The sequence below is a fragment of the Neocloeon triangulifer genome, unplaced genomic scaffold, assembly GCF_031216515.1.
Source record: "Neocloeon triangulifer isolate White Clay Creek 2 clone unplaced genomic scaffold, ASM3121651v1 ptg000014l, whole genome shotgun sequence".
NCBI lineage: Eukaryota > Metazoa > Arthropoda > Insecta > Ephemeroptera > Baetidae > Neocloeon > Neocloeon triangulifer.
In genome coordinates this window covers 9,738,022-9,810,110 of record NW_026775556.1, presented here as the reverse complement: position 1 = coordinate 9,810,110, position 72,089 = coordinate 9,738,022, and the positions used below count along the sequence as shown (strand labels likewise).

At 36.0% G+C, this 72,089-nt stretch overlaps 1 protein-coding gene and 1 long non-coding RNA gene across 2 annotated transcripts; both read right to left on the bottom strand.

Annotated features, from left to right (window-relative positions):
* Window positions 1–22,316: 22,316 nt before the first annotated feature.
* LOC132200326 (carbonic anhydrase-related protein 10) lies at window positions 22,317–52,356 on the bottom strand. Its single transcript, XM_059625716.1, has 9 exons — window positions 52,219–52,356; window positions 42,627–42,674; window positions 29,299–29,435; window positions 28,919–29,110; window positions 25,760–25,855; window positions 25,332–25,553; window positions 24,690–24,821; window positions 23,044–23,086; window positions 22,317–22,977 (listed from the first exon to the last, which is right to left on the bottom strand). Exons 1-9 carry the CDS (start codon window positions 52,268–52,270, stop codon window positions 22,931–22,933), a joined length of 969 nt encoding a protein of 322 aa, XP_059481699.1. The 5' UTR covers window positions 52,271–52,356; the 3' UTR covers window positions 22,317–22,930.
* Window positions 52,357–53,671: 1,315 nt separating this feature from the next.
* LOC132201475 (uncharacterized) lies at window positions 53,672–54,156 on the bottom strand. Its single transcript, XR_009442284.1, has 3 exons — window positions 54,044–54,156; window positions 53,809–53,991; window positions 53,672–53,758 (listed from the first exon to the last, which is right to left on the bottom strand). It is a non-coding gene; the product is annotated as an uncharacterized LOC132201475 (long non-coding RNA).
* Window positions 54,157–72,089: the final 17,933 nt, after the last annotated feature.

Sequence of the window (72,089 nt, the reverse complement as noted above, 5' to 3'; positions counted from 1 at the left end):
GTGAAATAGGGTCGCAGACCGTGACGGAATCTGGTAGAGCCATTTGTTATTAAATAAAAAAATAATTTCTGTCACGAGGAAAAAGCCCAATCTCTTCATTTTGCTGATTTGTGGTTATTCATTTTAAAGGAATTCCAGCCCTTTCATTGCACAACTGTGGTTGTTGGTTAGCCCCAAATATTTCGCCCAATATCGATTGCCACCGCTATATTGTGTACGGGAATTAGCCTGCGGCTCCTTTGGCCAGTCATTTCAGACGATCAAACGGATTAAAATGATCTGGTGAGGGCCGCGAATTGAATTTTTACTCGTGTCTCTGAACGTAAAAAATAATGAAACCACTTAGTTCGCAGCGCCTCTCTCAGGGCGTATGAATTTAATTATACAATTCCGACGCTTTTCCCGCTCATTAGTGATAATTAAACGAAAGAGGAATGACGAATGAACGTTGTGCTCACTTCGGCACGGCTCCGCACTCTCATTTCGCACAACAGTCTGATGCGGCAAACTTTGATCATTAACGAAGTGGGCGAAATTGCAGCAAAAAATTGGCGAACCGTAATTGTGCACGCAAGTGTGTTTGTATTTGTTCGCATAAGTATAAATGGCGTAATTGCTTCGTGGCGGCGCATGAAAAAGTGCAGGCGTAGCTTTTGTCTGGCGTCTGCTCTGCAAGTCGAAAAGCGGGCGAAACATGTGTTGCTGACGCTCCGTTTGTTTGTTTCGCACCAGGCATCTTGATTAAGTAATCCCCGCGTCATTCCAGGACGCCCCACCAACGCCAGCTTTCTCCTTATAATTGCTACATTAATTTAGGTATGGCGTTTTTGATGAATTCAAGGTTGCTGTGTGAATAAATTATTAATTAACGCAGGCGCAGAATTTAATTAATTCGCGATTTTAAAGACATCAATGTCAGTGACTGACGAGTCATATCAGGAATCAATTAGTTGACGGATTGTTAGCTATAGAAATGAGCATAAATTGATAAATTAGGAATTTTAAAATAAGTTAAAAAATTTTCAGAAAATTGAATCAACTTATAAACTTGAAAGCTTAAATTTTAAAATAGATAAATGTTGTACTAATTATATTTATTTAAATGTTGATTATTGATCACAATATACAATTTCAATTTAGAAATTATATATAAGTAAACAAAACGCCAGCTAAACTTTACTTACTTGGAAACAGCTAAAACTAACAAAAATTTAATTTTTAAATTTGATTGAAATGGTTTTAAATTGAACATTTTTAAATACTTATGGAGCAATTTAAAAAAAAAAAATCTAAAAATGTAACTATTGATTTAAATGTCTTGCATATTTTTGGTAAAAATTATTCACAGCTCATGCTCATAAATAGCAACTGCAGCCCGCAGACAAATCATGTGGAGCTGGACATTGAGTTTTTCCTATGAAACAATGACTCAATTGACCCATCGAGGAGAGCCAAATTTGAATTTAATCACATGGTATTTTAGAAATTGATTTTGTATGTCATTCTTTAAACACGCAAGTTTTCGCTGCATAATTTTTTGCGCATTTTCTTTTCCAGTAAAAAACTTTTAATTCAAATTTTATGTTTAAATTAATATAAAAATTTTACATACATTATGTATATCATCATTTCTGATGATCTGCTTCAAAAATTCAAGAAATAGGAACATACAGAACTTAAGTTGAACACCTAATGATCCTTACGCACAGGTTGCAACCCTCAATTTGCACGCCACACCGTAATTTCCGTTTCAAATCACGCCCTTCACAAACTTTCCTCCACCCGTTTCGATGACGACGACCAAACAGACTCAGCAGCTCTTCTTCTCATTCTCTCTTGAATCGTTAACGCACGTTGTGGAGAACAAGTGAATTAAAATTCCCGGTCGCGGTAGTCGGCACTTTTGATTGCCGCGCGCAGCCAGAAGTGTGTTTAATGAGGTCTGTGTGTCGGGGGGTGACGGCGGGCGGCTGCCTGCAATTATCGAGTCAAGAGCATCCCTCCGGCAACTTTCAAGTGGTGCAGCGCAAACTGCGAAGCCGAGCCGCCGCCGCCGCTTAATCACGAGTTTCGCAGCCAGAGTGTCTTCATTCGTTAATTGCCTCGGTTTATTATTAATTATCGATCCCGCACACCTCGAAAATTGTTGCCGGGTGCCGGAGGAGATTCGCAACTGCAGCAGGTGCCGTTAATGAGAAAAGCATTGCCGAAGTTGCCTCCGAATTTCATCCAGTTCAGCCAGACTCAATTACTTTGGTTTCTCTCTCAATTTCAGTGGAAACAAAAACCAATCTTGCGATGCTCAAAATCAGTTGTTAGTAAATTTATGAATTCCCACATGATTATAAACTACGACTCCAATCTGGTTCGAATTTCAATTATTGGAAAGTTCTGTAGAATTGCTTGAAGTGCGGATTTTTGTAAAACTTTTACATTTAAATTTTTTTGCCTTTCTTCAGTTTTCTGGGGAGAAATTAGGACAAATAAGATAATTCTAAATGAAACCATTTTATTGAAAAATAAATAAATAATTTTTAAAATAAACGCACTGAAAATCTGAAGGGCTGGTGGTAAAATCGACGAAATCGTGCTTAATGAGTTGGATTCAGACAATCGCAGCTTCAAAGAGAAGACGCTGTCTAAAAGGCTTTCAAGGTGGCGTGCGAGAGGCGAGTCGGTGAAATGAAAAGCAGCTCAGCAGCAAGACGAGTCGGCAGTTGGGAAATTATCATTTGTCCTCTCTTAAAAAAACACCCCTTCAAAGGAGTAAAACTTTTCTCTATCTGTCCCTCCTCATGCATCTCAAAACATTTTCTCTCATTATAGTTTAAACAGGTGTACAAATGACTCAGTGCTTTGTGCAAAAAGGCAGCAGCGACCCGCAAGAACTCGTCGTCGCCGCCTCCGCCTGCTGCTTTTGTTCAGTTTTCCCGGCTCCAATTAAAGAGGCGCAATGTGCGCTCTGCCTTTGAAGTCGTCTGCAAATCGTTTCCAATTTGTGGCAGTCAATTTGACTCGATTGATATGTGTGTGTATAATGAGCAACAGAGACTAAATTGAGGGCATTCTGTAGCATTGGTATCAAAAGAGGTAGAGGATGCAAAAGAAAAGTTAATACCATGCAAATATAATTATAAAAATTTATAAAACAAAATTTATAAATAATTTTTGTATTTTAATTAAAAAAATTTATTTGCCATATAAAATTTTACCAATAAAAAAACAATAAGTTTATATTTTATTTACTTGAACTGAAGTTGTGAATTTTTAAGTTTTAATGTATTCTGATTATTGTTTAAAAAATGAAATAATTTAATTATTACTGCAAGTTCCCAATAAAAGTACATCATAATTTATGTTGAAATAAGTTTGTTGCATATTTAAGAAAAAGCGCTAAAATAAGTTAAGCCAATAAAATTAAAAAAGAAGGACAAATATCAATTGTATAAAAAGAAATTTGAAATATGACGAGTTAAACTTGTATGCTTGCTATAATTATTTGTCAACTAAAAAAATAATTCCAAGAAATTGCTTACACTTATTTTTTACTTTTTCTTTTAACAGTGGCAAAGGGTCCGAATTGGTTGTGAATTCAAGTAAATTTCCTCTGAAGGTTTTTATTTTTGTTCAATCAACTAATGCCCCTCAAGGCCACTTTAAAACTTGTCTAAAAGTGAAAACGCGGCTGAGACGAGCGAGGGAACGCGGCGGCGACGGTGGTGCTGCGGCGGCGGCAGCGAGGCTCCATTTACAATTTAATTAAACGCTTTCGCCCGGCCCGACTGCACGTTAACGAGCAAACTTGGATTGCGTGCCAGACGGTAATTGGTGGGCACCATCCGACTATTATGATGTTTAACCGATGGTGTCGACCGGGAGAGAAGAAACGGACGGGCAGACTTAATAATAATGATCGCACTCGCCCACCTCTATTTATAAACAAGCGTTTTGAACGTACGTAGGAATAATTGAAATCTTGATATCGCCAGCCGTGCTGAGTGAGCAGAGTGTGTCTGTGTGTGCCTCTGCTCGCTCGCATGACCTCTTCATTTCGTATGCGCCACGAATTAAATTTAATTGCAGTGCGCCCGGGATGAGATTCGCACTCCGGCGGCACCCTCGGGGACGCCCTTTACGCCGCTGTTAAACTACAATTTGGCTTGCTGAGTGAGTGAGTGGGAGAGGGGTTGATTCTCGGCAGATGTTAAATATTATTTCTCGGCTGTCGAGATGGCTCTTCCAACTTTCCGCAGCCAAATTGAGTTCGGAGAAACGGAGGACGGCGATGACAAAAGGAAAATTATCTCAATTAGTGCTAGTGGCGCAGCTCGTTTTGTTCAGTGTGCTAACGTGAATTTTGTTTGCCTCCTATTAATATTTAATTTGATAAACAAAAATCGCAAGAAAAATCTCTCTTTCAAGTTGCAAATATAATTTATGTTCCATCAAATTTAAAAAAAAGCCCAACATTTCCTTAAACCCTCATTTATAATTAATTGGTTCTACAATATTTTGAGCCTCTCCGTCTCTTTTTAGTTAATTAATAAATGGAACCCCTTCTCCTTTTTTAATTGTAATTTCAAACCCACTCAGAGCAAATTGGTTTTGTTAGAAAAAAATCACTTTCAATTGATCAATCACTTGAATTAACTTTCCATTCTCTCCGAAATCGAACGTCATTTGCTTACAATGGCCTCTACTTTCACGATAATTGACTTTTCTAATTAAACTGCCGCTCTCAAGAGATCTCTGTTTGTGAGCTGACAAAAAGCACACGCAAGAAAGAGTTCTGGTGAAATATATATATATCGGGAAAAGGTCTGCATGTTCCTTTCTATTGAAAACCCATGCGATTTGTCTCACAAATCGGACAATAGGTATCCAATTTGCGTGCACAGCGATGCCGAGAGCTAAAGCAGGCTTTTTGTCGAGCACATTTGCCTCACCGGTTGCATACGTCTCCTTGCCGCAGGGGCTCTCTGAAAAGCGGGCGAGCACAGCGAGCTTACGAGCGAACGAGTAATTGGCAAGTTTGCGGAAATATAATAACCGCGGGGTTTCTTTTATCCGACGACGGAGAGTTGCAATTCGACGTTATTGATTATGGGCCGCTGCTCTCGCTCGCTCTCTTTTAAATATCGAGAGAAGAGGAAAATCCAGTCGTGACAGGCCCAGTGATTTTCAGCCCGTCGGGGACGAGACAGTCTGAAAAAGTTATTCGCACGGGGAGACTTGCATTTATTGGCCGGTCTGCTGCCGAAATAAAGATTTTATCGACACTTGGACAAAGGACGAGCAGTCTGATGGATCGTGCCCCCTTTACCCCCTCAAGCTCGTACGTTTTATTGGGAACACGCGGATTATTACTAAGCCTTTCTTTTTATGCACGTGCCCCAGATCATTTTCCTGGCGGTTGATCTCCAGGCAGCTCAATTGCGATTTGAGATCCTGCGCTTCAGTTCTTTGATTTACAAAAAACTTTATCGAGATAAGGGTGTGCACATCAATCACTTATTTGTTTCTCAAAATACATTTTGCAACTATACAATAAATATAAAAATTCCGGTATTTACCACGTCTAACATAATAACATGTAAAAAAAAATATCAAATGATTTATTACAGGGAATAGATTATCTATAAATTCATTAATTTCTTCATAAATGAGATAAAAAATGAAAAATTTATTAATTATGATGTGATTAACTAAAAACCACTATTTAAATTGTTATTACCAATTTATTATTAAACATTTTCTTTTACTCACATTTTTTACACAGCTTAGTAATTGAAATAAAAAAATTCATGAAAATGCAGAAATTAATTCAGTACGTCTTCATTGGATAAATGAAAATACAAGTAGAAAATTATTTTCTTTGTTTGTAAATAGGTTTTCTGCACACAAAATATTTTAAAAAATATTGAAATCGCATCTTTGATGGTCGTATGCTTCGACACGGAATAAGTGGGAAAGCGTATTTGATGTGCAAGCGGCGCAGTTTGGAGAGAGTGACCTAGACGAAAGGGCGGTTTTGGGTTGGGCGGAGGCGGGGGCGGTCGAGATCCGCATAAACCATTAACTGAGTAAACAGACGGAAGCGGAGACAAAAGGAAAGTGCGCTCGCCCTGCCGCCGCCATCAATCACAACACATTTAAACGAGCCACTTTGGGTCTCGTCCCGAAATAACGGCGCGCACGTACAAAAATGTGCTGACTAGTCAGAGAGCCATTTATTAAAAATGCAGCCACTTGACCTTTTATGGAACATTTAGCTGCAAACGGTGCCGCGCGACTGACTTGCTGCTCGAGTTTCGTTTTGTTGTTTGCTCTCCTCAAATTTCATCATTTGCAGAAATTCGTCTGGATCGACGCTATTTCAGTTTCTCATGATTTTGAATTCCAATTCACTGATTGCAAAAAAGTAGCACACAAGGAAAGAGATTACAATTTTTTTTTAATAACACACCAACGTACATATTGAGCGTACAAAGTCGGACGAAGCTCCTTTCAACTCCGAGATTGGGCTGCCGGGGTGTTATTTTTTGTCTGTTGCTTCAGAGCTGCGCTTTTTGCCCGAAGCGGCAGACAGACTGATACGCGGCCTCGAGAAATGCAAAACAGAGTATTTTTAATGGAGAACAGACGGACATGTAGTTTAATGCCGGCGAGGCAGCTGCTGCTTTTTACTGTTTTTAAATGCTGCTGCACGATATTATTTCGTGTGTCGCTTGCTGGCTGCCAGTAACATGAAAGAGAACGAAACATGTCAAGCCAAGAGGAGCTGCTGCTTTATATTAAAGCGAAATGTGCATCGCAATTGCCGTCTTACTTTTACAGCCCAGCCTGGAATTCGTCCCAGTGCATCGAGTGGCTGTCGGCTAAGGACAAATTCTTTGTTTTATTTATACACGTTTTCAGACAAACCACTCCCATTAAAACTTTTAATTACAAAACTGTGCAAAAACCACGCCGACATTCTAAATCTCTTGCAGCTAAATGTTAAAATTCGCTCGTTCGACGTGAAAACATTGTTTAAATTAATTTTGCCGAAAGCGACACGGTCCAGCTTACAACTTTTCGGCTGCTTTTTGTAAAGAAAAGTCACTCGTGCCGTCCTCGGTCTTTTTTCTTTCTCTCTCGTTCCCTTTTTGCGCAACTCGCGTGTGCTTAGTCGGCTCTTTTTGTTATTATTTGAGAATAATATTACATTTGCGCCGGTTCCACACTGCTTGATTAGATTTCCGAGTGCGCGTCCCTAGAGTTGGTCCTGCCCTCGGGGCGGCCGGCGACGACTACACGCAACTGTACTCATCTCTCCACTTCTCCAAAATCGTCATCCCTCACTGACACCCGCACACTCTCCAAACGGGACAAGCTGAGAAAATAATTTACAACATATCCCGTTCTGCATTTTTAAAACACCATTTTAGATCTTTTTAATTATTTCATTGTCCAATCAAATTTCTGATCGCACTGTTTTGTTTTATTTATTACTTAAATATGAAAGTATTATACAAAATTTTTGTAGTAAATAGAGTAATTATCAATTAATAATTTCACCTTTAATGAAAAACACAGGTTACAGGTTAATCAGTCTAAAACAAAATGAAACTACACATTTTATTATTTTATTCTTAATTAAGCTATCAAATGTCATTTCCTGCATATTATGGAGATAACAAAGGCAGTGATAGCAGATTCACATTTTCTACGTGTATTGTTTTGTTAGGTGTAACTAGAAACACTTATTAATTGTCAGGCTCCAGATGATAGAGGGCATAGTATTTTATTTTCTTATTTTTAGTATCTAAAAAAACATCAAATAACAAAAAATAAAAAATATAATATATGTTTATTTTAAATTGTTAATTTTATTGGTTTAAAACACTTTTAAAATTAAAGTAAATTTTTTTTAAGCACTCATTTCTTTATTAATCTTATAGTTTTTTCTCCCATCTATTTTGTTTTTAATATTTTAATTCGATAAAAATCTATTAAAAAATTTTAAGGTGATGGATAAGTGTAGCACAATGACGCACTCGCGCTACCCATTTTCAAAAGTACTATACCGTGGGAATTTTGAAATAATTTAGACATATCTGAAATCTGCATAAAAAGATTAAATTAGCGCAGTTTGATTCGTAATCCTACGACAACTACAAGTGAAAGTAGTTCTAGTACAAATAATTTTTATTTGAAATATATATGTCATTTTGCTCTGTTCTAGTCAAGATTATGAATTTGTATTTATTTTTTTTTTAAATTTGTATCATAATATATTATAATTGATTATTTTATATTGATAAAATTTTAATTTTCTCATACATAAATCCTAATAAGGACTTAGGAGCGGAAAAATTAATGTGTCCGTGAGAAATTTTTTACGGTAATTAAAAAAATAGAAGTAGCTTAATTTATTTTGCATAATATTTTTCTTTCATTAATCCCTTTAAAAAAAATGGAAATTATTCTTAAGAAAAGCGAAGTGGCGTGGATTTTATTTTCACCAAAGGAAGACGCTGTGAATTTTGACATGTGCACGGCGGCGGCGGTGCACGTACACAAAATGTCTCGTGATACGCACAGAGATAAAATTAAATTAGCTCTTGCGCCACGCGCTTTTGGCGTACAATAATGCAGCGGAGATATTGCCGCGTTGAGAGAGCAGCGAGCAATTTTATACACGCCTCGTGCTCGGGGCTAAACGTTTGCTCACCCAATCTGCAGCCGGCTGGGGAATCGCATTTCCTGTATTATAGACAGCCGCGAGCGGCGCCGTTGACTGTGGCGCCGCAATCTTACGCACGCGTTGTTCTTCTTTTGTGGCCGCGATTCCAAAACCATTTTCGTCGGCGCCTAATGTGCACCATTTTTGCCGCCGAGGCAGGCGTTAATTACATTTTAATGTTGTGCCCTGGATGGGCGAGAGCGATAAATCTGCAGCCGCTTTTTCTGCTCTTCTTGCCCTCTTGCCACTGATTAGCGTTGTGAATTATCGTTGGCTGGCCTTTCAGCCTAATTGTAAGTAAAAAGTAATCTATGTTATAAATAGCTTATTTGATTTGGAACTTCGCTTTAATAAATTCACAAAAATAGTATTTTTGTTTAACAGTTTTTCAATACAATTATAAAATTGAGGTAGACAAATTTTAAAGTAAATATTTGATTCTCATGTAACAGTTCATGTATAGCTCAGAGTTTTTTTGGTTACTTAACCTTAATTCGTGTATGTCCAACATTTGATAAGTTTGTATCGTCTTCTTATTCTACCAAAGGTCAACGTTCATTGAGCCCTATATTGTATTAATTGGTAAAGGGAAACGTTAATTGCAGGTCTATATGTATAACGAAGCACTTTGAAAATTTATTCTATTGTTTTTTGTTTAATCACTCAATTTTACTGAGCTCATGGGTGATTTTTCAAAATATTGAACTGAAAATAATGATCAATTATGACGTATGTTTGAAAATTATTTGAAATAATAAGAAAATTTTTTATGAATTGCAAATTGCAATAAAAATGGTATCTTAAAGCTGAAATTTTACACTGTTAAATGGATTGATTAACGAATTTCTGAGAAAGTTAAACTCACAGCATTAATGCATAATTATGCTTTGCGCTAATTGACAGTGGGGCACCAGGGAAACAGCGAGAGTGATTTCTGCACGATTCCACCGCTCGTGTGTCAATCCCCAAGAGCCATCCATACGGCACTCGCTCGCTGTGCGAATTTATATGAACAGCTCGTTGGCATTGACGAGACCCTTATAATATGCGAGAGTGACTCGCCCGCCGTATGCTAATTAACAATGAATATTCAGAGGCGCTGATACGTTGCCTTTTGAGACGCCCTTGCTGGATGTGTCACTCTTCTGCCCTCTCACACATACTCTCATCCGAGGACGGGCCGCTGGCGGGCGCGTCGAGAGGTGCTGACAATTATTTGGTACCACCACTTCGCCTCTTCATTTTCAGCAATGTGTGGTGTGACTGATGTGAGAGTTAAACCTAAACCGGCATTGTTGTGAAAGGTTTGTAATCAAAACGCTCTATTTGATTATGTTGATTCGTGGCCTCACTTTATAAAATAATGCGTATTGAAATTTTTATTGTGCGCCTAATTTAATTTGTATTTGTATTTTTTATTATAAAAAATCGAGGATTTAACAAAAGTTTTTATTTCTAAAGTTATATAGGATAATCAAAGAATTTTATCTCTAGTGAATAAAAATAGCATTCATATCAATCTTTAATTATGGTTTTAAATTTACATAATTAATAATTAACTTGACAAAAAAAAAACCCAAACGATGTTTTCAGCTGATAATTTTACCGATTTATTTTATTTGAAAATATTATTTCTCCAAAATTTTAGTTAATAAATCTAAATTTGTCTATTTTCCTATACAAATTTCTCAACCTAAATGGTTGTACTGCTTAATAATTCCTAATAATAATGTTTGATTTTAGCATTCTGAATACGCAGAATATTATTGTAATTAATTTATTGAATTGCGGCTCAACCAATTTAAAACAAGCAAATAAAACAGCCTTTTGAGCAAACACAAAGCACTAGGCATATTTTGCGGCCAGCAAATTTTAGCAGTTTCGACCATCAATTAATTACCGCAAGGCAAACACCGCGTGCGCACATATCGTTCAGCTAATTACTTTGCTCGATTAGTCAAATTGGCGTCAAACCATTTTCAAAAATGTTCAAATAAGCCACTCGAAAGGCCGTTAAAACCACCGGCGGGAATAAAATTGCTTTGATAATTATTATTTGCGCAGGCACCTAATTAAATTGATATTGGAGGCGGCGCTGGTTATTAAGTGGGTGGGCGAAAAACAGCAGCCCCAAGCAGGCCAGGGGTTGTTTGCGCGATAAATATACCCTTTCTCGCCCTCTGTGATAGCAGACCCATTAACAACTGGTTCTTGCTTTCACACACAAAACACATGCATGGAAATGAGAACACGAGACGTTGCTGCCGCTGCCGGTTCCTGTGTGCATTCACAACTAGATACGATGGTATAGATTACGTTGCGAAGGGACAGCCCAGTCTTATTCGCACACGAGCTGGCAAGGCAAAAAGTGCTAATGAATCCAGTGCAGCAGCAAAAACGAATTACCCTAAGATTTTTCATTGTATTTGAGGAGCATATAATATCAGGAGTACCATCTGAAAGTTTTAATTTTGTTATTATATTTTGTTCTAATGTCGTCAGAATTGTAAATTTTGCATAGTTAGATTATGCTTTTTTTTTTCCAAAAAAATGGTTTCAAGAATCAAATTTAAAAAGAAGAGCTATAAAATTAAAATGTTTAAAAAATAATTTTGTTAAATGAACTTTTATTTTAATTTACTAAGAATTTGCGTCTTGTAAATGTACCAAGGTGGGCAACAATGAAATTAAGTTGAAAATCGAAAATGAAATTAAAAAATGCAAACAAAGTTTATTTTTGCATGGAGCCCCCTGATGAATATTTCACAATTCTTATTGTTAAAAAAGATTTAAAATTTTAAAATTAACATTCTGTTTAAAAAAAAACTATTTTTATTTTGAAGAAAAGAAAAAACCATGAGCTTTTGGCTTCTGATAATGTAGCGTTTAATTTATTAAAGGAATATGATGTGCCTTTTCTTTATTCAATTATTTTTCTACTATTTTGTTGTTGAAAATAGTGTGTCATTTAATAAATGGCTGCTGTAGGCAGTAGCCAAAAATAGCCAAGCATGTGTTTTTATTACTCATTATTATTAATATTTTTTTTTAATAAGAAAAAAAACATTTTTTAAGTATAGACAAGGACGGCTTTTCTTCTTAAACTAATGAGCACCTGGAGCGGGTATTTTTTTTTTTTTTTTTTTTTTTAATGAAGAAAATGAAAAATTAATCTTTTATTCTTTAATGGTAAGCCCAATTTTCAGAATTAGCAAAAAAATCTTATTTTCTGATGAATTTATCAAATGTCTTTTTATGTTCTATATCTCTACCAATTAAATTTTTCAAAAATATTTGAAAACATTGAAATATAAAAATAATTTACCCTTATCCTAGTTATCATAATTAGGTAAATATGGTAAAATGTATTAATAAAAAAAAATGCGTTTGATGCATTGTTTTTATAAAATGAAGCATTTTTCCATGCAGCTGCTCCTCTTTAATTCAATAAACTGCTTGAAAAAGGACAAAATGTACTAAACTTGTGTGTGGGGGCTATGTGTGGTTATTTTTATTGTGGCCACGACTCCCGTGGGATGCACTAGCTTGCACAATGTATACGGAGAAAAAAAGGGCGAGCAACAGCCAACAACCGAGAGTTAATGTACAACAACCGCTGCTGCTTTAGTGAAAAAGAACGATTTCGCAAATTCGGTTAAAATGAAGTTCATTTTAATTTATACTACACTGGTAAAAATTAGCAAAAAAATTTACTAACGCTGGAACTTTATATTGAATTTAATCAAGATAATTGCTTTTTCACGAGGAGTTGGAATAAAAAAGTAATTTCCTCTATGTAATATTTTGAGTGCTTTAAAATTTTTTGAAACAAACAAACAGTTTCCAGCTCAGTCTGAAAAGATGTAAATTATACTTGAGCAAAAATGAAAGCTTATTTTGAGTCGTTCTAAATTATATTTCTTGGGAGGTCTTACACCTGGGTGGGCATTTTTTGTTACCTCTCATCCGGCAGAAAGAAAAGATTTGAGCCAAATCCATTCAATTTATAGCAAGAGTTGGAGAAAAGAAATTTTCCAGCGCATCAGGTCTAATGCGATTGCCCGGCGGGAATCGTCGTTGTTCGCAAACTTGATATGAGCCGTGCGTTGATGCGATTGCCGGGAGCGCGTGAGTGTGTGAGCGAGCGAGCGAGCGCGAATCAATTTCTGATTCGGCCGATCCATCAGTCAGCGGCAGCGCCGAAATAGAAAAAGGAGAGTTTGGCGAAAAAGAGAAGAAGTAAGAAAGTGAAGTTGGAAAGTTAATTCCATCTCAGCTGGAGTTGCGATTGAATAAAAAGCGGGACCTCTGGAGGCAGCAAATCCTTTCTAGGCTGACAAAAGGGCCGCGCGCGCCGCCTAAGTGAGTGATGGCATTATGACTGGTGCATCATTCCCCATAGAGTGATTACGCCGCGCTGTGTTGGAAGAACACAATATACAAGAAATATCCTCTCGCGGTGGCTTCTCGCCATTATTATATCTTTCTTTGGTGCAGCGCCAGTCATTTTCCGGCTCATTTTTATATATCCTCCTCTAGCCCGCAGCCAGCAACAAAAAGCAACCGACTCATCCGAAACCGGCACCCTGCTACACTTCGCCCCTTTTCCCTTTTACAGAACATCATGTGCGTCTCGATTATACTTTTTATATACCAAGTCGGGGACGACGACAGTCGCGTGCTCTTTATTTGTGCCCTTTTGCTACTCAAAGAGGATTGTCGGATGGATATGGCGAAACGCGCTGGCATATTGAAATGTGGATTTTCCGCCTGCCATGCGTTGTTTTGTGTTTGACGATAAACTTATCTATACTGGCAAAAAACGCGTGCTTATCACAGGAATTTATTATGGCTAAAACAAAGTCTATCTCAATAAAGAATAAATATTTAACATGAAAAGCGCACGTCCTGAAGAATTTTAATTACCTAACAATTTCCCAAGCAGGTCAATACAAAGATTTAACAAATTGAGGTGGATATTAGAAAAAAAAGTACATGAAAAAAAATCTTTTATTTTTTTCGTCATCAAAAAGTTAGAAATTAAAAAAAAAGATGAATTAACAAAGAAACCTCTCTCCAATATTTTGTCTTTTGTAAGCTAGATTATATCAATATCTAAAATGTACTATTTGAGATATTTATTTATACTATAAATCTTTCTTCAATAAGAAAAAATCTAAAATTAAGGCTCCCATTAATTTGCCCCCAGAGTAGCAAATGAAGTGAAGAAAGCAGAAGCAGAGGGCGGAAAGGTCTCTCTTTCCTTTGGCCCCTTTTCCCAGGCGGTTGGTTCCTCTACGGGTTTTTTCCTGGCGCTTTTTCCTTTGCTATCTACTCGGCTGGTCATCGCAGGCGAGGCAAAGAAGGTAAGAAAGCGGGTCGTCGGTTCACTGTGTGTGTGTGTTGCAGCTAATGATCTTGTACGGTGTATCTTTTGCGACAGAAAACAGACAATCTAATGAAGCCATTACACAAAGCCCCGTGGCCCTGCAGTCGCCCGAATACATTTCGAGAGAGAGGGCTGTGTGCAAAAAAGGCAGTGCCAAGGAAAGAGGCCTCTTTTGATTCTTGACGCCGGCAGCGAGAGAGATGCGCGACGGCGACGACGAGAGCACGAACGGCAACGAGTGCGTGGATGCGCGTGCAGGGTACATGTTTATTTTTTGCGGCCCTTTGAGCGCCGCCCGGGACATGTTTCACTTAATTAGGCGACGGAAATTGCCAACATATGAAACATGCAGGCAGCAGAAAAATCTTTACAACTAAAATCTGTATTTCTTGTTAATAGTTCTCACAATTACCATCTTTATTTATAGTGACAAAAATTTTTTGTTTTAAAATAAATTATTATTAGTAGCAGCATGTTATAAAAATTAATGTTAAATTGAAACTATATTATTATTACACTTTTTTTACATTTCAGCTATTTATTAATGCCAATGATTATAATTTGAAGGAAGTGATGCAGTAATATTAAACGGAGTGTAAGGTTGAAAGTATTTTTGTGTGCTGTTTGAAAAAATAACGAAATAACTGTTTTTCTCTGATTTTCTATCAAAAAAGCCTGCAGGCAGTTGTGGCGTTCAAACAAATCCAATTAGTGCCGAAGGTGCTCGCGGACAAGCATAAACATGCAAATTCGATTTTTTTTTCTTTTTCTGTTCCGGAAAAACACATCCGCTGCGTGTGACACTCGTTTGTGTGTTTGCGAGTGTGGGCGATATTTTCGTTTGATGGAGCAAAAATGCGCGCCAGCAGCAGCAGCAACACACGCGGCCCAACTTTATTTGTGCGCGTGTTTGCAATGACAAAAACGCCGGTGGCTCTCGATTTTAATCACTGCTGCGGCGAGCGCACAATCGATGCTCGCGGCTCCGCGCTATCTCGCGTTGCAAATAACACACCCTGACAAGATTTTGGCCATGCTTTTGTGCTTTGCGGCGCCGGCACAGGTGGATGCAGAGGTAAAAATATATTTTTTTTTGTAATAATTTTTTAGTTGAATTAATCAATTTTATGTATATAAAAATTTTCTTGAGTATTTGAGAAACCTTATTATAAAATGTCTGTAATTTATTTGCTAAAAATGCCATTATTTTCTCAAAAGTTTGCAGTTTTATTATGTGCAAAAATACAAAAATTTATACCCAAATCCAACACTATTATTTTTTATATTTTTTTTAATAACATTTCAAGTGCCTCATTGAAATAAGCTTCAATAAAATGGCAGTGACTCTTGATGGTGTAAATAAAATTAATTATCCTCGACTTCGATAAATTAACTCCAGAGTTAAATGGGCTATTTAAATCAATGTTTTTCTTGCAAATCCACTCACCTATTGGCAAAATTGCGTATGATTGTAAAAAGATACAACTTTCTAACATTAATTTTAATAAAAATGAACCTAAACAGTATGAAATTATAATGTTTAAAAAAAGAGCTCACAACCAACCTCAAATCTGCAATTGTGTTTTATCCGCACACCTAGCAAGAATTACATGATGCAGGAAATTTAAAAATATTTTTGTTATTGGGATTAGGAAAGATAAATATGTTTTTCTAATATATAGTTCTTTCTTATCAAACCAACCATGATAAAGCTGATCAAATTTGTCAGTGAGACAATAGAGTTTCGCAGTCCTCCACACTTCTTATTATCCGTCCGAGCAACGTTGACGCGATAATAAGAGACCCGTAGCGTTCGCGGTGGCTGCCGGTGTGTTCGCTTCGAGCTATCAATTAGAAAGTTTGGCTCGGCACCGACAACTTTGCTCTCTTTTGTTTGCAGCTCGGCAAATTGTTTTGCAACGAACGGCCTGATGGCAGCAGAGTGTGCGCCCAACTGCACTCCAATTTCCTTCTCATCGCGTGCGGTGTTTGATTACACAGAGATGCTCTCGCTTATGTAAGGGTGACACTTTCGCCTCCGAAACGCGATCCTCGCCTGAAAGGCAGCAGGCTGCTTTTTCAAACAAGGAGCACCTATCAGGCCCGTTTTCCCCAAGCAAAAAATAATAATAATAATAATAAGTTCTTCATAGAAAAGGGTCAATCATAGAACGTAAAAACTAAAAAATTTCCAGTGATAATAAACAATCAGTCATCGGACGTACATAATACGTCAGGGTTGTAATGAGGCGTAATCAATTAATAGCAGGGTCAACACACACGTACAATGACTAGGCGGTATTGCAGACACGTGCATAGGCGCCGGTGGCAGAGAAATTGATTGATGTCTTTCGGTTTGCGTGAGAGCCAAATCATGTCCCACTCGAGCCGAGCACCATTCATCCGCCGCCCAACCCGTCGCTTGTCGTTTCTTATCAATGAATTTATGACGATGTTTTGCCACCCCCGCCGACACAACCGACCCTTGCGTTTTGACGGCGCGCTGAAACATTCCGGCCCTGTAATTAACGGAGACGAGCACGCATATTTGCAAAGACGGTTTGATTAATCCCTAGATTGATATCGCTGATGCGACAAATTGGCTTTTCTCCCCAGCTCTGATTGCAATTCCGGCTTAAGCTGCGGTGAAATTATTCTGCATGAAATGTCTGTGAGTAATTCAGGGTGAAGATGTTATGAGATTAATGATGAAAACTATATCGCAGCATTATTAAAAATTATGAATATTAAAATAAAATATTAAATATATTGGGTGAGAATCAATAGACTTATTGTTAGCTCTTCCGGGTTAAAAGATATTCCGGGATAAATCCAAAGGGATAAAATTTAAACCACTCTCCCGGGTTAAGTATTTTTTTTATCCCGCCTTCAATTTTTTGTCCCCAAGTCAATGGGGATAACTTTTCTTAGCCCCCTCAGCGGGACAAACATTTGACCCGCGCTAAAATCAAATCAGCTGGTTATTAAAAGATCCTCAACATGCTCGCGAACTTTTTAAATTTTGGCCAATTGAAACGAAAAAAATAAACTTTTTCAAATCAGAATTTTGTGAGGATCATGGAAGTGAGGGCAAAATTGAAATCCAAAGCTAACACAAAAATCTGTATCCAACATAATTTGAAATTGCATATTTATTTTTTGCTCAGAAACATTGAAAGATCTCTTCATCAAGGAGAAAATATGCAAGAATTTTTTTTTTTAATTATGCATGTAAAATGACATTTCGCAACTCCAAAAAATTAAAATTGTCAAATTTATTTTCTCATTTGTAGAGAAATTATATTCGCTAAATCTTTTAGTTACACCAGTTACACTTTACAAATAAAAACGGAAAAAAGTTAGTGAACATGAAAAAGCAAAAAAATTTATGATTTTCTTTCATCTGAAGTGTTGCCCAAATATTTAGAGACCTTTTCATAAAAGTGATTTTGGTCAAATAAATCTTTTTCTTATGGCTATCAAATCAAGTATTCAACAGATCCAACAGTTTTGCACCGACGAAAGAGTTGGATCCAACAGTTTTGCACCGACGAAAGAGTTGGATCCAATTGGATCCAACAGTTTTGCACCGACGAAAGAGTTGGATCCAATTGGATCCAACAGTTTTGCACCAACGAAACAGTTGGATCCAACAGTTGCATTGAAGAGATGCATTCCGTCAACCGGCCATCAACTATTTCAACTGAACTTTCTGTCAATTTTAAACAAAAAGGTCAGCCAATGGTAAAAAAAAAAAAAAAATAAAATGGAGTCAAAAATTTTCTTGACATAGGCCTAGTGTCATTGCATTTTTGACAGCCGGCAGCCGGCAGCCAGCCACTGGTTCAATAATTGATTTGATAGCCATAAGAAAAAGATTTATTTGACCAATAAATGAAAAGGTCTTTTAGCAACACTTCAGATGAAAGAAAAGCATAAACTTTTTTTACTTTTTCATGTTCACTAATTGCCGGCACAGCTGGTAGTGCTTGCACTGCTGGTATTGCCGGCATGTTGAGCAGAGAATAAAATTAAAAATGAATTTTTGCCAGCAAAGGATTATAAAATATTCTAAAGTATAATTTATTTTTTTTAGATGTTCTGTGCGATTCAATGTTAAATTTTTATTTTATATTTAAGCATGCTAAACTGCTACCCATGACTGAAATGCAATACATATACGTAATTAGAATTATTATAATAATACTTACAATAAGACACAACCATCGCATTTTTGTACGAGATTTTATTGATTGTGTTAAAAAAAAAATGCAAATCATGTTTGCTAGAAATTTCCAAAGCAAAGCTTTCAGGCTGTGAAATGAATGGAACACAATGACATCACGGATTGCGAATTGTTCTCTTCAAAACAATGCAGGGAAGAACGGTGGGTGTCAAATTTGAAAAGGGATTACGCCATCAAATCGGGCCTCTGCGCTCGTCTGCGCGCGGTTAATTTGCACACAGAAGCAGCGCAGCTCCAAATCAACCACATGCACACATTCCGGATTACGGCGTTCCGTAAATTATTTGGCATATTTAATTAATTGGGCCTAATGCTACCTCGAGGGTGACAAGAAAATCTAGCCCATAACATAAATAACTTGGCTAAATGACTGTCTGTTTTATTTCAAAGGCGGCGCCGTGCAGCTGCCGCACCCGACGGGATTAAATTCAATTTTCTTCCCGACGAGCGAACCAGCTCTATGAAATCCTTGCCAAATATCGCAAATGGGCTCGCCGGCGTCGCGTCTGCTTCCATTTTTGCACCAAATTTCGCAGTGGAAATGCTCTCGGTGATTTGGCGAGTGCGACGCCGGCAGTAGTTGTTATTTTTCAAGGTTGCCGCAGTCTCATAAAAGAATTGCCTGTAAATCTGGGTAAGTCTTTTGCTGGTTCTTGTTGTTGTGTACGTTAAAATATAAACCAAAATTTTAATCCCACAGATAAAAATATTATTAACAATATTATTTTATTCTTTTTTTAATTTATTCTAGAAAAAATGATTTTATTTTTTCCAATATAAAAAGGAAAATATTCAAAATTTAAATCATAAAATACTTTTAAAGCAGTTGTAAAGCTGGAATGAAAATTAATTTTTAATTAGCTTTAAATTGCATTTATATGAATATAACCTTTTTGAAGGATTTTACTAATGCCCAAATTTAATCAAGCATAAGTATAAATGCATATTTGCACTGAATATTATTCGACATTCGTAAACCTAGATTTTAAAGAATTATGTGAAAGCACTGTTTGCCAAATAAATCAAGCGTTGGAAATACTTAAGAACGCTCAGGCGCTTTTATTCGTTTTAATTGCGGCCATAAAGGCTGCACCCAAGTGCTCAGTATACAGCCACCATAAAAGTCACATTTACCGTGAGAACCGGGTGGCGTGCGATGTTATTTTATTCTCGCCTTCAACATCATAGGCCGAGTGGAGAGATTTATTTTACTGCGGGATTGTCGCCGGGATGCCGCCGAAAACGGACCCTAATTTGCTCTGAGCGTCCACTGTTGATTCTCTCTGCCAGACCGCTGAATCATTCATCACGGGAGAGCGGCGGATAATCGATTTCGAGTGCACCTGTGATAATTATCAAACTTCAAACTGACTGATTTATGCACGAAACGTATTGTGTTGGTGCGTCAAACACAGCGGGCTCATAAGTACCAGTTGTAAAAATTAAAAACAAAACATATTTTTTTCTTATAACGAAGCTAAAATTAGGGGTAAAATGCAACCTGTTCTTCTGACAACCTCTGCGGGTTGCATAAGAAAATATTTATTTTATTTTTATATAATAAAATTTAATTTGCTCATTATTGACCTGAAGTGAATGGGAAGCATGTACGCGGAACGATCTAAAGAAGTTCCGCCAAGATCATTTGCCATAGTGATGCTGATCACATAACCAACGAGTTTCTTCTTTTCTTTTCCTCATCCTCCCTTTCCTTCTTTCTTTCTTCCTTCGGCCAACAGAGCCCGATTGACCTCTCATTGGGGACCTCATCAATTACTGACTGCCCTAAAGGATTTCTTTTACTGTCACAATGACGCGCGGTCATCCTTTATTTACACAGTTATAAAAAGCTGGTGGTCGGTCCACTCGAGCTCCGGCCGGAGTCGCTTCTTTTCGTCAGGTGAGCGTTAAAAATTCAGCGTTCGGCTAATGCGAAAGTGCCGAGTGCACGCCGACCGTTTTTCTCTTTGCTGCTCTCCATTTGACGACCACACCCAGACCGCCAATCTATCAGACACATCTCTCAGCGATTGTCAAACTCACCGACAACGCCCATCACACTCGCTCGCGGCTCAATTTCCGATTATTATTTTAATTGCTGCTCACGGCAGCTGCACGCAAAAATAAACGGATTTCCTTCTCTTTTAACATTTAATTTGCAACATTTTTTTCCAGATTTGGTAGTCTCTGTCAAAAGTAGGACATCATTAACCAGTTTTAGCTTTCAACTGGTCATTTTATGTTTTGATGAAATTCATCCTAACGCGTGCAGTTTATTGCGCGGGATTGCAACTCGCGTTAATCGTCCTCTCTATGTCATTAAAATAATGCGGCCATCAGCGTTTGGTCAAACAGAAGCGAAATGTTTGCCAAGTGGTTTTCACGCGGCGGTGTAAATGAACGTCAGAGCCGTGAGTCTGTTTGAACTTGTATTTATCTCTCCGGTGGTGAAGAGACGTGCTTTTGAAGACGGACGCGCGGTTGTACCGATTCGCCGCTTTGCTAATGATCCCGGACCGAAGTTGAGAGTTGTGGGATGCGCAGAGCAGCTGTTGGAAACGTTTCCTTCTGTCCTTGTGTGTGCACGGTGAGACAAACCGCTTGAGCTCCCTTGTCATCAAATTGACCCTCCCTATGAGTGTCTTGTTCCGCTTTTGACACATTCAACAGTTGTTTAATTTCTTAATCTCAAAGAATGCAGCATTGTATTTAATTTGAAATTTTCGCATAATTTTTAAACACAAATTAAAGACATTTTTTAATTAAAACTATACGTCTTGTCTTGAAAGACAGACATGGAAAATTTAATTTTAAATAGAAATTCATTCAATCGATGCTGTCCTGTAGAATTTTATAAATTTTGAGGTCAAAATAAAATAATTCTATGTAAATATAAAATGCTAAAATTTTTAATTACATAAAAAAAATCAAGTAATACCATAAAAACAATAATAAAAAATTAAATAATTTAAAAGATTTTTTAACTTATTTAATTTAAATTATTATATTTTAAATAAAATCTGCTTGCTACTTATAGCTAGTAAAAATTAAAATTATTTACATAAAAACTTAAAATGATTCAAGATTTTTTTGCAAATTTTGAAGTAAACAGCCCGTTTTCATATTTTCAGTACCTGCTTTGAGTAAATATTCTGTGGAAAAGACCTTCAAAATTAATGAAACCTAATTTTGCGCAGCTCAACTTTGATAAATACGCCAAAAGAAGGAAGGGCAAAGGCACATTATTATTTTTAACCCCACGGCAGTGCAAGCAGCCTAATATGGCTTCGGTCGAGCTCTTTCGAGGAAGGCGCGGCTTCAATCAGTGTAAAGAGCATCGCGCACAGAAAAAGCTCCACTACTTCCTCAGTTGGCGAGTCCGGCTGAATGGAAGCGCTGATCCGTCCTCGGCGTAATCCCCGCCAACTAAAATGCCGGCGACATGCACAAAAGACGGGCTGAAAATTACTTTTTCATGCCTTTCAGCGCTCGCCTAATTTTTACCTTCAGAGAGAGCGAAAAAGGCCCAGATTAGCTGCGAAAAGGTGGATCGTGCGTGTGTGTTTCAAAAAGGATCAGAGAACTCTTGAGAGAACCTCTCTCCACCACGTATACACGTGGCTATATATACATATATGCATTTTCAAATTAATTACACCTCGCTCGCAACCGCACACAAAGGGCCGGTGGATTATCAGCGCACCAAACATGGCGCCCTGATTAATAAAAAATCATCGCTTTTATTAGCGCGCCGCTATTAATCATGTGAATAGCAAAAGTGACGCGCGTGGAGAGGCCCAACAATTGACTCTTGAAAGTTGATAGCACCTTCTGTGTAAAACATGCAAGTTAAGTGTTTGCGGCGACAATTGAAACTCTTTCTCATGGAAATGACCGTGGTTGTGACGTGACTGGGAAAAATTAAAACCAGACAGGAGGTGATGTAGAAGAGAAATGGGAACCTATTTTATTTTCCAAAACAGTCCTAAAGTTTTGAAATGACACTCATATTTTTTCCAACATTCAAAACTACACAGCTACTCTACCAAAATTTCCAAGTTCCCAAAGCTCATCTATTTTGAGCAGATTGATTACATCGTAGCCTTCATAGTATGTTAACAGTTTTTATCGTTTCAACCGTAAACATCAAAAAGGAACAATTTATTATTTAAAGTTTAACATGAAATTGAATGATTTGATTATCAGGTGAATAATGTTGGTGTCGTTTTATTATTCGGGAAATAAAAATAGAATTAAAAATAAATTTTGCGATATTACTGTTGTTACATGTGTTATTATTATTCATTTTAAACAAACATTCGTCCTCTCTTCTATAACACGAATATTTTCATTTCTCTTGCAGGCTATGTTTCGAATAACACGAATATATACGATTTATTATACACAGCAGTTTTTCACCAACTATATTTATATAGAGCCATTAATTTCTGTATATTTCCATATTTATTTGTATTCATTGTAATAATTGATTGGATTCAATCAAAATTTGAGATTTATGTCCTTTTTGCAACAGTCTTGAACCTTGTGACATAATCACGTTCGCACTCTAGGAAGGATAGAAGGTGTCTTGTTCACTGACCTGCCACGCGTTAGCTTCAAAGAGATGAAAAATTATATTGAAGAAAAAAATTTTACATCAAAATAATTAAAATCACTCACCTTTGTAATGCATGTCGCGGTACATACTGGGGCAGTTTTTACCCTAAAATCAAGCAAAGAGACCATGAAATATCAAATTTAAAAAAACCTTTGGGAGATAATATTTTATAACAAAAATCAAGCTTAAAGGAATTTCTCCTTTTTCACAGCTTTTGGCACCATATTCGGAAGTTCAGAGAGGCATTTCGAAACGAGAGCGTTTCCCCGAAGGTAAGTGCGTGAAATTTTAATCAGCTTTCAGGACTGACGGAATGGCAAATGCCCGTCCAGAGAGGCATTAATGATAAATAGCCATGAGTGAGATAAGAGCCCTTGGCAGTTATTGAGAGAGGAGTCGAGAGGTGAGAGTTTTGTTTGCTCGCCGCTAATGGATCCCTAATATCCTGCCGCTTCGCAAACTATTTCTATTGATACACCCCCGAACCGACCGACTCGCCCGCAATGCACGGCGAACCGCCTTTGTGCTGATTAAATATTATCAGAACAACACCCAACCCTCGATTGCCTTCCACTGACCAAAGGGAAGTGAGATTGCTGAGAGACCTGTCGAGCAGATTTTGTAGAAGGAAGTTCGCCAGTGGACCATGACCATTGCATTAATTTGAGCATTGTAGAATTGTTTAGGGGTGATAATTTATTTATGCGAATAAATTTCACTTGGTTTTCTGAACAGTCCCCTTATGCATAACTTTAAAATCGATATAACTTACAATAAATTAATTACGTGATAAATTAAATGATGCATCATTAAAACTGTTCATGCTATGCAAGCTGCTTATTTCATTAGAATAAATTGGTTTAATTAAGTCTGTATTTATATAAATATATTTTAACATTTTATTTTTATTAAGTATATAAAAATTTCTTTTCTGAATAATCTACAATAAAGCTACATGCATATAAAATTATAAAAAAAATATTTAATCTTAATGAAATAAAATTTTAATTTATAGTTTAAAAATACTTGCAAATTATATTTTTTTGGAAACAAACAATAATAAAAACTAAAAACAGTATGTTTAATCTACATTAAAACATGTATGTGCTCTCTTTAAAACTAAATTATTAAAAAATAGGCTGTCGCGCAAAACAACGTTTACTATACTTAATTTAAAAATAAATGCAAACTTGACTCCACTATTAATTCGAACAATAATGAAAGTGGTAAATAACCATTTTATTGTCTAGTCCTCATAAATTATGCAGTTATTTGTTGTGAATATTATGGATTTGAAAATACTTTTCAAATGAGAGATAAATAATAAATCATAATTCTTTTTCAATGCTCAAATAATCATGCTTTTATGATTAAAATTGTTTTAATGCAAACAAAATAATCACTAAGCTGATAAGAAGTTTTAAGCTTACATCGAGCAATACTTTCTACCGTCCCTAAGTTCTTTAAACAACTTTGCAAAAGTTCGACTCTCTAACCGCAATCATCGTTTGCGTTCCACGAGACATGCGAGTACTTATTTGAAATTCCTCCCACTTTTGAGTGCGTCGCTTGAGTAAACGTGGCGACGCTAAATTTACATCTATTTCCAAAGTTTGCACGTTCACTCTTAGGTGGTGGGCTATTTACCCAGCTAATTACGCTCCTAAACACCCCTCAAGACGAGTCTATTAGTGCGTGTTTGTCCTACCTGTTTATTAGTGAAGTCAATGTTGGTTCGCACAGTGCGATGGTACAGCGGCTGCAGGGGGCGCACATTGTTGCCAAGGGGTGCTTTGGGGCTCTCCTCGGGGCCCTGCATCAACTTGCGCAACGCATACAACTGGAAAAAAAACATCACGAATTTCAAATTGAAACTTCGAATTCAGTGCTTATGATTAGTCTGAAAATTTACAAGACTTGAAAAACAATTATCTTGAAATTTTTAAATTATGTAGAAAATAAGTATTATAGACTTTTTATAATAAACGTGAATAAACTGTTGTTTTTGTTTTAACTTTGTGAAGAAAACTTGTTTTTGTTTTTAATTTTACTTCTTATTGCATAAAATTGGTAACTAAATATTTAAAAATTTAATTACTGCAAATTACATTAATTATTGCAATTTTAAATTTTTGTCTTGTCTGGCACATTTTTAGGCTCATCAATGAGAATGTTTCCCTAAATTAGCAATTCAAACTCCCTAAAAGGTAATGGGCAAGACCTCGCAGATGTGTGCAATGTAAGCACAATCACAGTGACCGCGGGCAAATCGCTCCATGGACCGACAAATGATTATTCTGTGTGAAATCAATCTGCGCGATTAAAGCAAGCGTGCAACGGGCAGACTCGCCTCTTGTTTGGTGATGTAGATGGGTTTGTTTAGGATGACCCAGACGGCCGTTTCCCAGCAGCCAGGGTGCGTGGTCGAGCCCTCGTAGGTCATGTAGTGGTCCGTGTCTGGCAAAAGGCTACGCAGCTGCAGGTGCTTGATAGGCGTGTGTGAGCCCCTGTAGGTCAGCTTGCTGAACGAACTCGTGATCACTCGCAGCTCAGGATTGGGCGTGTCGCCGATCTGACAATTTTGAAAGGGGCATCATCAGATTTAATTTAATTTTAAAGACAAAACAAATTATATATATTTTTTTTTTAGTACAAAAGTTTAAACTTCAATTCAAAGAAAAAAAACCAAAACATTTGGGTAAATTGTGGTAGTCAAAAAGTGTAAATAGGAAGAAAATGAAATAAAAAAAATAAGAAGCATCATTCTAATTCTTTTACCTGCACCATGATAGACACTCCAACAACCCCTTGTGCTCTGTGCTGTGCTTCAGTCATATTGCGATACAACTCAGAATTGTAGCCATAGAGCTGCAACTGTAACAATCATAATTAAAATAAATTAAAAAAATTGCATAATTCTTGACATTTTGAACAAATTATTAAAATTTAAAAGAGTTTTGTGAATCATTTAAAAAATGAATAGAGCTCCACACATTAACAATTTGATATGGTCAAGCTAGTTTGTAATTGCATGATAAAAAAAACTGAACGATGAAATGGGTTAAAAAATGTTTAATTTTCATACAAAGGCCATATGAATAAGTCTAGTTTATCGCAAAAAAGAGCTCGGTGGTGTAGGTTTAATCGCATCCAATCAAATGCACGGTGCAAATCTCCATATTCCGCAGCAGGCCGCGTTTCCGTGTCACTTGCATTTGCGAGCGACTCGTGTGCACATTCGCACGGTTTTATCTGGCCGACGAGTGAGTTGCATTAAACTTAATAATGCAATAATTAACAATGCCGCCAGACTCGACACCTGCACATTTCGCAGGGCGTTGGTCGTGCGAATAAAGGCCTCGCCTGTACTGCAGAGAGCGCAAGCGAATAATGCTGATAATCATTGCAGCGTGCAGCATTAACTCGATCAGTCGGGGTGCAGGCAACAATGGACCGGGTAATTAAATAAATACGGCGTATCAATCAAACTACTCGCTGTAAGTTGGCTAATTGTGCACTGCACTGTCTGCCAACCAGAGAGTAATTTTAATCAAAGCAGATAATTTTTTGTTAATTTTTTTCCAAAATATTGTTTAAATTTTTTGAACTAAAAAATTATAATATGTTATAATTATTTTATTATTTATCATTAAATTTATGCAATTTCAGATAAAATTATGGCATTATGCAAACCTAAAATTAGATTTAGGTAAAATCACAATTTCAGATTGTAGTTGTATGTTTGCAAAATCATCTATCTATTAAATATATGTGTATGTATAGCATGAACAATAAATTTAAAAGTTGGCAACAGGCTGCTAACTTTAAAATAAATAAGGTTTCGTATATTTCTACTGATTTCTACTAAAAATTCTATTCAGAACTTGCTATAAACCCATCTAAACAATATCAACATGAACAAATTAATTAGTTGCAAATAAAACTACTTTGATGATTGGAATTGGAATGGAAATCTTGCTGAACATGACTTCAATATAAAACTGAATTTACGCTTTAGGCATTGGCAAATTCCGCACCGATCAATAGGTATTTCCAATTTTGAGAGGAGGCACACAGCTACGCATACACATACACACGCCACCGACTAACAAGGGTGGATTTCGGTCAAAATTCTGCCGTCCGCCTCGCCGTCATTATCCTTTGTCCACCACGCACACCAGATACATATGCAGTCACCTGCTGATGAGGGGCTAATTATTCTAGTTTGTTTGCACAGCCATTGCGGCCGGGCGAGGTCCATTGTTGCCTCGACGTTTGGTCTCCGCACGACATCCATTATTGGCCGCCTATTAGGAGGCCGATCGTAAATTGTCCGTCGTCCGAACGAACGGAACGGAACGGGAAGTTGCATGAAAATTTAATTACATTTGCATAAAACGCGCGTTACGCGATGCACGCTGTTAATTATGGTTTGCAGAGCAAGTGCCGGAAATATGTCCTGGTGGATTCTTGCGAATTGCATTGGATTTGTTGTTGAATTGTATTTAGGTTTTAGTAATCATGTTAAGTATTATCATCATCATCACACAGCAACCTGTTCAAAACTCCAACTAAATGAAAATTTAATTGAAATTAACAGCGATAATTGCATGGATGCTAATAGTGCTTGCATGATAGGGTCAGATATGATATGGAATTCCAATTATTTTATATATTTACATGAAGCCATGAACTCAACAGACCAAATTGTTTAATTAATATTAAATTTGAGTGTTGTAATTGAGATTATTAAAATAAAAATTTAGATAAATTAAAAAAAATTGAGTTGCTGTTTACTCATAAATAAAGTTATATCAATTTTTTTTTATCCAGAAAAACTTGTTAATGTTTTATACGAGCGGGTAATATTTCTCAAGTAGTAAATCAGAACAATTATTATTATTTAAGTGACTTTCTTAATTAAATTATTTACATTTTAATATACACATATAACGGGAAAAAATTTAAAAATTAAAAAAAATTACAGTAACTGCTATAAGATTTTTGTATTAACTCTCGCATTTGAAAAATTTAGGTCTTGCAAATAGTTTTAGAGTTGGAAAAAAAATTATTATGAAAATAAAAACTAAATTATCACTCTTCATTCCTTCAATTATTCAGTGGTAGACGGACTCAATCAGTGGCACTCTGGTCGATTTGGCACAATGAATTTTCTCTTTCCCACCGCAATCCGGCGTGTCCACCCGCAATGTGCTAATTCAGCGGCGGGAATCATTCGGCTCAACAGGCCCGGCCAGCCTTAAGTAGGCTTTTTAGGATGCCGGGTCACGCATTCGGCGCGCCATCGCATTTTATTTGTCGCGCCGTCCGCGTAATAACATGCATAACGCACGCACGCTGGCACTTCGTAACTTTTTATGACTTATGAATATGAAAATCGCGTCGCTTTTATTAGTCTCCGCACTCACTGTCTCAGCCCCGCCAAATATATATGGTGTATTTTATTTATCTTCCCTAATAATGCGCGCACTCGGCGAGATGCATTACGTTTCCGCTGTTATGTGACACGCAAATGGACTCAAAACTCGAGGCAAATGGCAAAGTTCTGTCTCATTTTTCACTTGCAGCTGCTGCCTAACTTGAGTAACGAAAGCTATACAGACGAAAATAAAAACGGAAAATTCTGTTTGCCACTTTGCCCTGGGATAAATCTTACACAAAGCGAAGTTGAGACGGAAATTCGAAATTGTAAGAACAAAAAAAAAAGAAGAGTAAAGATTTAGATGAAATTAAAAATATTTTTAAATAACACAACTATAAACTAAAAAAGCAAGAACTCTCTGCTATTTAATTTATTCATCGTTCATTTTAAGATGTATATCAGCCAAATAGAGATTTTTTTGTTTCATACCAAATTTTGAATGGCTTTTTCCAAATATCTTTTAAACAGCTGTAAATAGCATTGATTTAACTTACCTCAGCAGGAAACGCGTATCCGTGAACCCTGTGCTCAGAGCCTTGGTGGTTTTCTGTTCCATAATGAATGTAGATTTCCTCGAATTGGTATCGATACGCTAGTGGACCACCTGTGATATTGATGTGATGCTTCGTGTCCTTGTCAACCCGCATCACTAGCGACTGGCCAGTGTTCCATAAGATGCCACTTATCTAAATTAACAATAAATATAAACACAATTTGAGGATATTTTCAATAATTGAAAATTTTATGACTAAAATCAACAATATTGTGAAGAAAATAAACCTCCAAAATAGAGTGATTCAGCAGGGGTTAAATAATTGATGAATTGTATGGCTTGGTTGACAAATGCCTTAATCCACTTAAATCAATCAATTACCTTGTGTTTATCAATATGGAGCGACCTTAAGTGAGGGTCGTAGAGTAACGACGTGGGCTCCACGTTGACAGGTGATTGCCTTCGGCCTTTATTGCACAAGTTCCATTGAGGATTAATGAGGCCCCAAAACGCCGGGCCTGCGAACAGAAACGGAAAAAGCTTTACAACCTGTGTTTATTTGCCGTGTTCTGCCGTAACCGACCAAAAAGCATAATACTTTGGCATTTGCCGAACTCAACATTTACATTTTGTATATATAGCAGTGGGTGGAAGCGGTGGGTCTATTTGCCGAAGCGAAAAGTGAGAGCAGAAGCTCGTTTTTTTATGTTAGTTCATAATTTTTGGCGGTAAATTGCCGGCGTGTGATAAAAATAATTGATGAGTCGGCCATAATTCACGTGTTTGACAGATTTCAGTTGCGCGCCGCGGGTTGTTCATTGTGCCGGGGCCGTATTCGATTCCACGAGTGTCACAACAGCCGAGGAAAAATTGCCGCGCGTGTCGCAAATAAAAAAGCGCCATTAGTCATCTTAGCGGTCGCAACGAGGAAAGAGAGCGAAAGCGCTTTCTCAGAGGCCATGCAGATTCGGCAGATTGCACTTTTCTGCCGCGGCAAATCGATTTACGACACCTAGCGGAGTTCATAAATTATTGTTGCCACTCGAAGGGCGGCGGCTCGAGCAAGCCCGTGGCGAGAATGTGTTTGTGGGTCTTGTGCTCTCTGGCTCCAAATTAAATGATGCAATAATATTTGCAGAGTGAAAGGACGAGGGGAGCGCCGGGAAAAAAGTAGTGAGAAGCATCTCTCTCTTTTGCCAAGCATTCACCTGGGGATTCTCTTGTTTTCTCCAGGCTCGAGATGTCACCCCGCTCGGCCGATGTTGTTCTCGCACCATGAAAAATGAGGTGCTCTTTTTAATTGAAAACTTCCTGATTACACTCACAGCATTATGATATTTAAATTTTAAATAGTACACAATTATTATTTCAACCAATGCTAAATTATTAATATATTCCCAGTTTATAAATATACTCGGTTTTATTTGCTGAAACTTAAGGGTTTAATTCTCACTGTTAAAAATAGTGAAGGAATGTAAAATAAAATTTTCTTCTGGCTTTGGCACATTAAAATTGTCGCACATTGAGATGAGATAAGGCAAATTTACTTTTTCCATATTATAAAATCGACAATAAAAATTTGTTTAAAATTATTTATAAATGTCACATATAACCAATATATTTATGTATTTTTGGCCAATTTTACTGCTGTAAGTTTTCAGAATCAGTTGACCCATTAAATTTAAATAATAATAAATATATAATATATGATTAAAAAATTAAAAAGTTATTTCCTAAAGATTTAAACAATGATAAATTAAAATTTTTTAAAGTTAAAAATCACTAAAAGTGATAATATAAGAATAATAATTGTTTTAAATATTTAATCTTGTTTAATTTTTATGCATTCACTTAATATAATATGTTGTGCTTCAATGTAAAGAGACGCAATTCAATAATTTCCATAGTATTTTTAATGTAATAAGTATTTAATGTAAAGTTTATTATTGATTCAATTGTTATATCGTTGATTAATGAGACTGTTTGATCTTTGTGAACACAAGCGTATGCAAATTTTACCAAGTAGTGTAAAACTGCATGTTGCATTAATTAAACGGTGTTTCACACCACGTCCCACGCCTTGCCGTGCAGAAAATAATGCGACTTTCATTCATTACTCGCGCGGTATGCAACCGGCACGACACCGCCGCTGACGAAACTCGTTACGCAAAATTAATATCGCGAGTATCGCCTTGCTGCTCGGAGATTTATTGTAATTTCCGCGGCAGAGGCGCAGCGTGACATCCAATTTGAGCTCGGTTCATTATTTATTTCCTCGCCACTCGATCTTACTCAGGTACACACAGAGAGAGGCACTCGAGTGTGGGATATTCCGCGAAGAGTTGAAAAATATATTGATCACTCGACATGCATTTTTAATTCGCCATCAGCCGAGGCTATTTTTCAGCCGAGGCCGATTTTTCTTGGCACGGCTCGTGGGATGCGCGAATTATCAGCAGGGATCATGCATATTTCAGCAGCTGTAGGTAATTTCGTCCCAAATCACCTTGGACGAAATTTATTTTGAATTAAGCTGTCGCCCCCGCCGCACACACGTGCGTCGTCGCCGCCGCCAAGTTTCGAAGTTATTCTAATCCAGTTACGGACTTTTCAAAGTCTAATTAATTTTTGGCTTATGCCGACGCTCACAAGAGGCGAGTGAAATAAAAGACGGGCCGGGGAGGAGAGTTGAGGAGATTGTCGGCACAAAATTAAGAGGATTGGCTGCCGCTGAACGCAAACTTGGAAATGGAACCGCTTGAAACATGAGCCGTATTTTGCATTAAGTGCACCCACGACCATCTTCATTGTTCGCTCCGAGAATAGAATGTGACTGGATAAATTATGGTATCATAGCAGCATATACTACTGGAGCATAATTTTCTTTTAAGATACGTTGTTTTAAGCTTATTCATTTTTCTCTCAATATTTTCTTACAAATTGATATGATTAATCAGACTTAAATATTTCCTGTACAGCAAGCATTAACCAAATTTTTTTACAGCTAATTGATATTTTTCCTATATTGTGATCAAAAGTATGCAGCTTCAAAAGAAAACAAAAATGTAAATTGTATAATATTTTCAAAGAATATCTTGTATTTTTTTTTTTTTACTTCTTATTATATATTGTACATTAAAAAAATTAAAATCAAAGAAAAAAATAAGGACAAAAAATAAAATGCATTTTGCACGATATTAAAATAATAAGTATTTAAATTGTATTAATACAAAATCAGGGTTTAATCAAATAAAAATAATATACCTGCAGTTTAAAATCTAGATTTTCTTTTTTCTGTATCCTTTATACCTTCAGAGCCTTGAAAAATCTGATGGTGTACGGAAGAAAAATAAAATTAATGTACGACAGCTAGCTTCTTAATTGCTTTTTAACTCATATTCCTTGCAATTTTCGTCTCCGCAAGCGCGGAAAAGCACTTGGAAACCACATTTAGCTTTTTTCCAATTAAAAAGCCTATTACGGGATTAATATGCGCTGCACAGCAAGAATATTTAAATATATTTAGGTGGAAAACCTGATGCGCGCGCGTTCTTAATTATTTTCTAAACGCCGCCACGCAATTAAAAACAATGCGCCGCGCCGTGAGTGGATTTATTTTTCTCGTCTGCTCGCGCGGCTAATTTGCATATAAATCTGGGTCTTAATGAAAGTGAAAGGCGCTACATCAAAAGGTGCTCGAGCAACAAAGGCTGCTAAAGGATGCTAATTTGTAAAGATCTGCTCTGGCTTGACTATTGTGCGCACAAGCGGGGCAGAGAGAAAACTCTCGCACGCCGGAAACTGCAAAGGAGGCTCCAAAACAAAGTGGGGTGGCCCGAGTAAATACACACCTGCCCGCAAACACTCGCCTCCTGGTGCCGGAAAATTGGCTGATCTTTCGTTTGTTGCGGGGGAGTGCAAAGGGGAGAAATTAAGCGAACACATTAGTTCCTCCACGTCTTTAAGTCTTTGTCGCAAGAGAGTTGAGATACTCAGAAAAGGGGGCGCCACGCTTAATTACTCACTCGGGATTCTCAACTTGGTGCCGAGAGTCGTTTAGCGCGCGGGATTAGTCATTGTTAAATTTTAATTTATTTTTTTCGCACATTTCATGTTAAAGAGTTACTGGGTTTTGCTTACTAATCACAATAAGAGTTTCAATTTATTAAATCAGCTTCTTGTTTTCATTTGGAAATTGCAAAGTATAAAGTGCAATAATTTCTTAATTAAATTAAAGATTGAAAATTATGAGCTCAAGAATATCTTGGCTATGCTGGGCAAATTTAAATTTTAAATAATTATTTAAAATATTACACCTCTATTTTATAAAATTATATTAACATAAAGCAAAACAACCTAAATAAGAATAACACCTCTTCCAAAATACAGAGCTCGAAGTAAATTAATTTAAAAATTTGTAATAAATAATTTTACATTTTAATATTCAACTTATTGAAATCATTAATTTAATTATTTATCAAATCAAGAAAACAAATTTAACTAATGAGTAAGCAATATTAAAATTAAATATATGAAATTAAGAAATATAGATAATTCAATTAGTATTGTAGTAAAAAATATTTAAAAATGTGTATGTTCTCTTGTATTTTAACCATAAAATATGATTAAATGAATTTATAATAATTAATAATATAAATTTGCCAAATGCAGCAAGGCGGACTCGAAAGATGAAGATCTTTTACTTATACGTTTGTAAAATTTATAACAAAATACAGAAACGCCGCTTATACACATTAGAATTTGTCGCCTGACAAACAAAAGAAAATCAATTTTCAGGATGTTCTAATTGAGATTCCGCAAACGATCGCACCCACGTCACGAGGACAAATTTTCATGCTCAACACGCCTCCAGAGAGACGAAAAATGCAATTAGCATTCAAAATCCGCGAGCTGCATAAATACTCAGGTCTGCGTGTGTCTCTCCCCGAGACGCAAAATTAAATTTGCATCAGCTCGAGCAAATCCATTAACCCTGAAATAAAACGAGCTTATATACAAATGCATTATTTCGCGGGGCCAACCAGCGTAAGCGGCGGAGACATAATGAGAAAGAGACAGCCAGCAAGAAAGACAAAGCAGAGGAGGCCGAAGATTGCATTTTAAATGGAATTGTTTAGAAAATTGGATTCCGCGTTTTAATAACGCAGGTTTCTCTTCTCCTCGGCTGTCAACCCCCGGCGACGCGGCCCGCCAAAACCTGCCGTCGCCGCGCTGTTTTTATATATTTTTTTTTCATTCCGCTCGGAGAATTATGTACGTTTTCAGCTCGGCGGTGGACGGGGTGCTGCATTTTAATTATGGATCTCGCCCAAGTGCACGCAAAAATTGAATCATTCGCGGCTCCGCCGCTTTCGCGGGTCACTGGCTCGTTTGATTTATTTATTTGATCAACGGCGCAATTAGAGCGTGGGTGCTAAACTCCCCCAGTGCAAACACTCCGCCGGCTGGATTTGCACGTTGGAGCGATTACTCTTGTGTATTTTTGCCCTTGCTCTTCAGAGAAAAAATCAAATTCGCACACCATGGCGTAAAAAACGAAAGCGCAAAATGTGATGTGAAAGAGATTTACGCTCAAAATAAGATTTCAAGTGCTTATTCATTCATGCTGGAACTGAAAAGTTAATAAATGTGAAGCTTATGAGTATCTTTTGAATGTATCATAATATTTACTTTTTTTAATACTATTATAAATCTTACATTATACATTTCTCTAAAATTTGATGATTCCACAAACATTCTGATAGAAATTAGAATCTTATCCTCTTTTCAAATAATGTTAAAATTTTATTTATTTTTTTTTAAATTTTAATCTCTCCATTTAACAAACAGATTTACTTACGCCTTTTGGTGCCTTTTTCTCCTAATATTTTTTTTGGCTATCAACAACTTTTTTTCATTTTTCGCCATTTTTTTCAATAAGATTTTTTTAGTTCGGTAATTAGTAGTTAAATGAAATGCAATATAAAATTAAGGTTTGCTTAGATAATATAACCTGTTTTAATGAAGAAGAATAATCAATTTTCATAATGGCATCAACATTATTTGTCAACTTTGGGGTTGGTCATAGTTGTTGAATAAAAATTATTCTTTAGCACGCTAAATTTGTTCTACAAGATTTATAGCTGCTAAAATTGCTCTCCACTGCCAGCACTCATGTTAGTATTATAAAGATATTTTTATTTTGTGGGCGGGAAAGTTTTTCTTACAGGTAAGGTAATGAGCGCGTCCCCCCCCCCCCCCCCCCGGGGCCATACGAAATAATCTGGAGTACACGTGCGTTGCGAGTGCGTAAATAAATTCACCTGGAAGAGCACTTTGTCTCTCGGCAACTGTGATGCGGTCCTCTCTGCATAACAAACGTGCGGTTGTCTTTAAAGTGGACCGCGTTTCGGGACCTTTCCAGAGGCTTAGAATTTGGAATTTGATGTCACCCATTAATGTTTAAACTGGCAGGAAAAAATTTGAAGTACATGCATCGAGAAACAGATAGAGATAATCATAGCAAAGTTGTTTTTGATTGTTTGTAATATAATATTATTATTTTTTAGTTTTAGGTTTGATTTTATAGATCAGGAGTTTTGAGTGCAAGAAAGGGCCTATCACTACCAATCAAGTAATGAAGGACAAGATAAGTGTCCAGGTAAAAAAATAAAAATCGTAAAACCTGACAAAAAGTACCAACAGCCTTTCAAAAATTGTCTTCAAATTTTCTGTTTATAGAAATGGCTCCTTGCGGTAATTTTTTAATCAAATTTGATTTGGTGTTGAGGCTAATCGATTTTTGTATTTGTACTCGTAGCGAATCATTAAATCATTATAAGTGTTTTAAGAAAGGCCTTTAAAGAAGACACTCGGGGAGACAAATCTGAGAAATGTTGCGCGTGCCCGTAAAAAAACTAGCCGTCGGCACTTTTCGCACCTGCAAATACTTTAATTCCACTTTCATGGCGCGACACGATGTCAGCCAAATGTCACCAGTGTCACCACGGTCGTGTGCCGCAAAAATTCAGCAAAAGATGAGATTCGCACTCACGACGAGTTTACAAACTCGTGGCGAAAAAAGTTGCTCCGAGTGCGCATTAAAATTTAGATGCCGAATTTGCATGAGTACGCCTTGGATATACCGTCGGATTGCGGCGTGGCAGGGGCACTCATTGCATGCATAAACAATCAGATTTCACGCGCCCTCTCCGGCCGAGAGCACAAGAAGGGTCGGAAAGATTCGGACGCGCTCACACACCGGCGGTGGGTTAACCGCAAATAAAAGTTTTATGTCATATTGATTAAGTGGGAAAATGATGCTGCGCCCCCCTTTCTCTCGCAGGGAACGTCGCAGTCCATTTTCATTAAGAGGACCACTAGCTCTCTCTCCCTCTCTCTGGCCACCGCAGTTGGCGTGAGAAAAAAACAACAACTCTCGCGTCGTCTGCGAAACTTTGTCCATTAATTTTTAACGCTGTGAATTAAGAAGTATGGTTGAGTGACACGCTGTTTGCGCTCCATTAATTAGAGTCGTCGTCTCGTGCGAACTGGGAAAAAGCTAAACGTATAACTGCACCGCCTCCAGGTCGCCGCACAAAAGGAAACAGTTTTTTGCTCGAACAAACGCGCGTTTGTTTGAATTTTCTGATGATGAGATAGCGTTTATTTTAGCCAACTAAGTGGCTTTTTCGCTCGCGCTCTGTCAACAGTTTCTCATTTCGCTACGGTTACATCTTTTTTAATTAAAATTTAGCGACCGCGCTGGTAATGAGAGTGTGTTTTGTCGGCGCAGTTTTCCCACTGACAGGGCGCAAGAGAATTAATTCAAATTACGTGGGGAGACTCATTACTCATGTTCAGTATGTAAAATAATTAAATACAAATCAATGAACTCTAAACGTATTTCAAATATAATATTGTATAATTAAATATCACATTTTTATTTTAAATATAAATTTTTGATAATTGTTTGATTTAGCATAATTTTTTTTATTCCGTATTCAATTGAACTTTATAAACTATTTGATTAAACCATTTATTAATATTTTATTTGGAAAAAAATTGTTCAAGAAAAGCACAAAGTTGAATATTTCAATTTTGGAAATTAAAGCATCAATACAACAATATTATATATTTTTTCTATTATTTTACTTGTTTAATTGACATAATGTTTGATGACGTATTTCATTTGCAAATAATTATTATCTTATTAACAAACAATTTGCTTAAACAAAAGGAATTGCTGAACTTATTCTATAATTAACACTTGGAAAATTTAAAACTCGTGTACGTACGACAAAATTATTTAATTGATCTAAATAAAAAAAAATTGTAAACATTTCTCCTCCTTGCATATTTTGATACCATCAATAAAAATTAAAATAAATATTATTTTAAATCTTTAGTCACTTTTTGTGCCTACAAGTAACTAATGTAATTTTGTTATGATTAGAGGCAGGTGGTGGCGGAAGCTCGCGTTGACTGTCGCTATTTTGGCATTGTCAACATAATATGGTCATTATTTGGATTGTTCTTTTACGAGCCAAACACGTCCAGTCGCCATGGATACTCGACGCACAAATTTGATTTGCCGGCACTGCTCTTATTTATTTTCACTCCTCCGAGGCCGCGCAAATTGCTTCAGCCCGATTCTTGCAGATTTAATTATTAAAGAAGGCGAACGGGCCCCTTCGCTTTCTCGTTTTATTTTATATGTTTGCTCTGTTCTTTATTGCGGTCTGCTGGCGAAAAGGCGATCGACTCGCTGCTTTTCCCAGGCTCGGGATAATTTGCTTTTCTATTTACTCTCTCAAGCACCGATAAATAAATCCGCGGTCGAAATATAAATTCTGCTCTGCAGGTGAGTTTTTGCGCAGTCCGCGGCCGTGCGGCGGCATGCAAATAAATACACCAAAGCAGACGCGATTGCGACTCGTGAGAGATTTGCTTTTCCACTTCAGATGCTCTCATTCAATTCCGAACGATAAGTACTTTTTTTGTTTGGGTTTTGTGCGCACATACGGAAAAACAATATTGAAAAAAAGCGTTGTTGAGCCGAAAACTCTCTACTGGAGTCTTTCCGCCGCTTTGTGGATAAACGGAAGCGCTTTTTGGTTTTGGGTCTGTATGAAGTGTTAAAAACTTATTTCATTCTTTAGTGCATTACAAATCACACTTAAATTGTTGTAATAAATTTAATTATGGGCTCAAATATCTTAATTTTATTATGATAGTAAAGTAGATATTATAAAATAAACCTAAACACTATAAAATTGGAGCTTGCCCTCCTCAAGCTCAAAAAGGGCCGACAAGACTTTTTGTCTCGGCATGACCCGAAATGTTATAAAAAAAACTTAAAAAACAAATTACAGGTTTTACAGTTTTACTAACTAAACGGATTACTATGTCGATGATTTTTCTTGTTATCTACAAAGATGACATAATATATTGTGGATTAAAGCTTAGAAAAAAACAAATAAGGAAAAAAATTTGTTAAAAAAATTTTCATTATAATCCTTATTTATTTTCAAAAGTAAGAATAAGACAAATAGGTTTATTTTATTAAATAAATAAGTTTAGCTCATTTAACTAAAAAATAAAATAGTAATAATTATAACAAAAATAATGAACATCTATATCTACGAAACATACTTTTAGACAATTTTAGATTCAAAGTTGTTTTGTGTGCTATTATTCAAACATAAAATGGAAGCAAAAGAAAGGTAAATAATAATACCTTTTATTATTGAGAATTGAGATTTAACTTGCAAATATTTATTTTGTTATTCCCCCATCAAATTCACGATCATGCATGGGCACTAAATCTGTGCTTTATTCTCTCGCCGTCCACGTGATCCATTCACGAGTATGCCATGTAGCCGAGCGAGCGAGCGAACCGAACACAATGCGAGTACATGCAACGGCGTGTAGGGTAGGCAGGCAGACCCGCCGCGCGCGCACCGCACACACAAGTACAATTGAGCACCAACAGTCAACACGTTCGGCTGACGTGCGCGTGCTTTACGGCCGCAAAATATTTCGCCGCCGCGATAAATCATCGGAAAAGAGACTGCTACACCGCTTTTCCTCTTAACGGCTATTTTCGCTCGCGAGCAAAAATGCGGGGTGATATTTATCAGGGCACGAGAGCGCGCGCGGAAGAAATGAAAAAGAAGCGGAGATATTTTATCTTGAAATATATCTTATTGCTGCTGCAGAGAAACTTAATTATTTGTTTTGCGGGAACAGAGTGAACTTTCTGTTAATGATGCTTACCAGATAATTACATAGATTGAACAGTAATTTATGCGAACACAGATTTGAAAATTCAATTAAAGGGGCCTAATTATATTTAATTGTAAAATATTTTTAAATTTATGCAATACATAAACATAAGAGCAAAAGCATGTGGTTATTTTCAATATTTTCCAAATCTTTTATTTCCAGCAGAAAATCGAATAACCATAAGATTCGTATTCAATTTAATACAGTTCAATATCTGTAATCATCGCATATACATGAAAACAATATGACTCGTCTACAGTATTCTTTAGATATTGTGTAGCAATGTATATTATCAATAAGTATGATTTATATTAAAAAAAATAGTTTTAATAATTTCGCTATTAAAGCTTCTACCGTTTGGATGATATAAACTATATTTGCTGTTAAAAAAAATTAGTTGAAGTTATAAAATTATTATTAAAGAATTAAAAAAAAAATGAATGAAAATTTTTAAAAATAATATATATAAAAAAAATTGTAAAATGCTATTCATATTTTTATAAATATATAAAATTGTAAACATCTGCTTAAGAGATTATTTTCTTATTTTCAACAGTGGCGCTAGATCCTTTTATCAAATAATTTTAGGGCATGCACAAAAAGGTCCCAAAGCGGTGTTTAAGGTAAAAAGCTGTCACTTTTGGTGGCGCCTACAAACGCAAAAGAGACAAAGTGGCATTAGTATCATGAAGTCTGCGGAAAAAATCACGATACGGATCGGTCAAAGCGCACTTGGAAAATCATTAGCTGCCTTTCGGTTTGTTTGCTGGTGTGGGCGGCGGTGCCTTTGAGGGCCGCAAACATGCATAATGACAACACCAGACGCTGCGACCTACGCGAGTCAATAAGCGATGAATATTTTAAACAGCGGGTCATTAGTGTTGATAATGCCGGCACTAACGAGCTCCATCTCCAACTGGGGCAGAAGCAAAAACGAGCGAGTTCGAGCGGAATTCACTGGACCGGCAAAGAACGAACCGCCCTCGGTGACAACAACACACAAAACTCGGCCTTCTTGCCGTCGTCACTCCATTATGCTTAATCCACCGCCGCGACGAGTTATTGTCAGTGTTTCGCCAATTTATTGCCCTCTCTTCACGCATCTTGATTCTGCTTATGACTTTTTGCTCCGAATTTCCTCTTCTGCTCTTTGCTCCTTGGCTTTTCCGGCTCTGCGGTCTTATTTGTATGAGGCGCATAACTTTTGATACCGTCAACTTTTTGTATCTCCCTGGCAGGGGGGAAAGCACAGAGAGAAATATCCAGTTTTTTGTTTTCTAATTATTGGAGTATTTGCGAATGGCCTCAAATGAAATCAATTTCAAAATGTAAAAAAGTACTGAAATTAAAATTTTACAAATCATACGCTTTTCCTTTCACAAACAAAATATCTGAATTCATTTTGAGCCAGTTGTTTACATAATTAATCCCATCAACGATTTTTTACACCCAAACTGGCACCGGCACAAAGTGGGAATTTTTTTTTAATTCAACATCTCCAAAGCAAACACTCATTACACGCTTTTGACATTTCGCTAAATAAACAAATTGCGCTCTGATTCATTTCACAGCTGAGCACATTTACTTTGAAATAGATACTGCGGATGTTTTTGGTTCCGACTGATTTTGCCGGCTCGTTAAATCAGAGCACAGCGTGTAGTGGAGAGTTTGGTGAATTTTATTCCGCAGCGCAGGTTGGCGGGGCTGCCTAGTTAGGCAACCACAACAAGCGTGCGTGCCCGACAAAAAGCCTAACTTTCCCGGCTGCTTGCCGACAAAACGAATATGATTCCATTTGTCAAAGACCGCCGCCGCCACCGCGCGCCACTTTTCTGAATAGATTATCGCTAAAAGGGTTCACCCGGTGGCTGCCTTCTATCGTGTCTTTTATCGCCGCGGAAAGAGCGAAACCAATTTGTTATAAACGCATGTGGCTCTCTCCCGTTTATTCGCGTGTCAAGCGTTCATCAAAGCTTGGAAAATTGAAAAGCCAACATTATTAGAGAGCTCCAATCATTGCGCAGACATTTAAATTGATTAATTAACAGGCAACAGAGAAAAAATACAGGAATTTGATTAATTCGGTTAAGAATTTTGATTTAAACGGAGACAATGATTGAATTTATTAAAATTAAAAGTATAAATTTGTTTTGATAGATTTCTTTAAGCGTAAATGCAAATGCAAATCATAATTTCTATTTCCTGTTTCATTTTATTTTTGGACAGCCAACGATGGGTGGATTGCTATTTATTATTTTAATAAAATAAATAAAAATGAAATCCTTTCAAGAACGACCTCTAATAAAAAAATTCATCCTTTTTTGATACTTACACTGAAAACCCTATATAAAAGGCTTTATTGCCGCCCCCATAGCAATAAACCATAATATTGTATGTATTTAGCAACAATTTGTAAACACCGCATGAAGGCACTAAAGATTCCAACATGATTATAGCAAGAAGAATAATAATTTTTTTTCTGACAGGTTCAAATTTTTTTTTTTATCAAATATCATAAAATTTTACTCACAATTTTGGTATTTCCTTAGAAAACTGGCAATTAAGCGCAATAATGTAATATTAACAATAAGATTTTGAACCGTGTCTAATTTTCCAATAACAATTTATTGAGGAGAGATCCGCTCTCAGATTTGAAGATGAACTACTCAAGGGGGCATATTAAATCAAAATTTATTGCGTGGATATCTTGAATCGGTTTATTTGGGAAGCCAAGATCAATGTTTCAAAGCTTAATGCCGCACCCGTGTATCTCTCGGTTGAGGCATTTCCACCTCCTCCAGGTCATAATTAAGATTTACAGAAACCTCAGCGACGAGAGGCAATAACTCAGAGCCGAGACGCGGTGGTTCCGTTTTGGCTCGACTCTCGGTTAGTTGGCACGCAGGAATAAATTTGGCAGCGGACAGGTAAAACGCCCAGAGAGCCAGCCAGCTCGGACCGTATATATCGTTGATAAAGTCGAGCACACTCACAGACTCTCTCGGCGAAAAGAGAGGAGTTGGAGCCGGGAAAGAGAAAGGCCGGTGTAACAAAGTTGGATACGCGGCTCGCATGCTAGCACTAGTTGGCTCTCGGAAACAATCGTATTGAATAAACTTTTTCCATCACAACTCGTGCAAGGTGTGACCCGCGTACAGATAGACACGCACACGGCCTGGGACCAACTTGGGCCAATTCAATAAACTGCTGCCGGCGCTCACTTTGACTGACGCCAATGACGCCTGCCGCAGTTCATTTTAATCACACTACACTCTCCGCCCAAAGTGAGCCAGTCTATCTGAGCAAACGAAACAAACTGCCGCAGAGGAAACTTTCTGGCAAAATGACGATTGGAGCTAGGCAGCTTTGATGTTGGTTTTTGGGAGTGTTTAAGTAAGTGAGTCAATCTGAATCAAACTCACCTGAAATTCCATCGTAGGTCCACCACTCTTCCCAGCTTGCGTAGACAGCTGGAACATATTTAAATGCATCGGTCAATATTTTGTAAGCGATCGATTAGGAAAATAAAACTTGTAATGATTAAATTTAATAGATGCAAAAATTAATCTAATTTCTAATTTACATTTTTGTTTATTGTTTTTTTTTATATACTTTAATTGACGATATTAAGAAAGATTGCCATATATAATCAAGTGCTACTTCTTTCAATGCCACATAATTATTGTAATGTAATGTGATTTATGACAAGTAAAATGAGTTTTGTGACACCTTCAAGTGACTTCTGTCCAGTATTTTAGTTTGTAGATCCGAGTTTCATGATTCTTTTACTAGCTACATACAATTTTACTCAATTATAAAATATTAAAATTTCATCTGAAACAAACTGAAAACTACGAAAATAAATTGAAATATGTTCCGAACGAAAAAAAAAACGTAAAATTTAATTTCATATTTTCTCAAAGTCCAGTCGACGCATTTTCTTACGACAATTTGGCTATGTATCTATCATTTGAAAAAAAATAATGTATTAATGCAATAAATAAAGCTTCAAGTAAGAGAAAATGGTTCAATTTAGCATCTTTTTATCTAGCAATTCCCTGCTGTTCTGAATGCAAATGTGGTTTTTACAGTCGCAAATTGAAACGTAACAAGACATATTTTCGATACGCGTCGTTCCCATCCCTTTGTGCAAAATTGTAGCTGCTAGGGATGCAGCAGTGAATGGGAAATCCACGCCATAATCAATACAAATTCTGTGGAAAAAGAGACACATTTTTCATCTTCCCGCGGCGATTTATCCGCTGTACTGTGCGCGCACGGATGAAGGGAAATTTTCTCTCAGCAGCGGGTCAGTCTCAGCGGCGCTCGTGGCTGCCGCTGTACATATTTCATGCAAGTAATGTGTATTTCAACCGGCTTGTCTATTTTTTAAAGATAAATTTTTATGCATGTAAGAAAAGGAGCTGCTTTTGTGTGCAGCGGATACAGTACAGCTTCATCATGCGGAGTGAACGCTACTTTTTATGCCGTCATTTGGCATAAATAGTAGGTCAGTCGGATCGGCAGCGCCTCGCTGGCGCCTCGGGATGCGACTCTCGGGCGCCCAGCCTCCGATCTAACCACTCATAAAAACTCGCATCTGCCCTTGCGACTATCAGATTAGCGTTGCCGTCGTCCAAAAACTATCTACCCTTTGCGGCATGCCAGAGTACTTTTGACACACACGAGACAAGAGACAGAGAGATAAAATGGAAAAGTAGTACTTCCAAACTTGCGGTAAAAACCAAATAAAAACCGAACACTTAATCCATTGTAATGTAGAGGAAAAAACAGAATTTTTATCACGAGCTAAATTGAGTAAGCATTAGCAAATTAAAATAATTAAAACTTAATTATTAATGAAATTGGAGTTAAGCGGAAATTTTTTTTCCATAAAATGGCAGACCATTTGTTCCCAGTTCTGATAATAAAATTGTAAAGGAAAAAATTTGGTTCATCCACTCGCTATTCTGTATTTCTCTGTTCAATTTGTACATTTCAGTTCGTGAATATCCATCAAGCAGCTCTTTTTTTTAGAGCGTGCATATTGAAAATCCATTTAATTAAAACTAAAAGGTAGAAATTCAGACGCGGTCAAAAGTCAGGGCCATAAAAAGTGGGGCCATTAGCGAATTGGCTCTAGGGTAGATGGCCTAGCAATTAGCCGTGGGCAAACACTGAGGGATTTTAATTACACTTTTAATGTGGGCGAGCAGCACACACACAGCTCTCGAGGAATAAATAATGCTCGCGTGCGCCGTGATGAACTGCGAGTTCGCACGAGCGAGCCGAAAGGCGAATAGAAAACACGAACGGACGCGTTAACAGAAACATCAAACCGCACAGGCCCGTCGCTCGCTCGCAAATCACCAGCTCCTTAAGATCACCGTTTCAAAGCCCATTGTGAGCGCCTAATCGATTGGGACCCACCCACGCTAATACTTATTTTCACGCAACGCCAACGTTTGAAATCCCTCATTGCAAAACTTTTGCTACACCAAACTGAATTGAAAGTGTTACATCACTCCTGACCGACAGCTCCGATTTTTTACACTTGGGTGGCAGGAGTGATATAAATAAAATATATTTCATAGAATTAATTATTACAAGTTATTATGTTTTTTAAAATGCAGCTTATAAATATAAGTTGTTTTAATACGTAAATATTTTGTTGTTTTTCAAAAAATTATTAATAGTATTTTGCATTATTATTTTATTTATTCACATATATAAATAATTTTGTATAAGACGCCTTATTATTTTTTTATATGTTCATTTCTTGCAAATTTTGATTTAAAAATAAAACGATAAAAAGTTTAGCTTAAAGAATCAAAATTTATTTATTAATTAATGCACATAAATTTTAAAGTTGATTTATCATCACTTTTAATGTAAATAAAATCTTTTGTGGAAAGCATAGAGGCCACTTTATTGATTATAATTGAGACAGTGCTATAAAAATTTACACAATTTTAAATATTCATAATTTTTATCATTTAATCAATAAGCATTCAGCTACGCTCTGATGAATTTGATTAACTTCAGTAATCAGATACAACTTTGCACCCGCACAAGTGCGTTTTTCGCGTGCAAATTTGATTTAGATTTCGCGATGCGTGCATGGTGTGCTTTGCGAAAAGTGTAATGACAGAGGTGTGTGTTTGCGTTCACTTGTAATTCACGCGGCGCGAGACAAAGGCAAACATGCAAACAAACAAACAAACACACAAACATGCAAACAAACGCACTATTTGCGTACGCTAACTTATCTTGCGAGCAAAATCTTGGCTGTCGCCGCCGAATAACTTTCGCATTCTCTCGACTTGCCGACGAGAGATGCGGGACCGAGCGGGAATTAGACTGCTTCCTCACGGTCTTACAAGGTAGAGAGGAAACTGCGAGTGAAAGGGAACTCGTTTAAATTCACAATGATTCCGGAAACTGCAAAGGAGGAACTTCATTTCAAGACTCTCCACCCGCGTGCGGTTTTCAGTTTCACGCTGAATTTCCACGAATAATGTGATGATTTTGAAATAAGATATGGAAACTTTTAGCACAAAACATGATATTTAATTATTTCTGTGGAATTAAAGAAAAGATATAATAGAATTTAGGTGAACAAAATTCTCAAGCTTGTTATTAGCTTGAATTATTGCATTGCGTTTGTCTTTTACGCATCAATAAAGAAAAATCAAAATTTTTCGCACAGACCGTTTGAGGTAAAAATAGTAGATCAAATATGATTTAAAAAAAATTTTCCTAAATCAGGAATCATTTCATTTTGATTTTTTATTTCATTTAGATCAATTTTATTAAGATGTATAGAAAATTTGCATTTCTTCGTTGAAAATTTATTATTTTTAGGAACAAAAAGCTCCAGTCAAGAAAAACTTAATTGCAACTTAATTTTGTTGAGTTTAAACAAAAAAATAAATTACTTCAGCTAAAGACAAAAAAAAATTATAATATAACAATAATCGGTTAAAAATTCTCCTGATAAAAAAATATTTATGAATTCCTCATTGGGCATACTGCATACTATTAAATGGCAATTTATGTGATCCACCTATTTTCCTGTTCCCTTCTTTAAGATATTTTAATTTTTGCTTTTTTAGTATCGTTATAACTTATAACATCGCCTTTCTCCTAGTACATTGTTAAATATTTATTAATCATGAATCATGATGAAAAACTAAAACTAAAATAAAAATTATAATTAATATTATAAAAGCATTTCTCTTATGTCGGTTATTTCTCTGTAATAATTGGACAAAATTCACCAAAATTTGATAACGAGCACGCTGTTTTCCCTAACTAAATCGATCTTTTGTCTGCAAATAATGGCCTATCAAGCCGTTTTTCCTTCGCGAGCGAAAAGAAAAACCAAAGACGGAATTTCCGAGAAATGCCTTTGCCGACATCCTCGTCGGCTTTTCCTTTGGCCTCGCGCATAATGAGCGGCGTGTGTTGGTATTTGCAAATAATAACACACACAGAGGCTGACGTGCAAAGTGCCTGCACGACCTCAAAACGAAACACACCTCGGCGGCAAAAATGCAAAGCGCCAGGAAAACGTGCAGAAAGAAAAGAAAGAAGAAGAAGAAGTGCATCGTTCATTCATCGTCGAGTCGGCACAGGCATTATCCTGGTAATAGCGTGCTTGGAAGCATTTACCTGCGCGAGCACCACGCCCCGACCGTTTCGCCATCGTCAAAAGTTAGTTTTTGCATTCACTAGTCGGATGATAATTTAGAATTCTCGCCGCCGTCGGCCGCGAGAACGAGCGACCCCGCCCCGCCGGATTTTTATTATGCAAAGTGTCCGCGCTTTTTCAGCACGCGGAAAATCAATCTCGGCGAAAGAGAGAGAAAAAGAGAGTGAGAGCCAAATTTATTATTTCCTTCCACGTGAATAAAATTTGAGTGCGCGCCGGTCCTCTCTTCCACGAGAGTCCTCGGCGTGTGTCCCGTTTTACATAAAAGAGAGATATTTCCCGTGGATATAACGGCGGATTTTTCGTAAATCTTCCTCTCTTTCTCCTCGGCTATTCATAACTAGCTCATTATTTTTTAAGTGGAATGAGAAAGAAGCGGAGAGTTTGCCTTTAACTATCGCTCTCATCCCCTTGTTATTGGTTCCGAATGAAAGAATTTTTCTTTTTGCATAAGCCGTCGCTTGCCGCTGCTGCAAAATTGTTTTATTTACTACCTTGGCTTACCATTGATGGGAATGATTATACACTAAAAATTTAATAATAACTTGAAAACAATGTATTATACAGTATTATAATTAAAAATAAAAAATAATGCTGATTTGAACAGGATTTGAGAATTACACCAAGTTGATTTTAGATTATTATTTTTTTTAATAAATAATATTTTTTTTATTGTTGTCGTTTATTTGTCTAAATTGATTATTTGTAATCTTTAACTTTTTAAATCAATAGACTAAAAAAATAAAACTCAATTTTAATAGTTCAGTATCACTTCTTTATAGTAAATTTAAATATATGTACTGTTTACTATATAAAATATATTATAAAATATCACTATCTGTGATGAAGGGCGAAATGAATATTAATTATGATATAGGATTGTCGACTTTACATTATATTTTAGATAACGAACAAGAAAAATTTATTCTACGATATATAGTGCATTTAAAATAGTGCTATAAATATATACGTAAAAAGAAAATGATGTTAAATATTATTAACGCAAAAAATTCAAAATTATTGAAAATTTTCTTTGATCGCATTGAATTGATTCTATTGTAATATTAATTATAACTGCGTAAAACAAAATCTAATTGCAAAGAAGGTTGATTGAGTGCAAAATATTTTCCTGAGCAAGCGCCATTCAAATAACTAATTTAACTCAAGAAACATTACTAAAAAAGGAGTGTAATAATTTGAACATTATTGTGCGCTTGATGAAGCCAGTAATTTTTTCTCAATGGGGCTTGATTTTTGTATAAAAATTGAAGAATTTAGCTTTCTCCAAGTGGGCGCAAATTCTCATAAGCCTTAAAAGGTTTATAAAGAAAGAATTGATATAAATAATTTTTCCATTTCTCCTAAAATTGATCTGCTTTTTAATGAAATCAACATATTGAAAGTGAAAGTTTGTGTATTTTTTTTTTTAGTTGCAAATTATTTTTTGTCTATTTTGTTAAATGCAACATAAAATCTGAGCCAGCCATAAATTACAGCAAATTTCATCATATGCAGACTATGAGGGAGCTATAGGTGTGGTATTAGGGGTATATGTGTGGCATAAACAGTTACATGGTCATCACCGTCAGCGTGGCGAATGCATGCTCTAGGCCCGATAACCGCTGCGGTAATCACTTTGATACAAACGGCCTAGCCGATAAGAAACTTCTCCGCTTGCAAATTATTGGTTCTCTCCTGCGCTCGCTATCGCTTTTAATAAGGCCGACTGTTTCACCCCCGCTCGCTCGCTCGCTCGTTGCCGCTAATTTATGGTCATCATCCACGCGTGCTATTTTTGTAATCAATTCCCGCCGCCGTCGCTGTTTGCAGCACCGCTAGCTGCGGCCCGTGTGTTAGTTAACTCAATTAATTCCGACCGCAGATATTTATGTCTGCATTTCGTAGAGAGGTGCATGCAAGCCGAACGAGCGAGAGCGGGATTAAATTTAGCGACTGCTTTATCTAAAAACGACTTTGATTTAGTGCGCGGCTGAAACTTATGCTTATGAAGCGTAGGTGCGCAACGATCCTGCAAATAATGTAGATTTAGTGCACACTGCATTTTTTTTTCAACTATTAATCACTTTGTATAAACAAATGTATAATTAATTAATGATATGATAGTTTTAGTTTAATTTACATTCAATTTGATTTTATAATGTATTATATTTTCCATTCAAAGTTTTAGTATTGGCCTAATTTTTAATACTTTATTATTTTCAAATATTTAGATTATCCAGTCTTTCATCTACTTATTGATATATATTTCGAAACAAATTCTTTTTATCACTTCAACTCTAGTAGTTTTACGGGTCTCTCTAATAAAATGTCTTAATTCCCTCAATTCATGAATTTATCAATGCCCAAAATGAATTTCAAGAATGAAGACGAGGTAAAATCAAACATACAAAATAAAAATGTATGGTATTTTAAATAAATAATATATGATACATTGATTTCAATAAATTTAAATTTTTGCCTGCCTGACTTTTGCAAAGTCTAGGGCGTTGTCAGGTCTCTGACAGCATAAGAGACAAAACCACGGACAAGCAAAGAGGAGACACGCTGGACACCGGTCGATTAAAATCCCATTTGCATGGCACGCATTCTGCGTCGGCCACGCGCGAAACTCATCAGGCGGAAATGCATCCGTGGAAATTCCAGGACCCTTTGTGCTGCTTTAGGTGGTCGTGTGCGTTTTTCGCAAAGTCCGCCGTGAGGGCTTATCCGAGCGAGGGATGTCGGGAGCGGTCTTATCTGCAGGCACGTGACACACACCCCGAGCGCGGCTCTCTCACGTAGCCCCTGCAATATTTACCGCCGGGCCGGCCCTTTTTAAGTGATTGACCATGAATATTTCATGAATCAAAGCAAATGAAATCACACACAAAGAAACGAGTCCCGATTGGGTTTGTCAAATCACCGAAATGTGCGCGTCTATTTTTGTTAGAGGGGTGACGCGCGCTGCTCCCCAATTGACGTTGATGGCACCCTCAGACCCAGCATTTTATTGCCTGACGGCCACATTAGTTGCTGGGTTATGTGGCGCGTGTAGCTTTGCCAACTTTGAAAACTCTTTTCACTCTTTATTTGAGAGGTCTTTTTCATTTATAAATGAACCATTGATACAAGATTTTACCAGGGCTCTAATTGTGTAAGAGGAATTTAATATTATATTTTAGTCTTATCAAATTAGACCCCAGCAGAAAAAGATTTAAAATAAATTATTTAATTTATAAAATATTATTTAAAAAATACTTTAAAAATCGTCATCAAAATAAAAATAAAAAATTCTAAGCGCCACCAGATAAAATTATTTGAATATCTAAAATTCCTTCATTATGATTAAGAATTATACAATATTAAATATATTTTAAAATTTAAACATTTGAACACATTAATACTTATGCAATAATAAGGAGTAAACCATTTCTTTTTTTTCAATTGTCCGATATTACCAAGAATAAATAATGAAATAATATCAAAATTTGCTTGAGTATTATATTTTTAAAATATTTTGTGGGATTCAAACTATAACCAATAATGTCATACGTAGCGTATACAGTTGTTGATATTTTTATAAAATTTGATTAACATTAAATAATTTTACACTTTTTCTTATAATTTCTAAAAAAAAAGCTATTTTTATATAATATTAATACGTAAATTTAAAGTTAAGGAGAATTTTTAGTGCCTTTTCTTTTCGGATACCCAGAAACGGCCGAAACGCACAGACTTTCACCAGTATTGGTGGGAAGAGAACTTTGAGTGATAAATACCAAAAATTTTGACAAGCACACTCAGTTTGGTTGCACGAGAATTTCACAGGAATCCGTTTAGCCTCAAGCACTGTTAAAATTATGTATCTAGTGGTAAGCGTTGCTCTCAATGATAGACAAACACACAAACTCGTAGCTGAAAGCGTGCACGTATGTAACATATGCACAGAGATAGAGTTGTACAGCTGAAAATAGTCCACGGGGGAATTGTGCGTTAGCATGAGTGCCGAGTTATTTTTGCTCTAAGGGTAATTGAATTCCCTCTCGAATTTCATGATGAAAGTGAATTCACCATGAAAATGTAATTTGGATTCGAACCAGCATTGGCATATACATGAAAATTTGACCAATTAGGAAATTAGGATGGTCTTTGACATCTGTTGTATTAGATAAAAATTATTTATATTCAATAAATATAATCCGTTAATTATAATGTGTTAAAAAAGGAAAAACCTCGCCGTGTTTTTAATAAAAACACTGTATTTATTTGAACATATAAATTTAAAATTTTTAATTTTTATATTTTTTTTTATAAAAATCTTTTTTAGAGAAAATTATTGAAAAAGTTTCGTTCTAAAATCACACTACTTGTCTGTGTTAAAAACATTTGCTTCTTATGACCTGTTAAATTCTTTATATCAAAAGATATGTTCATCAATTTGCCTCTATAGTGACTAAATTGACCCCTCAAATGAATGCTAAATTACTCAGAAATAACAATTTAAAGAATCAACTCCGCCACTTTCACATTTTTTTTTTAAACTGCTCCAGTAGGAAAGCAATTCAAAGAGTCAGCATTTTGTTTTTAATTACTAATACAAAGTTCATCAAGAGATTTAACTTTTATTTCAAAATTGTGTGTTTACAAGAATTTACGTTTTGCGCCCTTTTAATTAATCTTGATCTTATTAACGTCTTTTATAATTAAGTATTTGAAAGCAACGGTAAATTATTTTTTTATATAAATTATGAAATTCAATCTAAAAATTTGTGCGTTACCAGTAAGTTGAACACTAAGAACTAAATACTAAAACATTTTGAAATTTGTATGAGTAAATTTTGGCCGGGGAAATCAACTACTGCAACTAACCAATTCATAAAAATTTACACAAAATTTTTTAGCAGCATTCTAAATTCAATCATACACTTGTATTAAAAACAAAAAATCATTAAAAAAATCTAATTAAAATATTTTTCCCTAATAATTACGAGATGTAATTCTCTTTGAATTTTTTTATTGGATTTTATATAAAAATAAAGGAGTAATATAAAGAAGAAGAAAAAAATTCAGACAGCTTTAATTATTGAAGAAATGGCTATTTTGCTATTAAAATTAGGCGCTCCGCCACATCAAAGTGCGATGCGTGATTAAAAGCGCAGTCCGTCCCTAGCGACTCATTCACACCGGCGGCGCGCTAAGTGGGTAAGAAGAGCAGAGCGAGGCACACAGGCTGAAGAGCAGTCAGCCAGCGGTCCTCGACGCGATCTCGGCGTGCCAACCGCACTCAACGTGCTACTCACCAGAGGCCAAAATGCAGAGCAGGGCGGCAAGGAAGACGGGCCGCGGCGCCATCGGGACGAGCGGCGCCAAGAGCGGCGCCGTCGAGTCAGTAGTGGTGCCACCGCCGGCCGAGCAGAACTGACTGACTCGGGCAGAACGAGTCCTCCGGAGCGAGCGGCGAGAGGGGCGGTCCTGATTGGCCCGGCACAGGGCAAAGGGGTGGTCCCGCGCACCCCCGTGTCAATCACACGCTCGCACACCACCGCAGGCTTTTATTTTTTCATTATTGGGTTATTGTTGGACAAAAAAGAGGCCACAAATTCACTTTCCGCCTATTAATTTTCAAAACTGTTGCTCACATATTTTAGATCAATTTTTTCCTTAATCCCGCTGGTGGGCGCCTGCGTTTGCTTTTTTTTTTTGCTTCTAAGTTGGGTTGTGTGGGATTTGATAGGTTTTTTTTCCGACAAAGCCCAGTCGGTGCCGCGTGCGCTTCCTTTTGCTCGTGATTGTGTTTGCGCGCACGTTGATTAGGTTTATTGGCGTGGGATTTCGTCGCGGTAGCTTTGCTGGCTTTCCGAAGCAGTTTGTCCACGGACGAGTGCGTGTTTTACATTCGACAAATGCGGCGCCGGTGTCGTGTTATTGTTTTTGTGCGACTTCGACGCCAATTCCTGAAAGAGGGAAAGTTTTTCCACCAGCACTCAATTGTTTTCGGGCACGAAAATCGAGCAACTCTTTGTATTCGAACCGTGCTTTGTGTCCGGGAAACTTTATCAAATTGAATAAATATCTAATCTTTTTGTTTGTCCGCAAAGTTATTTAATGATTTTACATGGAATCAATCAATTTATTACAAATTTATAATAGCCATGAAAAGGGGAAATTTAAAATTTAAAAATCCTGTTATTTCTTCATTATTAAATATATTATCCTTTTGAAATTATTAGGAAATAAATCGATCATTTGCATGTTCACATCGCTCAATTTTTTTTAAGGCGTGTGCACATAGTATTTTTGAGTTCATCTTCTCAAGTTTTACTAGATTTGTTTAAAACTATAACACTGACCAGATTCTTATTATATTTTATTGTTAATTCAGTTTCAAAACATTAGTGGAAATTGAAATACTTTAAAAATATCACAATACTGGTTAAAATTTATTTTACAAATTAAAGAGAAAACGAATCTAAATTGTAGTGTTAGTTCTTTGATAAATTTTCTTATTATTTTTTAGCAAGGGAAAAATTTGCATTCATTGCCTTTCAACAACTCCCCTATCATTCTCAAGTAATAAAAAGAACCACAGCCGCAAACACCGTCAATGTCGTCATAATGCATTTCTTCAACAGTAATACCAGCCCCGCTGAATTCTCTCAGATAAGAAATCTGAAATTAAAAAAATTTCAAAAATTTACTTTCAGTGATCAAAATATATACTTTTTCCTTCAGCGACTCGTAGTCATCAAATGCCTGCCAAACACGCCCATAATAAAAATAATTCTGAGTTTCATTATTACGGACCACAGTAACATTTTTTTCCCGTAATGACGTACAAACCTTGAGACAGAATCATAATTATTAAGATATTTTTATTTTTATTATCTCACGTCAGAGTATGAGGTGTAAGGTGGCTTGATTAATGGATTGTAATTAAACACAGATCCAATTTTGTTAAACTTTGAATCCACAAGCTCAAAATAGAGAGTCTTTGCTGACAAGCCGAGCAATATTTTCTTCAGCACCATCTGGTCGTTATTTAACTTTTTCTTTATCTCATCCATTATGTCCCTCTGCAGTTTTGAATAAGTAAATAGAGGAACATTTTCAAATGAGTATTTTAACCATTCTTTTCAAGCTGAATGGAAAATTCACTAGCACGGACCAATATCCCTCCTGTTTATAAGCTTCAAAGACAAAATAATCGACGTAGCTCACAGATGGGCTATAAATGTTTCCTAAGATTCCATTTAATTACTTGCATTATAATATTTTAATAGCAAAATTAAAAATTAAATAAACCAGCTGAGAAAGGCATCGCAGAGTTTGCTATGCTCGTATAGTAAAAAATCAGTTTTCTGATTGGCCTCAGTGCGTCTGATAATTCTCTGAGAAAGTTCAGAAGTCGCTCCTTGTCCCCAGTAAAAAATCCAAAACATTGCTCCTGCAAGATATTGATATAAAATTACAAGCCATGAAGAAAATTTGAGCCTTTGCCTCTGGACAGTCAGGATAGATCCACGATAAATGCACACCATCCAAATTGTACCTCAAAATAATATCCTTTATTTGCTGCACCAATTGACGCCGAGTGCCATTTGTCCCGGTCATTTTTCGCAGCGATAGAGGGTGCATATTGACGTCTCCCCACCCACCGACTTGGATGATGTTTTTAATATTTTGTCGCCTTGCGATCTCAAGCATACTTTTCACAACTGAAACAAATCATAATAAATAATTTGCTTAAAAATGTACAATGCAAATATTTGATACGGTCAAATTTGCTGGTTACTGGGTTTAATGTGCTGGTGTTTTTGTCAAATTTTACAAGGTCTCCGTATTTGATGAAATCGCACATACGCATTTGTGGATAAAATTGCGTCATCGGTCTCTTATAATCAATAGATTCGCTAAAATTTTGCAATGCAGATTTAAAATAAGTGCCAAAAAAAATTACTTTTAGACACAAATTTTCCACCTTATATTGACACCACAAAGAATTTTCTTGTCTGGGACTGCATTGTAAAATACATCAGGCTTGCACATTTCCCCAACAACTGAAATAAATTTACATTAATAATACAGAAGTGAAATAAATGGAAAATCAAACCTCTTCCAGAAACTCTGCCAAATTCGCATGTTTTTTTCAATGATGAATTTCCTTCCTGACTGATTAGTCCAAGGCATTGAGCTATACAATATTTTATGCTATCAACAGCTATAAATGTTAAAATGAAAGAAAATTCAAATAAATTTTTATATAAAATAAAATAAAAAATAAACTCACGTTTGCAACTTTTAATTTGGCGGTGTTTTGAAGTCATGGAGCAGAACGCTTCAGAAGAGTACAAAGAGAAATTCTAAAAAATCATTTTTTTACATCACTGGAAAATAAAGCGTTTTAATTATAATTTTGTACTGAAACGTAAATTGAAATATAAATCAACAGCCGCATGTTGAGAACAAAAAGCCCAGGAACACAGAATACGTTTGTACATTACACCATATTATACTACCGTGATTGAGGTTGACTTCCGCTCACCGTTGTGACACAAAATGTATAATTGACTTCCGAAGTCATTATTTTATAATTTGTGAATTGCATTAGCTGCATGTTGGAATACGTTTTCATATTTTGAGTTTAAATTAAGTTCTTTGGGGAATTTCAAAATCTACGGAAATACAAATTATTTGAACAAAAATTATTCGCTCATCACGCAATTATAATGCTCGCCAAAATAATAGGAGGATCACTTGTACTGTATTTTTTAGTGAAATATGACATATATGACGGATCTTAAATATAAATTTTATTATTGTTTTCAAATCAATGTAAGTATTTGTTTTTTATTTATAAATTATTGATATTTTACTCTATGTTTGTACTACATATATGCAAGTCGACAAGACTTTGTCTTGGCCTGACTCTAAAAAATTGTATCCTAGCCCTTTAACTTTAAAAAAAAATTATTAATACATATATTTATAATATTTTTATTTAAATTAATTGTTGTATTTTCTGTCAGTATTTTTTATTTTAAGACATTCTAGCAAGAAACAAATTTACATTCATTCCCCTTCAATAGTTCCCCAATCATTCTCAGGTAATAGTAAGAGCCACATCCACAAACTCCATCGATGTCATCAAAATGCAATTCATCAACGCTAATTCCCGCCCCACCGAATTCATTCATAAATGTCATCTTAAAGAAGACGAAAGTTAATAAATCAATGTGCAACAACTGTGTTTCTACTACCTTTTCTTTTAATGAATTGTAGTCATCAAATGCTTGCCAGATAATCCCGTAATACAAATAGTGTTGGTTTTTATTATTTCGGACCACAGTAAGATTATTTTCCCGCAGTGCCAAGCAAACCTAAAAAAATCCGGAAAATTCGATTTTAAAATGCATTATTGCTAGTATCATCATCTCACATCAGAGTAAGGGGTGTAAAAGGGCTTGACTAATGGAATCTTCCTAAACTGAGACCCAATTTTTTTGGAGTTCGGATTGATGAGTTCTAAAGTGAAGATATTCGGTGACAAGCCAAGCAGAACTTTCTTCATCACCATCTGGTCATTATTTAGCCTTTTCTTAACATCGTCCATTATTTCCCTCTGAATTTTCAAAAAATATGCTTTGACTATGGGTTGCAAAGGACAAATATTGATGATAACCATTCTTTCCAAGGCAGAAGGAAGTTTTGCTGTCAGAGACCAATAGCCCTCCAATCTAAAAGCCTCAAAGACAAAGTAATCGACGTAGCTCACAATCGGGCTAAAAATGTTTCCTTTGGTTTTTTTTTAATTAGTTTTACTTTAATGACAAATATTGAAATTTATCTACCAACGGTAAATGGTAACAATGAGTTTTGGATGCTTGCATAATAAATAATTAGTTTACGGAGAGGTTTCAGTGAGTCAGATAATTCTCTGATGAATTTCAAAAGTCCCTCTTTGTCTCCATGATATCCAAAACATTGATTCTATTAAATAAGTGAATTTGAAATTTGACAAAACCGTAAATTTAAGTCCTTGCCTCTGGACAGTTGGGATAAACCCATGCCAAAAGCACACCATCCAAACTGTTATTTAAAATAATATCCTTGATTTGCTGAACCAACCGTTGCCTTGTCTCATTCTTTCCGGTCATTTTTCTCAGCGATAGAGCATGCATATTATCGTCGCTCCACCAACCGACTTGGACAATGTTTTTAATTTTTTGCCGCCTTGCATCTTGAAGCAAGCTTTTTATAGCTTTAAATAAAACATAAATATAATTGTCATGGTAGGGTTGGAAAATAAGAAATAAATTCACCTTCAAATTTGCTGAGTACAGGTTTTAAAGTGCTGCTATTTTTATCAAATTTAACAATGTCTCCATATTTGATGAAATCGCACATACGCATTTGTGGATAAAATTGTGTCATCGGTCTCTTCAATTCAAAAAATCCACTAATATCAATTTCACGTCAGCAAGATTCAACAATAAATTATTTTTAAATGACGCTTTAGTCGCTTTAATTTAAACCTGATATTCAAACCACAAAGAATCTTCTTCTCTGGAACTCCGTTGTAAAAGATGTCAGGCTTGCATTTTTCCCCAACCACTTTTTTAAATTTGTTCTCATAAAATTACAAAAGTCTAATAAAAGGCAAAATCAAACCTCCTCCAGAAACTCTGCTAAATTGGCATGGTCTTTTCAACGATGCATTTGCATTTCTTTCCTGACTGATTAGTCCAAGACAGTGAGCAATGCAATATTTTATACTGTCAAAAGCTAAAATTTTAAACTGTAGAAAATTGAATTCAAGATAAATCACATAAAACTCACGTTTGCAATTTTTAATTGAGCGGTGCTTTTTGTTCAGGGAGCAGAAAGAATCAGACGAGTACATAGAAAAATTCTATAAATTGTTTTCAAAATTTAACTGGTGAATAATAAAACGTTTTTATGATCTTTTTACTAATAAAATGATGAAAATCAAAACCGAGGGCTGCATTTTGAGAACACCGTGCCCAACGAGCACAGAACTATGATTTCACTATCGGAAAGGAGTTCAACATCCGCTCCAGATCCGCTATGACAAAAAACATAAATTGACTTCCTGGGTCATGTTATTTTATAACTTTTGTGTTGCAATATCCATAGCATTGAATAACTCTTCTTTGAAATCGGATTGAATTAATCATTTTAATTACATTAATGAAAATTAATTTGCAATTCATCCCCTTATGTTGCGAGGAAACAGTAAGTTTGAGTAATTTACTTTTAATAAGATTTTTATGCAAAAATAAATAAACACAATCCATAGCATAATTGTTATTTTATTTCTTCTAACAATAAACGAAATAAATTTTTTTTTTCATATATATCTTCTTCAACATTTTTTTTTACCATTTATGTAGGATGAAAATTTTAAATTAGCAATAAAATTGAAACACTTTTCTATTAATTTTTTGATAAGGACAAAAATGATCAAATTCATTTTCCTAGATTTTTATTAGCATGAAACGAATTTGCATTCATTACCCTTCAATAATTCTCCAATCATTCTTAAGTAATAGAAAGGACCACATCCACAAACACCATCAATGTCATCATGCTGCAAATCTTCAACGTTCATACCGGCCCCACCAAACTCTTTTAAAAATTCAATCTCATTGAAAAACAAAATATAAATTGATCATGAAACAAAAATAAAGTCTTATATATACTTTTTCTTTTAATGAATCATAGTCATCAAATGCCTGCCAGACACGTCCGTAATATAAATAGTGCTGTTTCTTATTATTTCGGACCACAGTAACATTATTTTCCCGCATCGACACACACACCTAGAAAAAATCCAGTATTCAATTTTTTTTTAATTTGTGTCGTCGTAATCTCACGTCTGAGTATAGGTTGTTAGGTGTCTTTATCAACTGATACTTTCTGAAAGCAGCCCCAATTTTGTTGGAATCCGGATTAACGAGTTCAAAAGTGGAGATCATTGTGGACAACCCCAGCAAAATCTTCTGCAGCACAACCTGATCGTTATTTAACTGTTTCTTTATTTCTTTCATTGTGTCTCTCTGCATTTTTTAAAGAAAATTCAGAGATTATCAGTTGCATTAGGAGCAATATTATAAAATAAGCTAACCAATTTTTTCAAGCTGGCTGGAAAATCAAGTCTCAAAGACCAACGACCCATTTGGTTAAAAGTCTCAAAAACAAAGTAGTCAACGTAGCTCGCAGACAGGCTATATAGATGTTTCCTTTTTTTTTTATTAAAAATTGTACCTTAAATATTTCGGAATTTAAATATTTTCTTTATCAACCGGCAAAGAATGGCATCACAGAGTTTGCAATGTTTGCGTAGTAAAAAATTAGTTTTCTGATTGGTCTCAGGGCGTCTGACAAATCTCTGATAAAGTTTAAAACCCTCTCCTTGTCTCCTTTAGGTCCAAAACATTGATTCTGATAAAAATAATTTTTTTTTTTCAATTTGAGCCCAAAAATCTAAGTTACGTTCTTTCCTCTGGACAATCAGGATAAATCCAAGCCAAAAACACACCATCCATACTGTAATTCAAAATAATGTTCTTGATTTGCTGCACCAATTGTTGCCTCGTCTCGTTTTTATCAGTCATTTTTCGCAACGATAGAGCATGCATATTATCGTCGGTCCACCAACCAACTTGGAGGATGTTTTTTATTTTCTGAGTCCTTGCATCTTGAAGCAAACTTTTTATCTCTTTAATTAAGAATTTTCATATTATAAAATGTATCAATCTTTAATAAAAAAACCCGCACCTTCAAATTTGCTTGCCCTTGGTATTAAGGAGCTGTGCTTCTTGTTGAAATGAACAAGATCCATGTATTTGATGAAATCACACATCCGCATTTGTGGATAAAATTTCGTCATCGGTCTCTTCAAATCAAAAGATACACTAAAATTAAACTTACGTTAGGATTCAAAATGAAATTAAAATAACTGGAATCACAAATTTTCACCTGATATTCATTCCACATAGAATTTTTTTGTCTGGGGCTGCGTTGTAAAATAAGTCAGGCTTACATTTTTCACCAACCACTTTTAAAACAATTAGCCTCATCAAATTACAAAATCTACTGAAAATCCAATTTACTCACCTCCACCAGAAATCTTACTAAATGCACACTTTTTTTTCCAAAAATGACTTTCCTTGCAGGCCAAGGCATTGAGCGATGCAATATTTTATACTATCAACACCTACAGATAATTGAAAGATTTAGCAAATGAAATGCAGCATCACATAAAAACTCACGTTTGCAGCCTTTGATTGAACTGTGTTTGGAAGCCAGGGAGCAAAACCTTTCAGATGAGTGCACCAGGAAATTCTACAAAATACGTTTTGTAATTTTATTTGGGTGATAAATAGTTTCATTAAACTTTTTACTGATATCAGAAAGAAAGTCAAAATGCACAACCGCATGTTGTGAGCAAAGAGCGATGAAAGCAAATTATTACTTTTATATAATAATATCCCGCTCCATATTGACATCCGCTGGGGCGCCATTGACTTCCGAACACATTATTATATAGTTAGTGACTTGCAGCAGCTACAAATTAGATATTATAAATTAATATTTCGAGATTCCCTATATAATAATTAATATTCGATTTATTAATTTATTAAAAACAACTATCTATGGTGCATAAATTTAAGGTATATTTAATAATTAAAAACAAAAAAAGGTTGTTATTAACGTTGTGAAATTGAATAAATTTGTCTCACTGATTGCATAATAAAAAATTAAATTATTTTACCTCAGACCTTATACGACTTTTATAAAATGAATACCACATTTCTTGCAAGTAAAAGTACCTTCAACGTAATGCAATTTAACCGCAGCATAATAAATTCTATGTATGAGCGAGTGCAGCACTCCGTGGAAATTAATTCATCCCGTGGAGTGCAAGAAAAGTCGAGCAGTCGCACACACGAGAAAAGACTCTCGCCCTCTCAGCGCTGAATTATGACGTTTTACCTGCATCGATAAAACAAAATTGCCGCCGTAAAAATTCTTTATTCCCTTACATACATCGCGCTGCTGCTGGTACACACATCTCGCATGTGTACCAAAGTACGCGCCGATACTCTTCTCGGCGGCGCGAATAAAAAGTTGGATGCAATTTCTCGAATAAATCGTGGCAAAAGTTGCTCTCGTGGCCGGGCCAATACGGCCAAATTCAAAAGTTGGAGCAGCATCTTCCCAACTTGTTGGGCCAACTTATCTCTTTTCATCTGCCGGCGGGCTTACTTTTTTATGCGTTTCGAATAATGTAGGCCCGAGACGTGTTTTGGTAATTCCATTTGCATCACATTTACCCACCGTTGGAAGAGAGAGTCAAATGTCACACCGTCCCGACGTACAAAAATTTTCTCTTTGATTCACACGCCTTTGCACCTTCAAAGAGTCGCGTATCACATAAACAAATTTGTAGATTGCACACTCATAATGAATTCATACCTGGCCCTCACAGCTATAGAGTATTTTGTTCATTAAAGCATTGGAACAATTTTGTCAATTTTATTTCTCACTTTTCAAGTAAATTATAAGATAAGGCGCATTATATTATTATAAATTAAATCACAAAACAATTCCTTTAAATAAAATCAATTAAAATATCGAAGATTCAGAAACTGAGCGAACAACCGATGCTCTGAATATGAATTTAAAATTTTACAATTTTCAACTTTTATTTAGAAATCACACTTCTTTCCAAACAGTTACGTTTTGATAGAATTTTAATTTTTTTATTTTCACTCAAAAATGAATTAAAAAAAAAGATATTGTACACTTTGTTTGCAATTAATTAGAATTTAAATATATTACGTATACAAATATTATTAATTATCATCATCTATTTTTATTTTCACTCCCTTTACATAACTCCTATTATTTATTGAAAATATGACTAGATTTTTGAACTGAATTTATATTTAAAGTATTTTGTATTAAACATCTAGACGTTATTCTATCCTCCAAATGGCTTTGGAAACGTCTCTAGCTACGTAGATATAAAAAAGGAATTGAAAGCAAGTGGTGCTGGCTCAGCGCATCAGCAAAGTGCTCGCGCCACTTGCGACTTTTCCTTATGATGCACCCATCCAGTCCGTCCATCTGGGTCTGCTGGTGCTGCCCGTGCTGGTAAATGGCCCCGGCGTGTGATGGATGAAGGAGAGTTACCGCAGGTGTTTGTTGGCCGAGTGAGGGGTGATTTATTTAGGGGCTGAAATGGATACAAGCGCCTCCACCGCCGCCGCCGCCACCCAACAGTGCAGCTAACAAGCCACATCAAATGCAATCCGCCGGCTCCTTTATTTCTTCTCCGCCTTTCTCGCTTTCTCTTTCATCTCCGCAGACAGACAGTTGGCGAGGCATTAGATGCAAATTTCCAACGCTCGTCTTTTAAAAGAGAAGTAATTTTCCAAGAGAGAGAGAGATGGATAGAAACGTTCAGGCGCGGCAATCAACGGCTTTGATCGGATCCTACGCAGTTCGATTTTGTTGCTGAGCGATCACTTTTGCAAATCAAATTTGGAACTCTTGTGAGCTCAAATTCTGTTTTCAAAAGATGGAATCGTCAAATGAAAATGTAGAATATTAGGAAAGAATGGATGGATGGAAAAAAGCTAGGCTACTTTTAGAATATGATATCTGTTTGTATTCTTCTAAATTTTTTAACTCTAAAACCCTACTTCTTTTATTACAATTAGCCAACCTTTCCTTAAAAATTGTTTAAATTAATTTGATAAACAATTAAAAGGATAAAAATAGACAGTTTCTTCGCCTCATACAGATATATTCCATAAAAGCCATATATCAAAGAAATTAAAAAACAGAGTATGACTTTTACTATTATGATGTTATCGGAAATAAATTACAGTACGTTCCTAATGGCTTCATATTCTGCAAAACATGAATAAATGGTAAACCGATTTTCACATACAACTTTTTTATTCAATTGACTTTGATATGTATCTTTGAATAATTGAACACCAAATTTTTTTAAATTTATTTATTTTAACTAACGAAAAAATTAATAAAAATTATGTGTTTAAGAGGTTTTTAAATTGAAAATACCGATATATTTTACAAAATATTAAAATGTAATTTATTTAAGTGTAAACATGATCAAATAATATTTAAAAACAAAAATATTATAAATGTTATGCACACATAATTTAACTTAAAGATAATGGTAACAAAATAAGGCTGTACAAAATATAACTCCAGTTTTTGCGCTTTTTACACTAGACACTTTCTAGGGAAGCTATTGTAGGAATGTTGGAAATTGCGGAAGTTGATGGCAGATATATGCCAATTCAATATAAAATTCCTTTTGTAGAACGAAATTTCATTTGACCTTTGCGCCGAAGACGTGTCACGCGCTCGCGGCAGAGAGGGATGCGCGTTTGCCGGAAAAATTTGCATGCTTTTCATGAGCGCGGCGGAGATATTGCATTGGCGTATATTTTCATTTCATTACATTTTTTATTGCTTCTTAGCTGCCGTGTCTGAAAATATGCGCGCCACGCATAAAAAAGGCACACATGTGCCGCTTACTGCTGCTGTTTCATCAAATGACAAGCAATAAAAGCAAAACAAGTGCAAACTTTGCCTGCTTGGAAAAATCTGGCGACGCGTCTCCTGCTTTCCCTTTCTTTCGACTGGCGCCCCTTCACGTTATAGAAGCAAAGAAATATTGTTGCAGAGCATTTTGCATGGATATTGGAGGGAGAACGAACTCTCTCGTGCGCGCACTTTTAGCGCCAGATGGATAATGAGCACCGGATTACGCACTATGGTGATGGGCACAAATCCACGTTGGCGCTCTTTCTCACGGCGAGAAGCGCAATTTTTCTACGGTACCGAGGGATTAGGCTAACGAAGAGCTTCACAAGAGGAATTGAAGACGAAGTTTTCTGTCTGGAGCAAGAAATCTTAATCCCATTTCTATCTTCTTATAGGCAAATTTGGAAAGGGTTATTTAAAAAAATATATATTGGAAATTAATTTTATATAGACTTCTAGTATCAAATTTAGTTAGAGTTCCCATAAAAATGCGATATTTTATTAATGCTTAAAAAAAAGTATCAGCACAGAAATAATTTTCAGTGAAAATTTTTTGTTTCCAGGGGAGATAAAACAATGTTCCTTTCTCAATTAATCCTCTCCATTTTTGGATACATAAAAACACACTTTCCATTAAAAAAAATTGATTTGTTGTCAACGTTTTATTCTGCGTGTCAGAAAATTTTGGAAAATTTACAAAAGTAAATTATAAAAAATTGTCAATAATCGATTTTTAAAAATTGTCAAAAGACAATTTAGGATAATTTTCGAATACATGTTAAATGTTTCAGAAATGCTACAAACAGAAAAGAAATTTTACTCCAGGAAAGTCCACTTTTTAGTAATGATTTTGGTTAAAAATAACTTTAGAAGAATTAAGTGAGAACAATGAAAAAATTAAAATGAGAACATTCTAATTTTATCTGTATTTAAACTTGTTATTGTTAAGTATTACAAGCATCATATTGTTTTTTTACTTTTGCACTTTACACTCAATTATTGCAATCTGTTTGAAAGGAAAAATTTAAAGTGAAAATACATTTTCTAAAAACGGTTTTGATTTGAAATTAACAGAATGCAATAAACGCCTAGAACTCTCAATTTCAGTTCAAAATTAGTGACCTCAATATCAAAGCAAGAAACCAACACACACGTGATTTAAATTCAATCAGCCATGAAACCGGCGATGAAAGGTCGGCCTCGAGCTGGCAATAAATCGCTCATCAACCCTCCGCAAAACAGATTTCAATTGCAAATTAACCACCGCGTTCCGCAGTAAACGCGCAAATTTGCGCCGCGCCGTTCGCATTTATGCTCGCTCATTTGCAGAATAAACACACGTCCTCTCGCATAATTTGAGAGCGAGAGAGACACGGTCGTGTCACGAGCCTTGTTTTATTGCCCCGGGGCAGCGGGCGCCGCTCACCCGAATCGTATTATTTATGGGGAGGCTTGCAATTTCGGGTGGGTGGGCTGCTATGTTCCACCTCTGCTGTGGTGTGTGCAACAAATAATAGAGTTTCTACTCGAGCGCGGAAATCCACTACTGCTTGTCACACACAGCGGTGCATCGATTTTTATGCGCTCGTGTATTTGAGCGAGTGCTTTAGGTGCACTCTTGAGCCGGCCCACACGTGCTTCGGGGCACAAGTGCATATAAAAAGGCCAGTCGATTTTATTGCACCCCGGACAATGGGGACAAGCTTGATGAAAAATGTCGAGGCTCTGTGTTGCTATCGTGTATAATAAGCTTTCCATTCCACATAGACGTGATTCAATGGATGTGCAAAAAGAAAATGCACTCATTTTTTTCTGTCTATTTTGCAGGTTTTTTTAAAAAAAAATAATATTAACCTAAACAGCCTAAACTTCAATGATTAAGCAGATCGTCACTCAAATGCCCAATGTACTATTAATTTTTTTTCCTAGGATTCAATGAGATAAAAATAAAGGTATTCATATTACCTATAGAGTTGTCTGGAATAAAATATAATTTTGAAACACTGCTACGCATTGCACTTGTAATTAGATTGCTGTCACTGCGTAATTATATCAAGATTTGATCTTCATCATTTGCAGAATATAAAAAAAGTAACAATACACACAATTTACCACATCTAAATTCCAGTGTTTGAACGTTTAGTAGAGATGCCTCATACATTTAGTTGCAAATATTACTTTAAATAAAAAAATTCAAAAATTTGGTTATCATATCACAAAAATGAAAAATAATTTAAAAAAAAACATTAAACATTGTTAAATAAACAAAAATAGAAAAATAAGCAATTTATATGAATTAAAGTGTTAAATAATAATAATAATAATAATACCTGATTTTAATTAATTTATAGAACTTAGTTTTCATATTTAAGATTTAATAAGTACAATTACTGAAATCTATACTATGATAATATTAATAAATATGTTGCTCATAAGGTTTTTATAATTATATTAATAATTATTAATAATAATGTCATACACGTGCCAAAGATAACTGTAAATGTGCAGCTGCTTCAAGAAAATGACTTGCAAAAATATGATCTTAATTGAATCCAAGCTGCAAAAATCTTGAAAAATTCTCGCTTTTTGATATTTTTATTTTGAAAATTGGTATAGCATCACATCCACCCACATTGGTGCTTCAATAAATGCTTTTATTCATTCATAAAAAAAGCTATGATTAAGTGATTGATTGAGTTAAAACGCAACACGCTCCACTAATATGCAGTATTGGTTGCATACTTAAAAAACTTTCTTTGAATGAGCACACACCTTTCTGAACTTGAGTTGGAAGAAAAAAAACTCACAAGGGACGTTGAATGCAGCTAAGTGAAGCGTCTGACAAGATGAAATATTCTTATGGCAGCACAGCGCGTCCCTGCAGCACACGGTACCGAATGCATGCAGGCACACTTGAGAGTATTTTTACCTGTTTGTGTGCCAGGCAAGTTCAGGTCGTGCCATTAGTACCGATGTAATTGCACAAAGCAAGAGGGTGAGCGAGCGGCAATCTAAAATGTATGCAGTGCTCGTAACCAACGCCCAGGGCTGATCACGTTCTTGCAAGATGCTCTCGAGCAACTTCATTAAGTGTATGTTCCAGAACCACTACCAGATTAGACTGCAAAGATGGAGAATCATCAGCGTCGGCCCTGTTGAATATTAAAGTGGATAGGGTGCACTGCACTCTGCACAAATTAAATTATTCCAAGAAAAAAAACAGAGGTTGGCAAAAAGTGCAAGTCGCGGAGAAAATTGAAAGTGGGACTTCACTCTGCAGTGATTGGTAAGGCTTGCAATTAATAATAACTTCAAAATTATGTCGCTAAAAGATGGCTTTAATACAAATATAATTAAAAGGAAAAATAATAACAAAATTGCTGCTCATTATTTTAAAATTCTAACTAATGGAAACTTTTTATTTTAAAGAACAATTTAAAGTTAATAAAGTTACTAAATTTATTAAGTAAGCATACAAGAATGTTCAATATTTTCAGATTTTTATTATCCATATGAATCCTCTCTTCCAGCAACTTTTGATTAAATTATTCTCAATTCAAATTTTAAAGAATAAATAATTGAAAATATTATAAATTTCACGTTAAATTTTAACAAAAGCTGGTCATATGTTCTTGGAGATTTCTTACTTCCTCTTTAAGTTTCTTCGTGGGGGGGGGGGGGCAAAGGGGTAGCTTTGATTTAGTTCACGTCTAATTAAAGTTCAATCAGCGACTCGCAATGGCCCATAAATTTCGGAGGCGCTCTCTCAAGATTAAATTTTGAGACTAGCGCGTGTGTGTCGGAGCGGCGAGTTAGCGACGGGTGGGTCAGGTCGTTTGCGAGCCCACGGCTGCTAAGAGGGCGAAAAGTGTTTGCTCAAGGGCGCCGCTGTCAGCCCCGAATCCATCACCTTCGAGATTTCTATAAGCGGCCTAATGTGCGCCACTCAGGGGTGAAAAGTCATATCCTCCTCGGAGAGAAAAAAGGTGCGTTCGCCCCGATAAACGCGCGCCCGAGGTTGTCGTCGACAAACTTTGCAGGCGTCTGTCGCGTCGTAAAAAAGCGGCCCTTAATATTCACGGCTTTATTTTTTATCTATACAAGTCAATATTGTCAGCGACAACGACTCCATAAAAAAGCCGGTGGCGCCACCCTTGTGTGCATGCGAGTGGTGAACGCGCAGACAATGTGAACCAGATAAAAACAACATTCAATAGACTGTGTAAATGCCGCGGCGACGTGCAAATGTATTTCATCCCTTCGGCGATGTGCAATGACAATTTAAGCGCGTTAGCGAGATTTAATGATTCAATCATTTTGTAACCACTGTTCATAAAACACAGCGAATAATTTTTTTAGCGAAAAAAACAGAGAGGAGGTGGTTTTCAAGCCAAAAATTATTTGAATTCTAAATCCTCTTATTTATTTAAAATAAAAAAAAATTTGATTAAAATTTAAGTTTAAAATATCATTTAATATAATTATGTTTCAAGACCCTCTTCATACGCAGTTTTTTTAAACAATATCAATCTGGATTGCATTCTTCTGTATGATGGAAAATACATTATTATTTATTTTCCATTTGTCTAATAACTCATCAGGATATTCTAGCATTTTTCAATGGTGCACTTAGAGCAAGAGATTAAATTTCTGTTATGCGAATAACAACGTTGTTGAAGCAAATATGAGCGGCTCGGCCTGATAGAGTGCATGCATTTACCTTTTTTCCATCTTCTCTCATACTAAGCAGAAACTTGAGTGCTTTCTGTCATTGCTGATAAACTACAAATGAAAAAGGAGTCGTGTGTTGCGAGTGCTGCTGTGTGCAGGTTTAATGTTTCATTTTTCTTTTCTTTTTACCACGAACACACAACAGAAAAGCGTACACTCCGTTGAGTTTGCTCGACACAATTCCGTTCTATGGCTCTTTTTAAATAGCGTCTTGGCATTCTAATAGTAGGTGATAAGAAAAATGCACATGGCAGTATTTTGTTCTATCTCACACCCGCAGAACACTTTTATTGTTAGCATTCCATTCAGTCTGCAAAGTTTTTGTTATGATACAATTTAGGGGTGAAAGGAAATTTTTGCACTTTTTATTCAAACAAACGCTTTAAGTGCAAAGTGAAAATTTTGTCCCACTTCATTCGAGACGAGATCCCCAAAATCTTTTTTCTAAACGTCTTCAAGATGCTCTCGCGCGACTTTGGCGTGAAAGATTTTAATCAGCGAGGGTCTGTTCTCCCTCCCGTGATGGAGAAAGAAAGAGACACTTTTTAGTGACGATGGGTTTTTCTCCCCATGCGCTCTTTCTCTCAGCTCTCGACGGCCGCAGGACGAGTGCATGGATTTTCATCTGGCGCCACTCCAAATGGCAGCAAACGAGCAATTGACAATTGAGATCTAATCCCTTTACACTGGCTGCTACATGCTCCCAGTGCTTTTAATCAAGGTACTTGTGCCAACTTGTTTGCTGCAACACCACTCTCCATGCTCAAAAAAGGTGTTGCCAATCCCAGAGAGCACTGAAAAGGGGAAAAGTTGGACAGAGAAAGACGAGTTCTACGTTAAGGCTGAGTGAGTGAGCAAGTGATCAATCAACGCGACATAATAATAATAATTAATTATTTCTTAAGCAGTAAATTGTTAATTTTCAATAAGCTTTAAGCATCGATTTTTATCTTTAATTGCTTTATTTTAATTAAATTTAAATTACTTAAATTTAAAACAATTTAAATTTGGAAATATGGAAGAGCAAATTAAGGAATGAGAGCTCATTACATTTAAAAACTTTTTTCGCCTAATCACAAGAAATGTAAATTATCTTAATAGAGCATCAATTCTTAATAATAATAATAAAATGTGTGAATTTTGAGCAACCTTTGACTAGATTCTTATTTTTATTGGCATGTGTGCCTTCAACAGCGCCCACCGCCCACATAATTAAACATTCATTTCATATAAAGGGGTAGAAATGTTATTTTGTCTATCCGACAACAACAAGCTCATATTATTCTCATGTTAAAAAGTAAACGTATTTGGCTCACGAATCATCCAATTCTACCAAATCGCCATATCGCGAAAATCTGATTCAAAAGCCACGCTTATTGCCGGATCAATTTAAGAAACATAGGAAAGCCTCAGGTGGCTCTCATCCGCCCCCATCCAATAAAGATTCAAAAATATCAATGCATTGGAAATGACGTCGTTGGCGCTCATAGGAAATGCATTGAACCAGACGGCTCGGTGTATCTGTGACCCGCATAACAAGCGAAACAAGGTGAGGGAGCCAATCAAAACAAATACGCCCGGACAAATCTGGAGCTGTTCCTTCCCGAAGGAGCTGAAGATGCTCTACTCAAGAGTTGCCGAGGCGGACACTTGAAATCTCGGCGCGGAATGAAGAGTGACTGCCGCCCGTGAAGGGGTGATTAGAGGGCGAGAGAGTGCTGTTGGCAACTCTTAATTGTCTCGCTGAGCGACAATTAAGCATGTCTCAATGGCGTGCAGGGATGAGCAGCACAGTTTGGCGGATTTAATGGCGCCAAATGAGGAAGGAAGAGTCACAGACTCGAATTATTTTTGGCTGTAGACAAATAAAACGGAATCATTTCGCAACGATGCTCTCATCATGATTTTCACCGTTAAACTGGGTTGCTTGATTAGTCCAATTAAAACAGAAACGCGTTTACTGATAAATTACTACTGTAATTTAAAACAACACTTGTGGAGAACAAACAATAATAATTTAATATAATAATTATAACCTTAAAACTGATAAAATTTAAAAGATTTATTTGTAAGTGATTTTAAAGATGTTCAAAAGAAGTGCATAACTTTTGTTTATGCCAAAATTTAGTTTTAGAAATCATTCAAGTGTGCTATTTTTCTTCACTTAACTTATAAATTAATTTCCCCAGAGGCAACTTAAATTTTCAAAAAAATATCACCTATCTGCTATAATAAATTTCACCTGTACATGAAGTACCTGAAAATAGTTCAATAAATGGCATTTTGACTTATTTTGATTTTTTCCCCCTAAAATCACTTTTTTTAATCCGTCCTATTCTATTGAAAGTAACTCATATTTAGTTTTTTTTCTGTTTATACAATTATCGTTAAATGGCAAAAAAATCTACCTGAAAAGTTATAACTGAAAATATTAAATGAAGCTCGGTTTAACTCGATAATAAATTTCAAAAGTCCTTTGGCGAGAAAAAGGTTGTGCAGCCACTCCATTCTTAACTCGGTCTTAACGCCATCAAACCCCCCTGAGGGCGAGGCTTTTCTCAATCTACTCCGGTGCAAGTCGGAAATACACTGCTCATTAAATTACAGCCCAGAGTAATTAGCAGTCAGAGCAGACTTTATAAAGCAGAGAGGTCGCTATTATTAGTAGCGAAGTTGTGATCGCCAGAGGAATAAAAGTGCATCGCGCACCAAAGGTAATAAAAGTAAAGAAGCAACACGTACAATCATATAATACTTTTGTTCGCTCTTCTGTATCCACCGAGAAAAGAGCCAGAGCAGGCGCACGAGTTGACGCCGTGTTTAATGCACTCGGTGCACTAATGGGCTCACGGCGCCGATTCCCACGGGTATCCAACTCGGCGAGAAGCATATTTGCATGGCAATGCGATTAGCCGCCTTGATGGTTGTTATAATCGTGGCGCCTACTTGTGATTTGGCCCAACGTACACGGTGCCGTGCATTGCTCTGTTTGTAATAATAATTATCGTGGAAGCTGCCACCGTGCACTTATAACACTATCTGAATCTACTTGACTCTCTTCATAAGTTCCAAGAGTGTTCCTCCAACAATTTCTATCTTTACTCTAATAATCTTTTACAGTTTGATTCTTTATCTACATTTAAAATCCATGCAAACTTCATTGTTGCAAAACTAAAATTGTTTAAATATGAAGAAATGATTTCACACATAAAATTCAATTGGATAAAATTGAAAAATAAACAATAATTTAAGTGTCTTTCTGACTTTAATCAGAAATTTCAGGCTGGGGATAAAATGTAAAAATAGGTGATTATGATTATTAAATAAAATAACTTTTTAACTAGAAGCATCAAAATTTTTCAAATAATTAAATTCACCTCTATACCTTAATGGAACATAAAACCCTAAATTTTCAAACCAACATTAGAAAAATTAAATTTAAGGTTTTTATGGTTATAATAAATATGCGTACAAATTTTTAATAGTAAGTTTAAATTTTGCGCAAGAAACTCATTTTTGAACTCGTATTATTTTTGCAGAAACATTCAAATTAATTACATACTGGATTAAATTTTTCAGCTCGGCTTATTTTTGCAATATTTCCTTTCAATCAGGCTCAAACAATGTTTCCTTGTGTTTCCTTTCTCTCCACTTTGTATCAATCATACTAACAGAGGATAACATTTGACACTGACTATGAGCAATTGATCTTACAATGGAGGAGATTTTCCACGTATAGACTTGAGCAATCAGCCGCCAGGCAGAGTCATTGTTAACAGTTTGCAAGTTTTAATGAAAAAGCAAACTTATCTGACCGGATAGGGGAGCAACA

What these genes read in the sequence shown, in the direction of transcription:
- LOC132200326 (XM_059625716.1), bottom strand. Translation starts at nt 52,270, where the DNA reads ATGGCGCCGCGGCCCGTCTTCCTTGCCGCCCTGCTCTGCATTTTGGCC. An exon ending in GATACGCGTTTCCTGCTGAG is followed by an intron (nt 25,856 to 28,918) that starts GTAAGTTAAATC and finishes TGATTGTTACAG; the next exon opens with TTGCAGCTCTATGGCTACAA. An exon ending in TTGACTTCACTAATAAACAG is followed by an intron (nt 23,087 to 24,689) that starts GTAGGACAAACA and finishes GCTTGATTTTAG; the next exon opens with GGTAAAAACTGCCCCAGTAT.